Source organism: Thalia democratica, unplaced genomic scaffold (assembly GCF_965202585.1).
Source record: "Thalia democratica unplaced genomic scaffold, ktThaDemo2.hap1.1 HAP1_SCAFFOLD_223, whole genome shotgun sequence".
NCBI lineage: Eukaryota > Metazoa > Chordata > Thaliacea > Salpida > Salpidae > Thalia > Thalia democratica.
Window position 1 is genome coordinate 843 of NW_028139342.1, and position 72,089 is coordinate 72,931.

Sequence of the window (72,089 nt, forward strand, 5' to 3'; positions counted from 1 at the left end):
TACAGTTGATTTAAACTTTAAATTTTTACTAATTTTTTTGCTATACGAAGCAAAGTTTAAAACCTGTTAACAAAAAATATGTGTAATAACACATTAAGATTTTTTTAACTATGTAAACTTAAAGAACTTTGACCAAATAAATAACTTATAACTTGAATAAATTTAAACAGCATATGGTGGAGACAAAAATTGAAAATAAAGTATATCTTTTTAACTATGGTGTACTACATACTACCTTCAACTAATCTTAATTAGGACCATAAAAACCTTATAAATAAACTTTAGGTACTAAACTATTAATTAAGTAAGACTTGTGGTTTTCAATACATAATACTCAAGGTTTAAACATTCTTATAAAAGATTTTTTTTAGTTTCAAAACTGTATTTTACCCGAGTATTAGTGCAGCTAAACTTTTATTATCAAGTATTTTTGAACTACGCATTATTTTAAACATAAACAACTTTACTAAAAAACACACATATAAATTAAATTAAACAAGTTATGAACCTTGAACTCAAGGCTAAAACAAGTAACTTTGGAGGTTTGCCATCTTCTTGTTCATAATATTCATATAGTCTTCTCATTTCCTCAATACACTTTTCTATCTCTGGAACAGTTCTTGAACAGTATACTATTTTGCTTATTTTATTTGGATATTTCTGTAGAATATTAAACACAAATAATGTATTTATATAATTAAATTAAACATGTCTTAGTTAAGATACCCGTACACTTTCTTTATAAGAAAAATACGACAAATGTAAGTTTAAGAGTTTTAAATTGTTACAAGTCTTTGTCATTTAAATTGTATATACATAATAAATAAGTAGTACTTTGTTAGACAGTTTTCAAACACTTTTTAATAAAATCAAAATTTGTTTGAAACAAGGTAAAATCTTTTATTTAGACAAAATAAAAACAAATAACTTTAAATCTATATGTCTTCACAACAAACCAAATGGTAAGCCACAACAAGACTGAGTATTGTAGTTGTTTTGCCTGTCCCTGAAGGCATTTCTAACACACCATGACCTTTATTATCTAGTGCATGTTTAAACTGCCTCATGTATTCTAGTTGTTCTGGGTAAATGTATTCATATGGAAAGTATACAAGCAACTCATCAACATACTTTCTGAAAAAAATATTACACTTTACTTAAGAATCATGTAATAAAAGAAAAAGAAATATTTTAAAACAGTTAAAATTTATTTTTTTACAAAAACTTCATTTAGTACTTAAACTAGTAAAAAATGTCTGTTTGACTCAGGGTTATCCAAACTCATTTTTATAAACGCCCCATTAGCCAAAACTTAAAAAACTTTTGCAGCCATTTTATAATTATCTCTCTTTTGCTAGTTAATTCCTTATCAATTTTTTCACAATCTTACTAATTAACGCTCCCTGCAATCATGTGCACTTAGGGAAAACCTGGATTAATTATTAAGTTTTTAATTTATGAACAAGCCCTAACAAGAACATAATTCTATAAAATATAATCTTAAGTCTTAGTAATACAGCTATATGTATCGTCAAATTCAACTTACTTCATTTTTAGGGAGGTTGATTGTTTTTACTAAATTATGTTGTTTTCCTATAATTTCATATACTGTAAATAATTAGGTTAAACTATTTAGAAGGTAAACTATAAAAGTAGACATACACTAGAAAAAAAAAACTATCAAAATTTGTTCTTTTGAGTTTATATATGGAAACATTGTAATATTGTATAAAACGTTATTTATTTAATTTTTAATCCAATACATATAGAAAACAAATAGTATTTATTAAGAAAACAGTAAGTATCACATTGTCAAATATCAATTAGAATATTTAAAAAATTGTTCGAAAATTTTGCAAAAATCATTAAAAATGCTGACCAGTATTAATTGCACTTTTATAATTTGAAAAAGTTTTTTATTATCATCATCTTAAAATTGAATAATTGAATTAATCTTAAATTGATTTACATAAGGTAAACATAAATTAATGAAACTTTATTTTTATTTATCATCATTTTCAGTGATTATGAAAAAAGCATCTATCTGTACAAACATTAATAAAATATTGCATTAAAATGGACTTGTCAGCATTTTTCTAGATGACAATTTAAGTTTGAGAACACAATTAATATGTTTCAAACTAAAACTTTAAGGGAGCTGTTCTTTTATAGAAATTTAAATACTATTTGGTTACAAGCATAGTTTATTAAACGTTAAAAAAAATGCTCAAAATACTTGGTCCTAGGACCTAATGCACGAAAAACCTTTCGGTTATCAAGTGGCACACCACGGATACGTTTTAATGTCTTTTCTAAGACAAAAAAGTTTGTGGCTTGAGTTTGCACTTTTATTATATCCTAAAAGTTTGAACTAAAGGAGCAGCTTAAACTCAAAAAAAGTCTTGTCTTAATTACATCAAAACAAAATATCTGCAGTACATTTTATTGTTTAGTGAAAGTAAAAAACCTTTTTATTTATAAATTCTGTTTTTTTTGATAAATTTATTAACACATATAAAACAATGATTGTTCAAAAATAAATGTTTTTTGATAGTTTTAATAAGTGTTTGTACAACTCTGATAATACATAAAAAGATTTCAAGTAGTTTAGCTTTCTAATAAAATTGAAAAGAAGCAATAGTGTAAACAATTAATAAAGAAAAAAAGAAACACAACCAAATCTCAAAAAAGAAAAAAAAAATACTTAAATAAATAAAGAAGCTGTTTAATGATTTTTTTGCATAACTTTTTAGTACAAATAAACATAGTTTAAGTTAAAATTAGATGAAAAAAATGTGTACATTTTTATATATACATAAGCCCTGTTGACTTTAGATCTTTGCAAAAATTTGATTCTCTATTAAAAAAGCTTTTGATTATTTATTCATAACATTCAAAGTTGCATTTCTCTTTGTGTATGATTCTAGTGTGCATATAATTTTTTCTTTAATCATCGATTGTGTTTAAACTTTTAAAGTAGGGAACTACTGATTTAAGCTACTGTTCATCTTACTTTTAATAGCAGTTTACTAGTTAATATTATTATATTTTCTCCAATTGTATTTTAATTTTGCTTTTATAAAACTAATGTGCATCAAAATAGTATCTAACTGTATCCAAAACTTAACTAGCTTATAACTTTAACAAAGTTTTGTCTATTTTTTTTTTTAACTGATCTTCTGAAACTTTTCTTATAAGGTTTAAGAAACATCATAAATGTCTTAATTTATTCAAAAACTCTACCTTTGAATTTTTAATTGAAAATATCTAAAAAAGCTTCAATACACATGAAAACAATTGCTGCTAAATAAGAATATTACTGTATTATGTTGTTTAATTTAGTCTTACTATTATTTGTAACAGTATAAAAAAAAAGAGATATTATTAATGTTACTAAAATAAATATCATCTTACTATATTACGTCAGTTTTAGTCATCAACAATAATCAGAAAATTGTGAGTTTAAATTGTAGTGGTGTAGGATTTATTTTTCAAATGTAAATATTTAAAAGAACTTGAAGAAAAATATAGGTTGAGAAGCATATAGGTTGAGAAAAAATATAAACGAAAAGTTTAGAAATTAAACATAAATTCACATGTTTTTCCAACATACTCTAAAAAATGCTATTAATATTTCTTTTAAAGCTATCAAAAAAAAGGAAACTAGGATCAAATAAAAACGATACTAAGTATTTGGAGAACATTTTACTTAAATTAAATATTAACTTTATTTAAGAAAATATGGTATTTTAGGGCTAAAGATAGTGTTTTGCTGTTTATTGTAAAGTTTGTTGAGACTTTTTACAAGTTTATCTTATTTTGTAGAATTAAATTTAAGCTATCAGACACTTTTTACCGCCTAAAAAAATTTAAAGTAACTTTCAAGTGATCTTAATTGGTGACCTCAATAGGTTCCTTATAGGAGGCACAAACTAAAAATGCAAAAAAATGACTTTTTCACTAAAAATATATCTTCTCCTTCATTTTTTAACCACCTTTCTTCAAATTTTCACAGTAAGTCCAATACTAATAAAATACTTCCTTGCTTATCCAGCTGGTTTTTGTCAAGAAGTAAATTTATTTAATTCAGCTCAAACCAATGTTTTTGTGTACTTTTAACTTTTAAGATTACAATAAAAATTCAATGGAGATTTTGCAGCAAGTTTGGCTTCAGCATTGCAGAATCTTTAAATATATGGTGAGAAAATAATTTCAGATAGCTCATCTGCTAATCAATTTGTTAATAAATTTTCAGGCATAACCAAAGACTTCTACAAATATCAAATTTATAATAGTAACAAAACCGGTATAGTGAAAGTACTTCTAATGGTACTTTAGAGTGTTGCAAGGATATACCTTAGCACAAGTACACTACCGGCCGGAAAGAACAAAAAAACCAAATGCCAGTGGAACAATAAAGTTACCTTTATTGTTGATTGGTAAGGCTAAAAATCCGCGTTGTTTTTGTAATCTCAACAAGGAGGCGCTGACAGTTGTCTACAAAAATCAAGCAAATGCTTGGATCAGTTGTGATATTTTCCAAAATTGGTTTTTTAATTGTTTTGTTTCTGTAATAAAACTAAGACTGAGAGAACTTGGACAAATGGTGAAGACATTTTTGTTACTCGATAATTGCCTTGCACATCCAAATGAGGAGAAATTCATACTGGCTGATGGCAAAAAGACTACAAAAGTTTCTGCCTCCAAATGTAACTCCACTCTTACAGCCAATGGATAAAGTTATTCTTGAATCTTTAAAAAAAGCCTACAGAAAGTCGATTCTGAGTAGTGATGTACCGGACTCACTATCCGGGTCCGGCCAGATATTGCCATTTTTGTCTGATATCCGGATCCGGCCAGATTCTAATTTGAAAAAAAAGTCCGGATCCGGTTCTAGCCGGATTCTAATTTTAAAAAACAGTCCGGGTCCGGCCGGATCCTAACAGAGATCTGGCCGGACCCGGATCTAGTTAGTAAAAAAGAGCATACTGAAAAGTATTTTTTCAAAATCAAACCCTGTGTAAATTAATAAAAGTCATTTTCGTCAGTTAAAACTAAACACCTACCGTGATTGGCTCATTTTGTACACGTGACTAATTTACATTTGTTTACATTTAAACTATGAAATAAACATTTCAGAAATGCAACTTACATATGTTGTAAAATTGAAAACTTTGGAATGAATTGTTTAAAGTTGAGCTCAGAGAATATTTAGAGTTAATACGGTTGAATGTACGAGCCAATGAGAATCATATGACAAAATGTTTCAAACTAAATACTGATGCAACAAAACATCAGAACATGACAGGCAGTTTATATGTAAGTAGTTAGTTAGTTTGGTGTGGAGCTTGATGCAACAAAATATCTTGAACTTTTTTGTGAATGGTTATTGTAAGTAGTGTTTTGTTTTAAAAGTGAATATTTCAACTGGTGTTTAATTGTTTAAATATTTATGCCAGGTTTATAGTTTAATAGTTTTTTAAAAATTTTACAGTATCCTGTTTTAATAGTTTTATTTAATTTATAGTTTATTGTTTTAAGTCTTTTGATATAGATATAAAGAACTTCCAGTTTTTAAAGTGTTACCAAAGTAATTAATAATTTTGTATATGCTAGTATTTCTTGTTGTGTTTTATTTAAAATATTTATCACTCAAAACTGTTGTGTCTGATGATAGAAAGTAGTCTCAGTTAGAATTTAGTATTTGTTAGATAATAATTAAATAAGGTAGGATTTAAATATGATGGGTAGTACTAATAAGTTAAGTGTACCACAATCAGTCCACAACTTTACTACCAAATTGTCAAGCTTTGCTAGCTGTTCTACTGATTATTAGATTAAAGTAATTTCTTCAGTTTTAAAAAACCTCATTCTGACTCAGGCTTGTTTATACTCACTCTAGATAGTTTTAATGACGTGAACAGTGGCAACCCTGCTAGTTTGAAAATTTTTGGGAATTTTAGAAATTCTCGGACTGCCTCAGGCTAGTTTAGTTTTTTATAAAAACTCAGGCTAGTTTTCTTTTAGATTTTAAATGGGTTTGAGCTGATCCAGTTTTCAATGTTTTGTAATTTTCTAGTGTATTTTGTTCAAGAACTTGATTTCAGATTTTTAATTGTAAATAACACCTAAATTTTTAAACCTTGTGGCTAGCTGTTCTACTTATCATTAGATAAAAGTTCTTTTTTTTCAGTTTTTAAAAACCTCATTCTGACTCAGGTTGTTTATACTAGTGATGTACCGGACTCACTATCCGGGTGCGGGTCCGGCCGGATATTGCCATTTTTGTCTAATATCCGGATCCGGCCGGATTCTAATTTGAAAAAAAAAGTCTGGATCCATTTCAGGCCAGATTCTAATTTGAAAAAAAAAGTCCGGATCCGGGTCCGGCTGGACTCGAAATTGTGGGTCCGGTACATCACTAATTCTGAGAGACCTTGTATTGCAATCAACCTTCAGCAAACGAGACTTTTAAAAAGAATCAACATGGTAAAAATTGTTAATACCATTACATCCGCTTAGGATATGGTAACACTTTCTGCAATAAGAAATTCATGGAAGAAACTGTAGCTATTACTAAAGTCATCCATGCAAAACAATGACCCTTAGGAAGAAACTGCAAATAGCAAGTTATTTTCAGACAATGATGTCCATAACTAGATGAGTTGCGATGGTCCTGGGTATGAATACATGGACGGGCAAAGAATTGTGGGAGCAGGTCAAGTTTGCACAAAGAAACTTTTGCATGAGGGGTCACTTTTGCACAAAGGGTTTTTTTTGCATGAGAGTGATTAAACAGAAAAAACAAAAAAACTAAAAAGTAAATCAATAAAAAAAACAAAAAATAAAGTAAATAAATTACCAAGCAAGGGTAAGAGTTAGGGAATACAGTTATAGTAAAAATAAAACAGAGTTCCCAATAAATTAATGAAAAAATTTAAGGGAATTTCATAAAATATGACAAATTTATAGAGAAAATATAAAAAAAAAACAATGAATTTTAATTGTTACAAACATATTTTTAAGGTACATAAAGTAAAATATGTCACTAACTGTTTATAAGCAGTAATAATAAAAAATTTACAAAAGTTTGAGAATTTTTGAGCTCAAATTTTTGTCAAATTAGCAAACTTTAGATAAATTGTATTTAATATAAATATGAAAAAAAATTATCCGCTAGTGTCACATGCTTGTACACATACATGAGTGTCCGCCATGGAGTCACAGCTTTGTACTGAGATTGTTAAGATTAAGATTTGAAAAAAATATTAATAAAAAAAGTTTTTTACTTTATTTTCACCACATGGTGTCACTGTTTTGGCTTAAAATTTCTGGGATTTTAACATATTTTTCAATTTTATCTAGGGATTTATAGGGAAGTTGGAACCCTGGTAAAATAAATAAAAAACGGTTAAGGTTAACTTTAGGTAAGCACCAATATCAAGCTGAAATTATAACACATTTGATGTTTATTTAATCATAATTTTAGGCTAAAAATTTATCTTTTATAAATACATGAATAAATTAAAGTTATATATCATATACTAATAAACTTAAATATTTTATTGCTTTTGTTTTACAATATAAAATGGTTATATCAATACAATAACTTATATTGATTATGATATTGTAAAATCAAAATGATTAAATATTTTATTTCATACTATATAAATTTAATTCTTTCTATGTATTTTTATAGCTTGTTTAAAACAAAGTATAGTTATTTGTAGCCTAAAATTATGGTTATTTAAGACATCGAATGTATTATATTTTCAGTTTGATATTGGTGCTCACCTAAAGTTAACCATAACCTAAAAAATTTAAATTAATCAAAAAATTTATTTTTAAAAAACATTTTTTTTTTTTTATTTAAAAAATTCCAACCAATGCAAAAAAATTTTTGTGCATAAGTGTCTTTGTGCATATTTGACTCCTACCCAACGATTGTTTCACTGATATCTGAAGACAACAAAAAAGAGGCTGATGAGGGTGTTGAAGACAAAATGATACCCCCTGAACACTGCAGTCTTAGCCTCTAAAGTGAAAAAATAACCATAAAAAGCATGGTTTTTAAACTTTGAATAATTTTAAAAATCAGTCAAGCTCAAAAGTGAAAAAAATACCCTATAAAGCATGGTTTTAAAACTTTGAGTCTAGAAATTTGAAGAATAATCACGTTCGCAGTTCTTACTAAATTTAAACAAAAAACATCTTAGACGATTCCTTGTGCTTTGTATAGCCGAGATTTTCCAATTTTATCAAAAATAAAACCCGACAGTTTTTTTTTTAACTGAAATTCAAGCTATTTTTCACCTGTTTTTCTTTGTTAAAGTGGACAGACACGTTTCTTAGAAAATCAACCACGTTGGCAATTCTTATTCAATTTAAACAAAAAACAGTTTAATATAACTTTTCTTGTGCAAATTTTATAAAAATATTTTTTTATAGCGGCAAGTGTTTGCTGTTTTAATGACTTTGACATAATGTCTGGATCAGCATTATTAAATTTGTATGTAAAAACAGCAAAAAACTTATCAAAATGAAAATTTTGCATCTTTTTGTTCAGGCGCTGCAACGGAAGTAAGAAGTTTAAAAAATACATCTATTATAAATTAAGTTCTACTTCTAAAGTTATCATAGTTAAAGTCAATATCTATTCAAAGAATAATATTGATTTTCAAATAATGTTGATAAAAAACTTATATAACTAATTTTTTTAATTATTAAAGTATTATAATAAGGTATATATTTGAAATAAAAAAATGAAATAACCATACTTTAGTTATTTACTTATATTAATACTTCACAGTATAACACTTACAAGTAACTTACAGCATTATAAAAGTCACATTCACAATAAACATTACCATAAAAATTACTAAAATTAGTATAAACTTTACAAAAGTGCTGAAACTCTTGTGTGTAGCTAATTTTTAGAATATTTTTATCATTTGAATTTTGAGCACCTTTCTCTAGCTTGCATTTTTTCAAATGAAAGCGCAGTTTATTACTGACTAAAACTAAAAACAGACTGCGGGTAGACTTTAATGGCCCGGTGCAACCAAAGTTAGTTGACATTTATTGTAGAATTGATTTCATACGACTTATTTTTCTTTTTTTAGTTTGTAAACAAAATCAAAAGCATCACAATCTACTACGCGTAGCAAGAAAAGCTCAACGAGGACGTTAAGGAAAGAATTAAAGAACTGAAAGTTTCTGTAAATTTACAATATAAAAAAATTAACCACGATATTTGCAACAAAGTCAAAAAAAAACTATGAATATTTGGTTATGTATGAAGTGATTGGAATAAAATTACAAAGTTTGAATTACAATTTTCTATTTCAGTTTGCATAAAAGCTTGTAGAAAATTTAAATGATGATGAGATAATTCTGAATTTATCAAGTAAAAGAAGCACTGAATATCAAAAAAAATCATTTGCAAATAAAATTCTTTTATTAGGAGGTTGAAATACGGTTTCATTATCAGAAAATCTTTTTAAACATGTTAAGTGTTATCAAATAATAACCAAATACATGTAAAACTTAGGTCAACCAAATGACGGTTCACCCTTGGATTACTGTTTTTCATGTTGAGAAGAAAACATACGAACTACAAAAAAGAAACATCTTTCATGGGTTAGTTATTCAAAATAATTAAATAAGCTAATTGTTACACTATTTAAACTTGAAACATTTTTATATTCTGTGTGAAGTTACAAAATGAAGAAAATGATTTCACATGAAATGTGTTAGATTAAATATTGAGCCACCAAAATAGTTTAAATGTATTATGTGTGAAGATTCTTAACTGATTAAAAATTGTATTTTTGATTTTTTGAGTTGCTGACATATACAATAACATTAAAGTGAATACAAGCATTTTTCAGTTCTTTTTTCTCCATTGATAGTATAGCTCCTAAATATTAGTTGTTTATACCTAAGCTTAATAAACTTTTACAACATTTTTTATAAAGTAAAAAGTTTTGATAACAAAGCTGAATAAAACGACTTAATATAACGATTTATCTGTTTTTGAATTGGTTCTAACACTGCACTTTAGTTATTTTGTATGATATGCGCATTACAACAAAAAGTTAAAAGACTAGTACTCAAGACACATTTAAAAAAATATACTTATAAAAGTTTTATATTAATTAGACATTTTCGAACTGTGAGTTTTTATTCTACACAGTGTTTCAATGCAATGATCACGATTTAAAAACTTTTTAAAAATATTTTTGAGGCTGAAAAGACTTTAATCTAAAATTATAGACATGTCTAGTTCTAGTTAATCCACAAGCAAATTTTAAATTTTATTTTAGTAAGAAATCCCTCTAAAAAAGTCTAATCACCATATAGGTTTTAATTTAAAGGAGACTAAGACTAAAACGATAGGTAGTTTGATGAAAATCCGTACAAATATCCTTACAAAAAAAATAAATTTAAAGCGATCATTAAATATTTTGATATAACTCTATTTTAGTAAGATTCTTGAAGTTACAAGGACTAAAAAAAATATTCAAGACCAATTCAAAAATTTGACTTTTTAGCCTAAAAAGTCTAGGAACTTTAAACAACTTATAGAAATTAAGTAGGAAAATTTAGATTTTAAACAAAAAAACTATAGTTGAGGTAAAGTGTTAAGTCACTATCAATTTAAAGAAAAAAACTTTCAAAGAAGCTTTAAGATATTTTTTCAATGTTGTTAAGTATTTAACACAGTTTTTACCTTAAATTAATTTTAAACTAAAAATAAACCCAAAATGTGTACTTTTAAAAACCTAGAGGAAACTTTAAAACTGAAGAAAATTTGTTAAAAACGTTTGGCAACCCAGTCAGTCATGTTATTTTACGCAACTGAATCATCAGAACTGAATGTATTTTTAAACATTTTCAGTTTTAATGAGGAATTATTGTAAAATATTGTTTTTATTCTATTAGTCATCAACTTTTGGTGATTTTGTTTGTCGTAGGCAAAGTCAAAATGTTTTCTCATAGTCTTAGTTGTCATTATACTAAATTTCACGACCAGTATCAACAGTCCATGTTATATTTTGCTACCTAGTATCGTCATCATAAGGCACACATAATCATAATTAATACAACGTTTTATTAAAAAACACAAAAATTTAACTAGAGAAAAATTATTTTGAAGTTTAAACATACACAACTAAACTCAAATTTAAACATACTTACAACATTTAATATTATGTTGTTATGTTTTTTCTACTTGCATTTTTACATTGTAACTTTGTTATTAAGTATATTTTACTGCCTTATTTAAAAAACATATTGACTTCATAAGTTTAAGTTTTATTCATTTTACGCTGACATACCAAACCGTGTCTAGTGGAAATTATAAAGAGTAAATCACAGAATAAAATATTGATTTATTATTCAAAAAACACCTAGTCGTATACAGAACACTTAATATCGTTGATTAGGGGCGTGTTTTGACTGGTTTCCTGTTTCCTGTGAACCCCCTGAAAAAAATAAAAGAAAGTAAAATTTTTAGAATATCACTAAAAACGTTGTTTATTGACTTTGTTTTGGTTATTTGATAAACTTTGAATAATGAATGTTGAGTTTAGAACAATGAAAGATTATAAGTTTCCGTAAGAATAAATGCTCTTTTTTGCCCAGCTGGAAAAGATTTCAAATAAAATTTTAATTGTGACGTAATTGTAAGTAAAAGTCTTAAAGTAGCTTTTTTTTTTCTGGGGAACTTTTTACTAAGGTGCTCTTAGTTCCCATCATAAATTCTTACTTAGTGTAGTTAACTTTTGATTAAGTATTGTTTTTCAACTAGTAAGTAAAATTTTACTTAAAAAAAGTCCAATATAATCACTAAAGTTTTATTTTACTTAGTTGATTGTATATAACAATGTTGTGTGAAGCTTTTGTACTTAAACATTTTTTTTGTTTGTGTCAACCAAACCAACTGGGTTTAAACCTTAAAAAGTTCAATTCATAGAGTATAAAAATATTTTAGACCACTACACTACTTGGAAATTTAATCTTTTATCATTTAATATCTTTATTTAAGTTTTTTTGTTTTTGTATATCTGTTGGCCTCAAAGTTGATTCTTGATTTTTTGAAATTTTTAACTCAGAGAGATTTCAAAACTATCATTAGAATTCCTGCACCACCAGGCAAACATTTAATTATAATTTAAGATATTTTAATTTTAATTGTATAAGTCTAAACTTTTTTTTAGTGCAATTTAAAATTTTATAAATTAAATTACTTAGAAAAAAAATATTTATTTTTAATACATGTATAAATGTAAAAAGTTTGAAAATAGAAAAAAACTATATTGTAAGAACTCCACCTATAAATGAATAAACTCTGATATAAGTAACTTTTATATATAGTTTGCACAGTTAGGTAGAATCTATCTACTGCTAATGTAACAATTTTAGAATGGAATAGTCAGTTAAATCAGGAACAAATTTTTTTTGAATATAAAATATAAAAATAAAGTTGAATAATTTAATCTAGTAAAAAAAACAGATAAACTCAAGGTAAGAAAATTCAACAACAGTTGGTATGACAGAAAAAGCTGGTTGACAGCTTGCCCTATCAGAAAAAAAATACTTTTTTGCTTCCCATGTCTTCTTTTTAAAGGTCATAGTATTTGGTCAAAAAAATGGGTCAGTTGGTTTTATTGCTGAGGTTTTAACTATTTAAGTAGGTATTTTATTTTAATTTTGAAACATGCAATTTACTGTATGAAAACAATTAGGTTAATATAATAAGTTTAATTGTAAGACTTTTTGTTTAAGGTTTTCATATTTATACAGATAATAAAGTAAATTAAAAATTTTGTAGTTTATAAAAATAATTATTCACAGAAAAAAGTAAGATATTTTAAAGAATACGTTTATTTATGTTTCTCTGTGTAAATTAAAGAATATACTCATTTTACAATTACAAAATAATTTTTTATGCAAATTAGATTTGACACTCTTTCCAACTTAACTGATGCAACAAAAAGAAATGAATGTACAGATAAGCCCATTGGGAGCTTAGCTGCGTTGGCACTCTTAGGAAAAGTAAATATTTGTGAAGTTTTCATTAATTTTAATTATTTTCTTTTTTTTCAAATACTTTTCAATAATAAATTGTGAAACACCTTTTTATTATGGTTAAAACATTTTAAAAGCTTATTATACCTTAAAATATCTTTTTTATTGCAATAGCTTTGCCATGCAGTAAACATTTATTCTAGCTGTGTTTTTTATTAATTCTGTTCCAAACTAAATATGAAAACTAATGATAATGCTCGTAAAAATTATGTTCTCATTTATTTTATTTAACTGACTTGCAGTTTTATTTTCGACAACTTTTAAAGGTTTATTGAGTTTTTTATTATACAACAGATTTATTAAGTTTTTTTTGCAAAGTTTAAGCCAATAATTATAATATACTAAGACCACCTGCAAGTTTAGTCTTTAATTACTTATATTAGTCATAATACAATTTTCGTTATTTTCGTGAATTAAATAAACTGTATGTAATATATTTGTTTTAAATAACGGATTCGAATTTTGATATACAATTTGTAAATTCATGACTTTGTTCTGGTTCTTTTAGTTTTAATTTATCTAAATTTTATACAATATAATATATGAAAAAATATAATATTTCTCTACTACTTATATGTTTTTTTATGTTTCTAAGCAGAAAAAGCATTTTATGCACAGAGTTTTTCGGCTAAATATTGCGTGTTTAACTGGAAGTGCATACCTAAGAAATGCGTACTTAAACGGCAAATTAAGAATAAAAAAAAATTGTGAACCCTCTTTGAAAAATGTCTAGACACACCCCTGTTATTGATACCTGATTTTACAGTCTGACAATAAAAGCACACACAAAAAAAAGCTTTGATTAGATCTAGTAAGACCGAATAAATCCATTAAGCAGTACAAAATTTAGCGGAAAACATCTATAACAAACCAGAAAAGGCAAAAATAGAAGAGTGCTTCAAATTTCGAAATTATAACTAATTAAAATACTATAGTTGGTGAAATAACTTAACAAGTGACTGTTTGTAATGTTATATTAGCATAACTTTTAAAAACTTTAAGTTTTTTGGATAATTAATGACATAATATCCCTGATATTAGATATACAAGACTATTTATTCAAAAACCTAGCTTGTGTGTCATTTTCTCTACTGGATTTATAAAAATCTAATTTTCTTTTAATATAACATACTTAAATTTTTGTTACATCCTCACGCCAAAACTATTAGTGATAACTCTTAGACGATTAATAAAATTTTAGAGTTATACATATTTTTGCAGGAACTTTTTAGATAAGAAAAATAAATATTAAGTATGTAAGTTAATTCGATTGTTAAGAAATACAAAATTTTGTGTTAAAATAAGTTATTTTTTTGTCGATTTGTCATGTGTTTAAATATTCTTTAAACTTCAGATGTAGTTCAGTTGAACTTTAAAATCTGATTTTAAAGTATGTATTTTTGGAAGTATATCTAATTTTGTAAGTTTATAGTATATATATTTTTTAATATAAGTCAACAACCCTGCCTCCATAGTCAAAATATGTATTTTAAAAGAACAAAAACCACTAATTAATAACAAAATTAACAATAAAAGAAAACCAAAAACAAGAACAAACAAAACAAAAATTAAGTTGACTTGTACACAATTTGTTTTTAAAAAAGGCTAACTAAAATTATTCAATTTTCTTGAAACGTCACGATATGTTTTTTTGTGTGATTGTTTAAAAAATTTTGCTTTGTACTTTATTTCGTTCTGAAGATATGTGCTAAACATTGAAACTAAGTAAACGATTCGAAAATTAGTTGTTTTTTTATATTATAAATATTTTATAATATATGTAAACTGTTATTAAAGTAATAATTTTAAACAAATAATTTAATATTTATCTATAATAAGTGTAAACAAAGAGAAAAATTACATGAATTTATATAAGTATAAACTTATGAAAAACATTAAAACAGTTCATAAAAGTTTTCAAACTAACTACATTTTGACAAGATACTTATGTTAGTTGCATTGTTTTTGATAAGTTAATTTGTCTCCGTATTTCCAAATATGTTGAGAACTAGTTTTGTTCAATTTAGAACCTCAAATTTAAATCTAAGTTAATTTAGCTATAAATTCAAAGTATAGAAAGCTTTAAAAAATATTTAAAATAATCAACTTTCTTTTATGCAAATTAAGATAGAGGTTAGATGTTAGATTTTAGGTAAATAAAGAGTCTTAATTAAAAGTAATTTGACCTTAAAAGTCAAGTGAGTTTGTTAAATGTGATATTTTCTTAAGTGCATGAAACACAGTGTTAAAAAATAAAATTATATTTATGTTTTTGCTCGTTTTCAGTAGAGCCCTATCCTGTGGAATAATAGCTTATCTTTAAGTCGTTATTCAAGTTTTTAGTTTAAGTCTTTAATTTAATTTAAGTAATTTAGGTCACTTCCAGGGGCGTGTCTAAACTTTTTTCAAAGGGGGTTAACAATTTTATTGTTCTTAATTTGCCGCTTAAGTACGTATTTCTTGTGTATGCACTGCCAGTTAAGTACGCAATATTTAGCCGAAAAATTCTGTGTTTAAAATGTTTTTTTCTGCTTAGAAAAAAAATATATATAAGTATTAAAAGAAAAAATTATTAGTTTTCTTTGTTTTACTGTATTAAACTTAGATTAATTTTAACTTCAAGAACTAGAAAAAAGTTATGAACTTACAAATTTTGATTTAGATGTTAGTACAGAAGAAGTTCTTATAAGTTTTTCTTTATTTAAGCGATATACATTTATATATTTATTTGTAATAAAAATATTTTTTTTAAGTAATTTAATCTATAAAAGTTGAAATTTCACTTCAAAAATGTTTAGACTTATACAATTAAATTAAAATATCTTTAAATTATAATTAAATTTTTGCTTGATGGTGCAGTGATTCTAATAATGGTTTTGAAATCTTTCTGATTTGATAACTTCAAAAAATCAAGAATCAACTTTGTGTCCAACAGATATACAAAAATAAAATTACTTAAATAAAAATATTAAAATACCATTAAATGATAAAAGAATAAATTGCCAGGTGGGTGTATTGGTCTAAAAATGATTTTTAAGACTCTCTAAATTGAACTTTTTAAGGTATAAAAGCTTCACTCAACATTATTATATACAATCAATTAAGTAAAATAAAACTTTAGTGATTATATTGAAAATTTTTTAAGTGAAATTGTACTTACTAGTTGAAAAACAATACTTAATCAAAAGTTAACTACACTAAGTAACAATTTATAATGGGAATTAAGAGCATCATAGAAAAAAGTTTCCCTGAAAAAATGCTACTTTAAGACTTTTACCTATTATTACGTCACAATTAAAATTTTATTTGAAATCTCTTTCAGCTAGGCAAGAACGATCATTTTTTGTAAAGGAAACTTATAATCTTTCAGTGTTATAAACTCAACATTCATTATTCAAAGTTTATCAAATAACCAAAACAAAGTCAATAACTAACGTTTTTAGTGATATTCTAAGAATATTTTTTTCTTCTTTCTTTTTTTCAGGGGGTTCACAGGAAACAGGAAACAAGTCAAAACATGTTCCTGGTCATGTCTATAACATCAGTCAAAATAGTTTTTGGAAAACTATAGATCGTAATGTTAAAATAGAAAAAAACAGTTATAACAAACACAGATAGCTATAAATAATTGGGAATTATTTTAGACAAAAATTTAAAAAGGACAGAACACATAGAAACTTTAACAACAAATTATAAAACACAGTGGGTGTATTATATAAAAGCAGACACTTCTTAAATGAAAAAGCATTATATTCTATTTTTAATTCTTTGCTTATGAGCAATGTTAGGTATAGCTTGTTGTGCTAGGGAAGAGCAAATAAGAAATGTATAAATGATATCAATGTTCTCATAAACAGAGTACTTAGATGCATACATTATAAGAGATATGATGATAGTGTAAGATAATTAAAAACTCAGAAAAAATATTAGATATTGAAAGTCTGTATCTATATGAATTAGGTCTGTTTATGTTCAAGTTTAACAATAACTTGCTACCAGATAACTTAAAAATTACTATAAAAGTTTAAAAAATGTCCATAATTATCATACGAGGTATTCAGATACAATTTTTTTGCTACCTAGATTCAACAGAAAATTAGGTCATAAATCGTTATCCTACCAAGGAAGTAAGTTATGGATTAAGCTACCATTATGTTTAAAAAATATGTCATTTTGAAAAAGGCCAGGATGAACTTAAAAGTTATCTTTTGAATAGTGATTTATAAGGTCATTAGTGATCATTCCTACCAGTCTATTTACTTTTGTTTAAGGAGTTAGTAGTATTTGTCATTTAATATCAAAAATTTTTTTTTTTTTTTTAATACTTTTGTTTTTTTTGTTCGAAAGTTGATTTGATTGGTTACGATAACATTGGTTTAGTCTAGGTTTTAGCATTTTCTATCTAGTTAATTTTGAAATTATTCTTTAAGATTACTACTTTGAATTAAGTTCAGAATACTAACAAACTTTTTTTTTAGCATGCAAATGTAAAAAAATAGTTATAGATGTTTATACTCTAGCAGAAAAATAAAGTAATTAAATATTAAGCTGAGATAACTGTTTCAAGCAAACTTAAGTTGATAAATATCTTATTTTTTGAAGAAATCAAAGAAAAAAATCTTCTTTTTTATGTTTGCAAAGTTGTTTGCTTTCTATTATTACAGTTTTAGACTTAGAAAAGAATTTAAAACAAAAAAAAAACGTATATTTCAAAATAAAAGGAAACTTATTGTTGTTAATATCATTATTGTTAAAATTATTATTATTTTTATTTATTGAAAGCATAAATTTTACAGTACTTATCTTCATGTTTTCATTTATAAAAGTAAAGTTTAGTTATTGTAAAAATCACTTATTTAAAATTCTTTAAAAAAATTTGCAATAGTTTATTTAACTATTTAAATCTAAAACTATTTTTTACTGTTCATGTAAAACTATTAAACAAAATAAAAGTTTCCTTTTTAGCACAAAATACTTATAAAAAAATTTCGTAAAAATGTTTCAGTGTATTACACTTTTTTTTATTTTAAGAGGTTGTAACCTATAATTAAAGTATTCTAACGTTTGTTATTATTGTTTTTTATCTCCTTTTAAAAATTTATTTAAAGTTATATATATTTTGCAGTTCTTATCTTGATAAACAAGATTTTAAGTACTTTTTTATACACAAAATTCAGTTAATTTTCGTCTACTTTTTTTTCTTTCATTTCGTTTAACTGAGTGTGTTATTACTAAAGATTTAAATATTTAAAATGATAAAAAATTAAATCTAATAGCTTGTAGGAAACTTTATAAGGATGTGGTATACGATTCGATAATCGAAAGCTTCCTTTGTACACAAGGTCCTTAGACCAACTTTTGAGCGCTTTAAAGGTTTTATTATATAAAAAACCTTTAAGATAGTTCATATACATTTGGATGAGTTATTTTTGTCAGTTGCAATGTTTTTGCAAAGCTAAATTTAGCTCCAAATTTTAAGTTTTCAATTTTACTGCAAATTTTGGCTTCAAAGTTTATTTAAAATAAAAATCTTTATTTTATACTATTATTATCATTATTAACATCATTATTATTATTATTATTATTATTATTATTATTATTATTATTATTATTATTATTATTATTATTATTATTATTATTATTATTATTATTATTATTATTATTATTATTATTATTATTATTATTATTATTATTATTATTATTATTATTATTATTATTATTATTATTATTATTATTATTATTATTATTATTATTATTATTATTATTATTATTATTATTATTATTATTATTTTTATTATTATTATTATTATTATTATTATTATTATTATTATTATTATTATTATTATTATTATTATTATTATTATTATTATTATTATTATTATTATTATTATTATTATTATTGTTATTGTTATTGTTATTGTTATTATTATTATTATTATTATTGTTATTATTATTATTATTATTATTATTGTTATTTTTATTGTTATTGTTATTGTTATTGTTATTATTATTGTTATTGTTATTGTTATTGTTATTGTTATTGTTGTTGTTATTGTTATTGTTATTGTTATTGTTATTGTTATTGTTATTGTTATTATTATTATTATTATTATTATTATTATTATTATTATTATTATTATTATTATTATTATTATTGTTATTATTATTATTATTATTATTATTATTATTATTATTATCATTATTATTATTATTATTATTATTATTAATATTATTATTATTATTATTATTATTACTATTATTATTATTATAGTTTATTGAACGACAAAAAACGTTCTAAATATCCGGTCCTAGGATCTGGTAGAGGTAACGTAGAGGTCAAACATTTGTTTTTAAGTAATTTAAGAATCTTAATAAAAGTAAAGTTCATCTACTTATAGCCTCAATAAAAATTTAAGTTGACTGCTCAAGTAGTAAAAAGAAAGAAATTTTTTTAAGTACACAGATTCTTTTTTTTTACCACGTGATAAAATTGTTTACTTTGTTTTCATGAGTTTAATTTAGAAAAATTTAAAACTATTTAAATTGCGTTAGTACACAAACTTACGACTTATAAAAAGTTTGTATAATTTTATAAAAGAAAGTACATTAAAAAAGCTGTTTTTGAATCAGCATTATAAAATTAAGAATTATGTTTATTTTGAACATAATATATATTAAAATTGTTAATTTAAGCTAGTTACTTTACTAATGTATTACTATTAAAAAAGAAATATTCTACAAAAAAAGTTATAAGTTTACACAAAGTTTTAAACTCAAGTTGGTATTAAATTTAGTTTTTTGTTCTAAAAATGTTAAGTAATTTCGATAAACTTTTTTTGTAAAATTAGATCGAATGACTTATAATATTATATAAATTATATATATAATGTTATATAAAGTGTTTATAAGTTTTTTTAAATGTAAAATTACTTTTAGCTCTTAAGTGTTTATGTTGTTTAAGTGTTTTTACTCAACTAAAAACTAGTTAAGTCGATTTTAACTTCAACTTTTATTAAATAAAAAACCAAACGAAACTTAACTAAGTTTAACATTTGTTTATTTATAAAATTCCAGTTAAGTTAACATAGCGGAATTTGAGGTCACTCATGTAAAATTTAAAAGCTTAAGCTACAGCTATTTAAAAATAGATTTCTAACAGCTAAATGTATTTTTTGCCTTTTGTATTTTTTCGTAAATGAAAACACACTACAAAAAAAAACAAGCATCTTATATCAATAAGTTAATTAAGTATATAATTCCTTAAGCAAACACTATCAAATTAAATTTTAATCTTGTTTATTGAATAGTATTTGTTATCATATAATTAAAACTATTCAAACTATAAAAATCTTTTTGTTAATTAGAATTTGTTTTTTAATTAAAAGTAATAAAAAAAAGTTAATTTTTTAAGAACTAGTATATAACTTTCTATTTAACGACTAATATTAAAATTTTTATGATTATTTTCTTACATGTCAGTATTACAAAATTACTAAATCAACTATGACAAATCACTGCGCATTTATGTAACTAAATTTATGTCTTTGCATTGAAAGAAATTGTATTGAAATTGCATTGAAAATTTTTATGAGAGAGTATATTTAAACCGTTATATAAACGCATTAGCCTTAACAATATCATATGAATTGGGTAAAGTATAAAAATTAAGGTTACCTCAACTAATATAGTTAAATTAAAACAAACGTTTGGAGAGACAACTGTTTAATTTATTCAGTTTAAGTTCGAATTATTTTAAGTGTGTGAAGTCCACACAACAAACATTTCGTTGTCAATACTCTCAAAAAAGAAATGAATATAATAAAAAAAGCACGAGTTATCTTTAACTTAGTTAAATAAGAAGCAATCATTGATTTTTGAAACCACGTTGTTTTCAGCTGTCATTAAAACCCCTTTTAGTTTCATCAGTAGAACTCCTGTACAGTTTTAAAAATGCTAGGCAAAAATATTTCCAAACTGAAAGTCTACAAATGTTTTTACTAAATATAAGTTTTTGTTTTATAGACACACTTTAATTTTTCAGAATATTTTTTTATAGTTAAACTTTTATATTTAGTTATAACGGTTTAGGAAGAGCACAGGAATCATGATTATCGTGATGATATATAACGTATTTTAAATAAGCTTAAATGTTTTTCTTGATAAGTTTTGTTGGAAAAGTAAAAACTGAAAAAAACAATTTATTTAAAGTTGATAAAAAAATTATTAAAAATAAATTAGATTTAATTTAAAATTGAATGTGTTTAAACAGCTGACACACCATACAATTTTTTTAAAGAATATAGTTTGAAAAATTAAAAGATCAAGTGTTCTATGATACATGTTTTTCGAGTAATACGAATAAGTTTTACAATGTAAATTGTATTTGATTAATTATCGTCAAGAAAAATAAAGTTTCTTTAAAAAAAAAACAATTTTTTACAAATTTAAAACTATAATTTGTTTTGCATTTAATTTTTTATGAAAAAACTTACAATTTTATTTTTACAATACTATAAAACATGCTAATATATGTATGCTTAAGTAAAAAATTTTATCTCCGGAATTTTTTACTTTATTACTTCAGCTTATTTAGTTTTAAATCTTCAGTGTAAGTTAAGGCTTATGCAGATTATTAGTAAGCTTTGTTTATATGAGTTATGTTGGTAACAGAAACATTTTTATATTTTTTAAACAGGGTTGAGTAAAAAGTCAATATGTAAAAGGTATTGCAACAAGGCAATAACTATAAATATCTATTTAATAAATTTTGCATCAAACTGTATACTAAAATATATTTTTGATGCTTCATTAAATTTAGTAGCTTAACGCTAAGTTTGTTTATAACAAGCCTATTAAATACATAAAGTTACTAGCTATAATAAAAAAAAATTAGTATGGTAAAACTCGTTACGTTTTGTAAAAAAATACCCACTGTTTATAACTTCGATGCTTTGAATTTACAGAAAGTAAGATAGCCAATGAAAAAAAACTATACTATATAAAGTTTTAACTTATTAGTTAACAAAATGTATATAGACTGTTTAAGTATATCTACTAGCTAAAATATCTTACTTTGGTATTTTTCAGAGTATAATCTGTTGAAAACTTTTTCTTATTTCGTTAAAAAATTGTCCTAAATTATTGATAAATATCAACAACTAGCGCTAATAAAGAGATTTTATTTTCCTTTCAGATTTTAGATAGATTTTTTGTATAAGTTTTTTAGTAAATACCTATTTAACTATTTCTTATTTTTTCATGAAGTTTTTAACGACTTTAAATAATTATTAGCCTTAAAACATACAAACTAATTTGAATACTATAACTAAAAAGTGAGCAGTTTTGTATATTGTTTAACATATTATAAACTATATTTTCTTTTTAAATTTTAATACAAACAATATTTTATGTGAGCTTTAGAAAACTTCCTGAAAAACTTTAAATTATCGAAAACAATTGTTTTACTATAAGTATTAATATAAGATATCAGACATAGACTAATAAAATTTTGTATATATACACAAAACCACGTTTAAAGTCATTTTGAAGAGGTTAAATCCCAAGAATAACATCAGTACTTATAATATTTTTTTTTAAGAATTATAACGCCAAAAGAATGAAAAATACAAAACCTCAAGATAAATCTAAAAAATACAAATAAATATCACTAAATTGTCCAAAAATTATTCATATTATTTAATTTCTTTTTACAAACTTTGAGTTTTTTATAATAATATTTGTAATTTTTGAATTAAATTATCAATAGCTTACCTTTTAAAAAAGTAAATGCATGAACTTATTTGAGATTGAGACCAAAGTTACATAGTTGTAAGTAGCTTTAAAATGTTTTAGCTGAAAAACTCAAAACTACAAATTATACTTTCTCACATGTATGACCATATTTGCAAAAATTAAGTTATTTACAAGGAAAGTTGTAAAAACTAAATACGTATATCTTACAGTTAGATAACTAAATTATTAATTAAATGTATTAACTAAACAGCATATTTGATATAAAGTTTAAACGGATGTAATTTAAGAATTGTTTTAGTGATACTTCGAAAGTTAAAATTGTACGTTCTGCTATTTTTACACCAATAAATTATTTTCAAAGTTTTGTATAAATAATGTGTTTGATAAAATTTTGAACATTAGTCTGCTATTGTACTTGATTAAAAATAAAGGTATTTTATTCAACACAAATATATTTCAAAAACACAAAACAAAAAGTAATGAAAACTATAAATGAGCATAATTAAATAAAACATGAGAGTACTAAAATTCAGAGTGTTCTCATGTTATATTTAATTATGTTTATATAGAATTTTAATAATTTTTGGTTTTGTATTTTGCTTAAATAGCTAGTTTCTGATGCAATTATAAAACTATATAAGTTTAAAACTTTCTTAATTTTGTTACGATTGTATCACACTGATGAAAATTTGTTGAAATATATTTGTGTTGAATAAAAGACCCTGTTTGTTTTTAATAAAACTGTTAGCTTAAGAAATAAATAATAATAGCCTACATTTAGGGTGGGCAAACTTTACTGTTAGTGGGCCAGATTAACAGAACATTTTTTTGCAAACAAAATAAATAATAAACATTATACGATATTAGTTGAATTTTCTTTTAAATTAAACATTTATAAGCAATGTTATGTACTAAAATTCGTACTATGGTAGCACTTTAAAATATTTAGTATAATAAGCTCAACTTACATTATGATAGCACTTAAACATTGATAACATTATATCTATGATAGCACTTAAAACTGCTTTGCTTAAAAAGCTCAATTTCATTTGGTTATAAAAAATATACTCCGTTTGAAAAATATTTTTGTCTTCGAGCTTGATTCGATCCGTAGTTGAGATTTATGATGGTGTAATGAGTTATTTTATTTTTATTGTGTCTTTAAATTGTCGTAAAAGTACACATGAGCTTCAAATTAAAAGTATAAAGATTCCAAAAATTTATTATATAAAAAACTTTCTCTACTTTTAGTAACTATTAGCCATGAAAATAAAAAGTAAAAGCGTTATACATAGGTATTTTAGTGTAGTTTTATCAGTTCTTAATTTCAAGGCAAAACTGTGCAAAATTTTTGAGTAATTTTTGAACTTTCAAATAAAAACTGGCCTCAATTATACTTAAATTCTAAAACTTTTGTATCAAAACAAAATAGGTTTTACATTTTGAAATCCAGTTCTGTCCAAATAAATGTAACAGTTGGTTTGAAATTCATTAAAAAATTAAATTTCCGCTTGCAATTAATTATTCAGTTAATTTGCTTCTTTTTTAATGATGAAAGTAATAAGGTCAGTAGGTATTACTGATTTTGTATATGGTCGGTTCAAGTTTAGCTTTTTTTAGTAACTGCATTCTATTTTTACAAATTATTAATATTTTAGAGTCAAATCGTTAAAAAATGTTACTAATAAAAACTTTTATAATTAAGATAGAGAACAAATTGTTTTTAAAAACTTATATTATAATATAAATATTTAGGACTTTATTTCTATTCAGAGTGAAAATATCTAAGTGAAACAAAATTCATTTAACAAAGTCTAGGCTCTATTTCAATATTAACTATCCAATAACAAAATTTTCTTAAGTTGTGTTAAGAAAACCAATACAAATAAAAATATGAATGTTATTACTTAAAGTGCGATAATTACAAATCTAGTTTGAAAATTTTAATTATTTTGAAACTCCTGTCTGTTTAGTTTAAGGCTATCTGACAGTTCAATTTTAAACTGACCTTAAACAACTATTTTGTTTTTATTTTTATATTTGGGTCTAGTGTTCTGAGCTGCCAACGAAAGTCGGTTTAGGTGCCTGCTGTGATTTAATTTTTTTATGTTGATCTTTTCAATATCGAGACATTTTAAAGTCCATTCTTCATATGTATAGATAGGCTAACACTTATTAAATAAATTATTTTATTGTTTTTTTTACGTAAATTTAATTACTACTATAAAAATTAAAACTTATATAAATGCCACAGGGTTGCGAAAATTTAAGAGGAAGTTGAGATGTAGTTGCGCAACATTAACTATTTGAAATAATTTTATTTACTTACATATCAATTATTGTGTAAGTTTTGTTGTAGATAGTTATTTCTTAACTATTTTTCAAATATTTTTTTTCGGGTAAAAAAATAAAAAGTATCCTCAAATAGTGTTTGTTTAAACAATAAAAGTTAAAGCAACGGTTTAAGTTAATTTATGATATGCAGTTCTGCCAGAACCTTACTTTTGTTTAGTAACGTACTTATAATATTTAGAGAAAAAACACATAGTTTAAACACTTTTTACATAATATAATAGTTTTCAACACTAACATCAAAAACAAAGTATATTCGGCTTCACAAGCTGAGCGTTTGTTGTTGTTCAGTCAATCGCATCAAAACGAAAAAGATTTTAAAAATAAATATTAACTGATAAAAACTTTATTGTTTAGTCTGTACGTATGCAAATCAAACAACGTTTTTCTACTTTTATTTAGATATTTTTCAACAATTTTCTTCAGTTTGTAGCTATTGGAATTTTTTTAAAGTTTTTTAAGCATGATTGAAATTAATACTTATTTTGACTTCTATTAAATGTAAATTAGTGTATGATATTAAATGTATCATCCTAACTTAATACGCATTAACGAAAAAGGTTGAAGTATGTTTGTGTAAAATTTAAAAATTATGTTTGATATTTATTTCTGGAATAAAATTTTACGTCATCTTTATAGAAAGTATTTGAATAGCTTGAACTAAAACTTAATTAATAAATAAAAGTAACAAAACTTTAATTAATATCATAAAACTTTATAAAAGTAAATCTATTTAAGTTTATGGTGTGTCAACATTATAATAACGTAGTACTTTTAACATAAGCAGTTTCAATTGATAAGAAAAAAAGTAATGAACTCCAAAAGAAACGGAGAAATTTTGAATGGAAGTATCAATATACAGGGTGCAGAAGAAAAAACAATTAAGGGTTCGTCATACAATAAATTTTAAAAGCTTTATTCCTTTTTTTAAACATCAACTTTAAAACTTATAGCATTAAATTTAGATTGTTATATTATAGTTTTTTACATTATACTAAGAATTGTTGTTGTCACAAACAATTTTCGTATAAAACAATTTTACTTTAACAAAGGTAGATGTGGCAAAGTTACCAATCCTTGATCAGATATGTAGATATGACAATGCAGCGACTTCTTTTAAACATTGCTTAAATTACGCCGTTTTGCTAAAAATCAAAATCTCAGATTAAATTAATTCTTAATTAAATATAGCTATTACATTTGATACAATTTTATATTAGTCTAAAGAGCTTTTTCGAACGAAACAGTGTGACTAAAATAAATTTATATAGTTTGATAGAAGTCATTAGATAAAAAATATATTTTGTAACTGATTGTAAGAGCCTTTGTTATAAAAAAGGTTAATCTACAGAGTACAAAACTATCAAGGGATTTTAGATAAAGTGACATGAACCTAAAGAATATAGTTAAAGAATTGAATCAGTTCACCAATAAACTGCTTCTAATTTTATTTTAAGCATGCATTTTTGATAAGGTTAACAAATTTTTAAAAGCAAGCACTATGTTACGCTTACGAAATAGTTAACAAAACACTTACAAACTACATCAGATAAGTATTTTTACAAAAATTTAAGAAATAATATAAAATAACAAAACTTAAAATTTTTTACTTATTTATAACAAATCTTCCAGAATTTGTTTCTCTAAATGTTTCCAAATTATATAAAATCTAGTACAGTAGATCGGTTTTTATCAAAATTTTGTGGAAACTTATTTATTATATGATTTTTTTTTGATTGTTATAACAATTTATACGTTATAACTTGTTAAAAATAACATAAAAAATATTCTGGAAACAAATATTTTCAAAGTACTCAAAAACTGTACTACTTTTCAAAGTCTCTGCACAGAATTTTCAAAATTTCTTTTGTTTAATCTACTAAATACAGAAACACTGATTTATTAATAAAACTTGTAAAAGTTAAAAAAAAAACTGTACAGTTAAGTTCTTTGTTAAGATATACTGGCTTATTATTATCCTTGTTACTTTTATACTTTGAATATTTCATTTTTAAAGTAAGCAGTTATATTTTTTTTGAAACTTTTATTTGATTGTTTTATAGCAACTTATGTCATGTATAAAACACACAGCTCTAAATACTTCTACTAGAAATAAAATAGATTAAGATGCATTTACAAAAAATATAAAATGCAATGTTGTTTTGTTCTTCTTAATTACTTCGGTAAAATATAATTGCTACTTTTTTTAATTTATTATTTTTTTACTTATTATCATTTATACAAAATAATTTTAGAGCTTTAATATTTGTTTTCTTTAAATTTTGTAATTATAAGAGTTTTAAAAATGTATAACTGTTTCTAAATGGCTTTAACAGAAGAATAATTAATATCTAATTTAGTTTATATGGATCAAAATAAAAAATCTATAATAAAAGAGTACTTAACAAAAATAGGTCAGGTGCTTATTTTCATATACTTGATGCGCATAAAAATAGAGTTAAAAACAAATGTTTCTAGTTTAGACTAAACTGTTTCTTAAAACTATAAGAATTAACTCAACTATCAAACGACAAAAAAAGCGCTCAAAAAGTTTGGTCTAAGGCTTAGGACTTGGTGTACAAAAAAAGATTGGTTATCAAGCCATACTACACAAACACACTTTAATGTCTTGTCCCAGACCATTAATATAAGACGTGTATATCAAAAGCTTAAGATTAGTTGTTCAACATATGCACAGCAGTTGGGTCTTTTTAGAATTCGATTGCTTTCAAAATCTTGAAAAACTAATGTGATTACTTATAATTTGAGCGTTTTGAAAAAGATTGTATACTGTTATTTAATATCATACCACAACTTTTTAACCCTAGCAGTTTTAAATAAAAAATTTTAAACTAAGCGTATTAGACAACATTTTAAGTAAATTACATTCGTTTTATCTTGACGGATATTTTTGTGTGTACTGTTGTGTAGATTTATAAAAATTTGCAACTTTATATTTTTAAACAATTTTCGAAAGCATTTAATTGTACCCCTGCTTTAGTTATAAATGATTAAATTGAAATTATTTTGTGTAACCTATATTATTAAAAAACAAAACTCAATCAATGCTTTTATAAAACACTAAAATACCTATTGTAGTATTTTAATATTACAATTTTAATTTTTAATATTTTAAGTAAACGCTTTTTTGTGTTTGAATTTTGTTTACCAGACGATGATTAAGTTTAAAAACCACTGTATATACTTAAAAGCTACTAGGTAGAGCTAAATTTTTTTTAAATTTTTAGCTTCAATAAAAGTATTCAAATAAAAAAATTATGACGTTTATATGACCTATAACTAGATTATTTTTATGATTTTTTTTTAATAAAAATAGTTTTAATTAAATTGAGTAATTGTTAAACTTTTGTTAAACTAGTTTCGTTTGGATATACAGTAACCTCTCGCATCTTTACGCACTCATGACGTTACGCACTCTCGTTTTGTTACGCATTTTTGAATTCTAAAAAGTTCAAAAATATTTTTTTTTAATATTGCACAAATTAGGTTTATTGTGTATTTTCAATTTAAAATATGTTTTTAAATGCTAACTCACCTTTTTATATCTTTAGACTTCGTAAACTTATGTTCCTTGACTAATTGATAAACTTTTAGTTATACCTCATTATATCAGAAATTTTGTTAACAATAAGAGACTAAATTAAAGTTCTGAAAGAAATATGACTGTGTTAAATAATGAAAGTATAATGAAATAATGAGAGTTAAAAACACAAATGAATAATACAGCACTCTTGCCCTAAATATATATAAACACCTAAAAAAGAAATCTAATGATACTTTCTAGCAAAAAGTAGCAGTGATACTTAATAAATATAGAGCTTACAATTAACACAAATCTCAATTGTTTTTTTAATAAACATATCACTAATTTTCTTTGACGTTAATTTGCTAAGTAAAAAATAATACAAATGTTAACTATCAAATAAGTCACATAAAAATAAAGATAAAATCTACTTATTATTAAAATTAGTAAAAAAATATTCAAGTAACATTATTTATACAAATTTAATTTTTTTTTTTTTAATTTATGTATAGTTTTATCTTTTGTTTTCATTTTTATAAATAAAGTAAACAAATTGTTAAAAGTGGGAAAGTCCCAAGTCTGCTTTTAACTAGAAGCAATATCAAAAAACAGTCATTTTGGTAAGTATATTTGGTACCTCTCGTATTTTTACGCATTTTTTCTGTGGACACAATGTGCGTAAATAAGCGAGAGGTTACTGTGTTAGAAGCATTATAAACAAATTATAATTGTATAATCTTTCAAAATAACGTTTTCACGATCGAAAATAATTGTAGTTACTTTACGTACGTAAATAAAGACATTTTTTTTGGCACTCACCGCCGGTTGGGTACGAACTTTTGCGCTGTATACTAAGTGCGTACCTAAACGGCAGGTTACTGTACTAAACGTGCATGCTAAAATTCTAACAAAACAAAAAGGTAAATTCTTAGTTAAAAGTACTTTTGGTTATTGCGTCATAAATATTGAAGATTTCAGAATATACACGATAATTACAAAATTTAAACATAAGTCACTCATTTTCAAAAAAGTTTATTAATTAATTTCGTTTACCTCTTCATCAGAATAAACTTGCTAAAAACTGATACTAATATCGGGTAATTTAATTATAAACATTAATTTTGAAATACCTGGCTAAAAATTGTTAAGTCATAAAGCATAAAAATATATTTAAAATGTTTAAATTAGAGTTGAATTACACTTAGCTGATTAGAAGTTGTTTGTAAAACAAAACTTTTAAAACAAAAATATTTAAGATAATAGAAATGAGTGACTTTTATTTTAACTTTTTTAGTTCAAACCAGTACCAAAACAAAACTATATATAATAATCTTCTGAAATTCAACAATTTTTAAACATAACGTTTCACGGCTTAAAAACTTTTAGTTTAGCTTTTGTTTTATCTTGGTTTGAAATTTTTTTTTAAGTATTTAAACATTGTTGGTATTTTTTATCGGGTTGTAACATGCGTATTTTAATTTTAATCGTTAAAAAAAACATGCCGGAGATATAGTATTGATTAAGACACCCTGAAAGAATTCCAGTAGTTTAAGTGAAAAACTTTGTTTGCCGGTTCACCCAAAGTTTTATGCGCTTTTTATACAAAAAAGAACAATTTTATGCGAAATTATAAATTGTATATTGTAAAACGAAAAAGCAACTATCAAAAAGAATTACTAGTTTTCTTGAGTTAAACTGTTTGTTTTTTTAATTTTGTAGTTAAACCGTGTATAAATGTTTTTACAGATTTGTTACCTTTAGCTACAGATGAAGGAAAAGTAACTAAAGACTTTTTACAAAAGTTATTAGAAATACTTTTCGATCATATAAAACTGCAATTGGATAGAAATGAGAAGGTCATTGATTTTAAAATCCCTACTGATTTACTGGAAAATAAAGGTATTGAATTGGTTTTTTTTAATGTGTTTCGAACAAAAAAGGACTTAAATAAAAGAAAACTTTTCAACAAAGCATAAATTAAAGTTCCTCAAAATTTTACAGAAAACAATTAAGATATTTTAAATTTATATGTTGAGTTTATTAAATATTTGTAGAAGTTTTAAGAGATAGTAGAAATTTTACTTTAAAAAAAGTTCTGATAAAAGTCCTACAATTTTTTTAAGAAACAGTAGTATATCAAAAACATAAATATTTACCTATGAACTAAAAATTTTCAGATTTTTTGATCAACCTTACTGGGGATGCTGTACCACTTCATCAAATTTTGAAAGATTGCAAAAATACCTTAAACTTCGTAACAAAAACAGGTAGCTAAAATAAAAACTTTTGTAGATTAAAAAAAAACCTATCCGAACTATATACCTTATATTATTTTAAACATTGATTTGTAGTAGATACTTTAGCTATCAATCTGCAGGTTTTATGAATCTCTTTTTTCATCCTCAAAATGTTGTTGTTAATTAAAAATAAAACACGATTGAAAACTTATCCACTTATATCAACCACATAACATTTAAATTTTCTAAGCGATTTTTTTTTCAATAAATATAATAAATCTAAAGATTTAGTATACGATATTTTTTATAAACATGAATATAGATTTTTAAGCATCTTTTAATACTAAAAGTGAACTATTTTTAGTTTACATACATTTTTTTATAAACTTCCTATAGCATTAAGAAGCTTGTCTCACAAAACTTAAAACTATAGAATTTTTTTTTACACCAACAGGACACCCAAGGCATTTCAACACATTAAGTAGTGGGCTAGACATTGTATCTATGGCAGGAGAATGGTTGTCAACTACAGCGAACAATAATATGTAAGCGTACAACAACGTTTTTCTGTAAAAACGTGTTTAAAAAATCAAATAAACTAATATTAATTTGGTAAAAGTTTAATATTATTTATTTATAATTAAGAGCATGATTTTTTGTTGTCATATTTACATATAACTAAGAAAACTAATACAAAAAGTTACATTATCAAAAAACAAAACCATACTTAAATAAAAACCCTTCTTAAGAAGGGTTTAAAATACTGTTACAAAAAGTTTTCGGATATAACAGTTTCTTTAAAACAGTTTATTTATCCATACCATTATAAAAAAGATTCTGAGTAAACAACAAAGTATCTAGAATTCTAATTCTTTTAGAAGTCTTTCTCCGTTTGCAAACAAATTCATTTAAGGGTTCAAAAACAAGATCGCTTTCTTCATACACTACTTTTGTCAAGCGTTTATAAATGAAAAAAATAAACAAATCTAAATCTTTTATGAGATATAAACTTTTTCAATTTTTAAAAGTACGAAAATCAAAAGCCTTTACAATAATGCTGAAATACTTTGTTTAGACCAACAAGGGTTTCCCAAAGTGGGCCATATGTCATTTCAGATATTCAGGGGGTTGGAAAGGGGCCAAAGAAGGGACATGAGTAGTAGTGGGCCATAGGGAGGCCACGAGGCCATAATTTAAAACTTACACTAGATATTCTGGAGTCAATGATGAAGAGTAAAAAAAAAGAAAAGGTTACAGGCGTGTTTAAGAGTAGTTTTTAGACTTATTTTTATCTTTTTTGTAAATCATTCATTTTAAATGGAAAAATTTGAATTTTTAATAAAATTTAGCTGCATTTAGTATTAAAATAAAATAAACCTACATAATTTTTTGAATCTAAAACGTTGGTACATTGTTCAAAATGGTAAACATTAAGTTCAGGTTTATAAGCTAATTATAATTATGCAGTTTTATATTTACAAAATAAATTCAAAAGCACATACTAAGAAAAACGAGACACAAATAAGCTTATAAGATTGTTAAACGGAGTTAAATGATTAAAAACAAATATTCTAGTTACTAATAACATTTTCCAAAAAAATGAAAGGATAAACTATGAATTTGCGCCAATATTTGCGTTGATGGAAACAACAGTATTGAAGAAAATGAGAAGCATGATCGGATGGGAAGGCGGAGACGGTATTTTTGCTCCAGGTTGTGACAATTATGGTTTTTCTTGTTTATAGATCTTCTTATATCTTGTTTCTATATCGTTAAAGCTTAAGAAATGCCGGGATAGTTTTAAAAATGGTATTAAAATTATGAAAAATATTGTCATCGTTTTAAGAAGAGCTAAAAAATATTACAGTAGTATTTTTGAAAACTTTCGTTAAAATCAAAGTATGCACTATTTTTCATAAGTCTTGTTTATGTTATAAAAACTTCTGTAGAATTTATATTTGTTTTTAAATTGGTAAATTTAGTAATTTAACTTAATATTTTGTTTTTATACCGACAATTTATGAGTATTATTCTTTTGTTAAAAAGAAGTAATTAATTGTCTAAAACTCAAATCAGTTTTTAAACATAAAACTACATTTTTGGCAGTTTTTAAAAGTTTGAAAATTTATAAAGGCTAATGTAAACGCTACTAAATAATATAAAGAAACAAAAGTCTTCTTTTTAATCTTAATTCCTTTTTTTTATCAAAGCTATAAATTATAGTCACTTATTCTTAAATAATTACTCTGAAACTTATTTAATAAAGATAAGTTTTTACGTTTTTCAAAAAAAGTTGCAAACGATTGCCGAAAATAATTTAAATGATCTTAATCAAAAAAATCTAATGTAACAGATGAAAAGATAGATTTATAAAATAATACTAGAAGTTTTGGAAACTACAAAAATAATTAAATAGACAAACTTTAGTATAAATATTGATCTAAAACAGTGACACTTAAAAACAAAATATCTAAAAATTTTTTTAACATGTAGATTAATATTTTTTATTCTTGTAGTTTTTTTTTTGACAATTAAAACTTTTTTATTTCGTAGAGTTTAGAAATATTTGTTAAAATAACTTTGCTTAAAATATAAATTAAGTACTTGACTATTTTTGTAGATTTTCATTGAAATTTAATTCTAGGAGGTAGTATGTCTAACATTTACGCTATGATGCTTGCTCGTCAAAAAGTTTGTGGTAAAAATTGCAAAAGTAAAGGAATTTTGTATTGTGGAAAAAAATTGGTCTGTTTTCAATCTCGCCACGTTAGCTTTAATAAAAAATTTTATAAAATAATTACAATAAGTTTTTTTTTACTTCTTAAAAAAGTCTTAGATGAATTGCAAACTGTAATAAAAAATGTATACGATTTTTCGACTAAAAGTGTAGCATTTATTCGATAACTAGTAAAACAAAGAAAAAGAAAAGTATTTTTGGACTAAATCTATTAAAAAAAACTAAAAATAAATTTTAGATAAAAATAGCTAAAATTTTTAATCAAATAAAAATAGTTGATCAATAATTAAACTTTCTAATGACCTCTTTGGTAGAAAAGTTATTTGATTTAGTACTGTGATTTTAATTTTTAAGTATAAATTTTAGGCTCATTACTCGTCCAAAAAAGCAGCATCGATTCTTGGAATTGGTTTGGAAAATGCAATTGATGTAGACGTAGACGAAAAGTTTGTTATTATTAATGAAGTACAAAAAAATTTATTCATTTGTAAAATCATACAGATGTCAAATGGACGTGTCAGATCTCAAAGAAAAAATTAAAACCGCAATTAAGTTTGGTTCAACTCCGTTTATGGTGACTGCTACAGCCGGAACGACGGTAGTAGGTGCTTTTGATCCGATTAAGGAGATTAGAAAGATTTGTGATGAAAATGGAATTTGGCTTCATGTCGATGTACTTTAGTTTTCTAATACATAGTTGTTGAAAATATTTTTTTGATACAAACTGTCATTTACAATGAAAAAAATAGTTTGAAAGCTTTCTAGTACGATTATCAATGACATTTACTTTTTATTTTTTATTAAAAAAGGTAGGCTTCAAAACTTAATATTTTGTCTTAAAATTTTTTTATTTAAGAACTGTAATCAAATCTTTTATTAACGAAAAAAAAGTTTATATAAATCTAAAAAACATTGAAATTAAAGTTAATATAACTGTTGTTCTATTATGTTTATAGTTTTTAAAAAAGTAAAACAACTTTTATAGGCTTCAGTTTTTATTTTAAAAGTGTAGTTTTTGTTTTCAAACTATTTAGTTTCAAATAATTTTAACCCTTTGTACTATTTTTTGTTTATTTTGTAATTTTAAATGAATTTGTACACTTAAACGTCAAATACATTCTATTTCCATTGGTTAATGTCAAATAAAGTTTTGTGAAACAGTATGAAAGCTTTTTAATTATGTTAAAAAATAGTTTTCTAAATAGCTAAAAATATCACTATAAATTCTTACAGGCGGCCTGGGGTGGAGGACTCATCTTTTCTGCTAAACATCGCCATCTTTTACATAGCATTGAACTTGCTGACTCAGTTACGTGGAACCCTCACAAACTAATGGGAGTCGTTTTACAGTGCTCAGTTATTCTTACCAAAGAAAAAGTATGCTAAGAATTTTTAATTTTCTGTCGATTAGAAAATTAAACTGTGCTAATACTTTATTAATTAAGTATCTATAACAATCGAAGGTTAGCTTCAAAACAGTAAATTCTACACACATTGCAAAATACGATCTAAAACAAAATAAAGTTCTTTTAAGTTAATGAAGTTAACAACACTAGTTTTATATAATTTATTTTTTTACTGCATAGAAAAAATTACATCGCGGTATGCAGTTGTTTAAAAAAAGTTCTAGTAATCAATATATAAACAATATTAAAAAAAAAATCTGATAAAATAAGCAATAATAATAAGTAATTTTTAAGTTAAGAGTTAATAGTAAATGATACAACATTTTTTTTAGTTGTTTAAAAGAAACATATATTTAGTTAGATATAAATCGCAGACTTTTGCTTTGCAATGTAATGTAACCTTAACTTTGTGTTTTTACTGATAACGATAAAAAATCTAATAAAACGAAATAAACTAAGCTATTTCAAAAATTTTTTTGGTTTTTAACGAAATTTAAAGTTTTAAACTTTTGTATTGCCCACTTGAAAATGATATAGCAGAATAAAAATGACGAGATAGAATGAACTCGAAAGAAATACCACAACGTTATAATAATTTTTAAACATATTCATATAATAAGCTCAAACACTTTAAATTATTGGTAAGTTAGTCATCAAGGGTGAGTTGACCATAAAAAGTAAACCTTACGTGTGTTTAAATAACAATAAAACCTTAGCTTAATGTTTTAGCTAGCCTAATTTATTCATTTTATTTATTCCCTCAGTTTTTTTTTAATTACAAAACAATAAAATAAACATAAATATTGGTACTTGAAAAAATAAAAAACCTAGCGTGGAAGATATAATCGTAAGTAACGGTTAATTTTACAATTCTTATCAGTATAATTAGTTTTTCATAAAATATTTTCATTCAAAAAAGAGTTATAAACAAAAAACACTCATATTTTTCAACGTTTACTTAGGGTTTATTATACGAATGCAACAAAATGTCAGCAAACTACGTGTTTCAGCCAGACAAATGTTATGATTCTTCATTTGACGTTGGAGATAAGAGTATTCAGTGTGGTCGTCATGTAGATGCCTTTAAGCTATGGTTGTCTTGGAAAGCAAAAGTTAGTGATTATAGCTGCAGTTAAAATAGTAAATAGTTTAGTTGTAAATTACAACGAAATGAATTCATATTTAATTTTTTTTCAATTGAAAAGTTCTCGTATAACATTTTTTTACAAAACAAAGTTACACAGAGTTACTCTAAATTAAAATATGTTTGTTTTAATTACCTGACTACGCACTTCTAATCAGATACAAATTAAATGACCGTATTATAAGAACTTTTGTAAACTACTTAAGAAAACTTTATTTTTCTGTAATTTCTATTATTTTTTATGTGATGTTTTTTTTAACAATTACTAAATCAGGAGTTTTATTCAAGTTTTTATAATCTAATTTAATTAATTTAAACAGGGTGATAGAGGTTACGAGATGCAAATGGACAAACTAATGGAGCTATCAAAGTATTGATTTTCAGAGATTTTATAAAAATATATAACTAGTATAAAAGTATTTAATATTTACCATATTTTAATTTACTTAGCTGGTTCAGGTATTTTTTCTATTTGAAAGTATTTTACTATTACTCGAAGAGTTATGACTTAGCTTAAAGGTTATCATTACAATTTTTATTATTAAAAAAAAATTTAAATCATTTTTTTATTAAAAAACTTTGTATGAAAAAAAAAACCTAAACAAATATTCTTTTTTAGATATTTTTACAAAAAACTAAAAACGATGGAAAATGATGGTTTCAAAATTGTTTACGAAGAGGTTGTTTTAAATGTTGTTAATATTAAAAAAGGAATATATATAACTTTAAGTATAAGGTTATGCATTATAGTTTTTTTAAAAGCCAAGTAGCGTTTTCATCGAACCAATGTTGTTTACAAAATAAAACTTTAAGAAACTAAGTATAAATAGCGATTTTTTTAAAAATATTGAAGAACATTTGAAACTATTCCACATATGTTCTGAAGTAGATATTCAAAAAGATATTCTGAAGTAGATATTCACTTTGTACAAAAAGTATTATTTTCAAATACAAGTAAATCTAAGTTAATAAAAAGTTAAGAATTTACCAACAGTGTAGCTTCGTCTTAATGCAAAATAATTTTAAGTAAAACTTAAACAATGATTTTTTGAAATTGTTACATTTACCAAAACGTTAAATATCAAAATAAGTTAAAAATTATAATTTATTGTTTGCTATTGTTTAAATTTTTCTAATAATAAATAAAAACAGCCATTGTGTACTCAAATATGTTTTTGGTACATCCCAACTTGGATGCGATGTTTGAAAAGTTCACAAGAAAAAATGAGTTTGCTAAACAAAGTAAAAAAGGCATTTGTTAATAAATACGTATTTAATTTTAAAAACAAACTTAATAGTATAATTTCATATGAAGCTTAATTAAGAAAATCTAATCTATTTTGTTTTTAAGATCAAGTATTTTTAACGGAAGATATCAAAAAGCTTCTTTCTAAAACGTTTTTTCTAAAACTATACATAATAACAATATTTACGAATAGTGCAAACGTTCATACATCTTTAAATAAAAATTTCTAATCAAATATACAGCAATAATTTGACTTTTGTAAAACTATAACCTTAGAAAAGACTTTAAAGTATTAGTTTAAAAACACACTTAAATTACTTACAATTATGTTAACATAAATATTAAAGTGTTTAGAAGCTCCCAAGGAGTTAATTAAATTTTACTGAATACTTCTAAATTAACTTAAATACTCTTTAAGCTCAAGCTGCTTTGCTTTTTTATGGAAGAATTTTAAACTGATAGTTCTTGTGTCTAAAATTTCTACATTTTTTTTGACTAACACATACAACTTTAATTTTAAGGTTGCACCAGCTATCAAAAACGAGTTGATGAAAAGAGGAGACGTGCTTATTACGTATATTTCATACGACAAGCACCCTAACTTTTTCCGTATGGTTATAAGCAATCAAGCAGCAGATTACCAAGACCTTGACTATGTTATAAATTCTGTAAAAGAAGTAGGGGAGTCATTAACTATAAAGTCCAGTTTACTGATTTCGACATAGACTGATACTTTTAGTTACGAGAATTCTAGGAAGAACATTTATTAGTTATATACTAATAGAAAGAATTTAAAATAATATTTGATAGCTCTTCTTTAACTTGATCTTAAATGTTGAACTACGATAATTAGTCAGTGTTTTAAATGTGTTAAAACCATATAACTTAGCTTTAATTTTTTTATATTTTAAATTGTCTGTTTGTATTTTAACAACCATATACATTTTATCGCATAATAAAGTCAGTAACTTAGTTTGTTAACTACGTTTTTTTTTCAATTATTAATAAAGTAATAAAAATTACTTACTTGAAACACTACTTCAATCATTCAAAAGCTCATAGCAACTTTTGTGTAATCTGATTTTAAATCATAAAGAAACTTTAAGGAGTCATTTAACGGATTTTAATTGATAAACACACCTTTATCAAGTTAAATTTAATATACCTATTTAAACTCACCTAAGTTTATAAACTGTGTAGAGGTTTATATAGTCCATTAAATGCTTTATTTTGTAACTTCCACTTTTATTGGAACTTGGCACGTTATTGAGTTTTTATTTAAACATTTAAAAAACTCGAACAACTATGCAAACTTTTGTTTTTAGTAAATAGTAAATAAGTTATAAAAAAGGCAAACAGTTTATTGTTTTTTCTAACTTTAACAAAATGTTGTCAATAGTTTACTGTATAGAAGTTATTATAGATTTATAATGAATAAGCAATCTTAAATCAACTTTATTCTTTTAAAAGTTTTCTTTTCCTAGTTATTTTATATAAAGATCAAAAAAGTAAATTTTTATTCACTACTAGTTTGTTCTACTAAATGTTTGCAATTTCTTACATTCGCCAAAACATATTCTTATATTTTTAGCACTTATAAAAACGTTTATTGATTTCAACAATTTTTTTAATAATCTTTATGTTATTACGATCATTTTTTAGACTTTTGCACAGCACACTGCAGTGCACAGTAGACAATAAAAGAAAAAAATTGTGAACTAGATCATTCTGTAAATACAGTTTTGATACAAAAACTACTTTTTTTTATTATTTTTGTATACTTATTAGTAAAAGTTGTTTAAGAACTTGGTAAAAAGGTCAAACAACAGCATTAACCATAAAACAATATTAAGTTGGAACATAAAATTTTTTTAATTTTTTGACATAAGATTAATTTATATGAACACCTTTTGTGCTTAGGTGGACACTTTGAAAAATTCTACAACATAATCCTGATTTTTTCTATCCTAACAGTTACCACCTAATATGTTCCTATCCATATCAATTATACTCAAATAAAATTTTTACTGATTAATTCCGATTCGAATCATAACCCAACAACTAATTTTATTTGAAATAAATGTCCATAAAACAATACAGGCTTTAAAGTAGTTACTTATTGAGTCCAGGATCCGAGTCCAGCTGGATACTGCCAAATGTTAAATCAAAAAAAACCAGATCCAATTAATATAAAAGAATAGCTTTTTTATTGGAAAAAACTAAAATATATATATATATTACGTTTATATATATATATAAAATAAGGTTAATGTTTAAACATAAACACTTTCAACTGAGCCCACTTGAAGGGCTTTTAAATAAATATATATATATATATAAGATGTAACGTTAAAAGGCGTTAAATCCTGGAGATCCTGATAAGCTAAGCTTATCGGAATAAATACCACAGATGTTCTTGTGCTAAAACTTTATTTCAACTAACGGCGTTTCACTGCTCTCAAATAAATTTAAGAACAGATCTACGGAGTCTATAAAATATTAACACACATTAGAAAAAAAGCAGAAAAAGCATGTAAAATTATGTATAGTGTTTATGTAGGTAGTAACTATAAATGAACTTTATGGTTTAAAAACAAAGTTTGGGATAAAAACATAAAATTATAAAATTGTCTACAAAAAATTCAAATTTTATAAAAGTAGGCACTAACCTCAAAAAGCTCTAGGAATAGGCAAGTTTTTAAAATGAAAATTAAATTGAGTTGTGCAGAAATATTACGTCATAATAAATTTAACAAATTGGTCAATAATTTATACAGCTTAAAAACATAAAGTATTAAGCTTGCAAGTGTATGTAAGTGTAATGTGAGAGTTGTGAAATAAATTAGTACATAAGTAGACAGAGTTATTTAAAGTAGAATCGTCGGTTGTGGGGACAAATATTCGATAAATCTTGCCGCTTATTCAGAAGTAGGTCTTTATCTTCTGCTGCAATTACTGCTCTTTCTGTATTGCAAGTTGGGCAAATTCTACTTACTCCGTTGGATGCATGTTTGATCTTTGAAACAATACTCCACTCCATGTTTGGCCTTTTACCGTACCTGTGAAAAAAACTCCAGACATAATCCGATAAACGCGTGCTTTGTTTTTTATTTATATTTTTAAAAGTATGTTTATGGTTGCATATCTATCTTTGAAACTACCTGCTGTACTTCCGATATAAATTTTATCTGGGCCCTTACTTTCAACTTTAACTTTATAAATTACATTTTTAATTAAACAATTACCTTTTAATGAGCAGTTATCTTTGTTTAATTTACGGCAATTACATGTTTTAGGCATACTACTTAACTTATTACTATTAGGGTTAGTTGGTTTTGAATATTTATTTATAGTTTTATTGTTATGCATTTTGCTTATACTTTTAGCGCTATTATCACTTACTTGTTCTAAGTTTTCTTTTATCATTTTAGAAATACTTCTAGTTATACGTTGATTATTATAATCTACACTATTACTAGTACTATTGATATGGATATTTTCATTATCATTAATATTAAAGTTATCATTACAGCTTATATCTTTAATGTTTAAAGTTTTAATATGTTTTACATTTTTGTTGCCATAATTAAAATTTTTACTATTAGGATTATCATTATTATTACTGTTATTATTACTGTTATTAAGATTGTTATTTTTATTATTACTGTTATTATTAATAAGATTAGTATAATTAGAAATATTGTACATATCTACGTTATTACTAACTTTATTACTAGAATTATTATTTGTATTAGCTTTGATATGTCTATTTTTAAAGTTTGAAATTACTGTTTTGTTGTGCGATTGTATTAAAGTTTTAACATTTCTCATGCAACTATAAGAAATTTTAACTGTCGTTCTATTAAAAATTAAAAATTAATATTAAAAATTAATTTAAATAGACTTAACATATTTTTACAAAAATTTACACAGACTACTATAAACTAAAAATTTAATAATGAATTACAATCCATCTTTAACTATAAAAACTATTTTCAGCTTTAAAGATACAGTAATTGTTGTAAAAAGATGAAAGAAAATTATAAACCGCAAACTTTTTATCGTCTATTTTCTTGGAAGTTAAAACAAATGCTAATAATCTATCTTTTCCTTCACTTTTAATAAGAAATTTTAGATTTTCAGGAAATATTCTTACATAGTTATAAAAACTCAGAAGAATGGAAAATAAAATTACAACAAGTTTTAGATAAAAACACAACAAATAGGCACTATTTCGTAAAATATAATATTTTTTAAAGGATAAAAATATACAAAAGATTCATGTATTAGTAAGAAACTAATTGAAAAATTTTAAAGAAAACTGTTTAAAAAATAAAGAAAAGATAAATTTTTGATGAGCCAGTTTTTATTTTTGTTTGCGCCTTCTATAAGAAACTTTTTGAGCTCAAAGACTTTCTTGTTCTTTCGGATAGCTCCAATATAGAGACAGTTTACGTCCGTATATTAGTTTTTTTTGTAACAGTTTAAAAAAAAACATTATTAAAAACTTCAAGCTGTCCTACTTCTACGTATTAAGAAAATTCTGACAAATTTTTTTTTGGTAAGATTCATTGAAATGGCCGTAGTGTTACGAATAAGAAGCACTTTAAGTCCATGAATTGCTTTTTTTTGATTATCTTATTGCTTATTTATTATTTATTTGTTAATAAAAAATAATAATATTAAAAGTTTAAACTGTCGTATTTTTGCGGTTTCAAAACATCATGAGTCATGACGAACTTTCGTAAGATTCCAGTCACTAAAACGGCCGTAGTGTTGCGACAAACTATTGTTGTCTTGGAAACTTGTAAAATAGTAAAAAATTTACGTCCGTATATTAATTTTTTTTTGCTATTTTAATTTTTACTACTTTTTAATTATAATTAAAAGTCTTAAGCTATCCTATTTAAACGCTTTAAGAAAACTATCTCAGGCTTTTAAAAGGTACAGTACAGTCTTTAAAATGGCCGTAGTATTGCGACAAAAACTTGTTGTTTTTGATATCTGCAAAGCAAAGACAATTTACGTCCGTATACAAATTTTTAAAAATTGTTTTTGTAATAGAAAAAAAAGGTTCAAGCCATCCAAGTTCTAAATTTTAAGAACACCATAATGTAAGATTCTTTAAAACGGTCGTAATATCTTGAAAAGTTGTTGGTGTTTTTATTTGATATGTAAGAGTTTCTATCCAGCTTCAACTTAGTATGTATGTGAATATTGTACTAAAGTTTAAAAGAATCTATTAAGTTAGGTTTGTTATGTTTTTAGGAGTTCCCCGTATGAAAGAAAGAAAAATGTTAATGTTTACTTTCAATGGAGAAGTATGGAGAAATACATTTAAATCAATCCACTACACAGTACACACTCTCTTAGCTTGTATAAACAGTTTTAAAAAACCTCTCAGCCTCTCAACAAAACCCAAACTTAGTAGCAAAAATTTCCAACAGTATTGGAGCATGTTTTTGTAACTCCCTACTTTGCCCAATATAAAACCAAGAGATTTCAGTGTATTCTCCATGTTGGAAATTAGCGCCTGTTGCTCTTGACAAAAATTTGTGGAGTCATTAAAAAGATCTTCAAATAACAAGTTTAAAACACAAAATATAAGTAGTATATACAAGCTAAAAGTAACATATTCTATTTTATATATATTTTTTTTTATGGTAAAAAAACAGTCTCAAACTCTACCCCTTGCAACAATAAATGTTTTCTGGATTATATATTAAGGTTTTTTTTTTTTTTAATTATTCACAGTAAAGCAACACATTTTTTTAGCTCAAAGATGTTTCTGTGCACACTTTTTTGTACACAGGTTAAACATTACTTTTGAGTTATTTTAAAAAACACAGGCTAAACTCAGGCTATTTTGTATTTATTCAAGCAACTTTATTTTTGCTTTAAAGAATGGAAACTTTGCACACACAAAAGCCAAATTAGGCTAGGTTTTTTTTAATATTTCAAAAATTCTACCTGAGTCATCAGGGTTGCTACAACTTCAGGATACTCAGGATATCCCAGAATATTTTAAAGTTTTGAAAGTCTCAGGATGACTCAGTATAACTCAGGATATTTTGAATTTGGGTAACTACCTAAGATGATGTTGCACCAATATCAAGCTAAAATTATATGATATTTAATGTCTTTTTTAACCACAATTTTAGGCTAAAAACTTACATTTTATGAAAACATAATGTAATTAAACTTATTTATCATAAACTAATAAAACTTGAATATTTAATTGCTTTTATTTTAAAATACAAAGCAATTATATCAATTCAATAGTTTATATCAATTATAATATTGTAAAATGAAATCAATTAAATATTTTAGTTTATAATAACTATATTTAGTTCTTACTATGTACTTATATAGCTTGTTTAAAACAAAGTATCTTTAAAGATTAAACATTAAATAATGAACTTCACCACAAGACCAACAACAACAGCATCTGAGACAACCTACAACCGGTTTTGTCCTTATTAGGTTTCATCAGGCATGCACAGTTGCAAGAAACTGCTGTTGAGATCTTAACAAGTGATCTTAAGTACAAAGTACTAAAGCGACTGTTTGTGGGAAAAAATGAAAAGTTGACACAGCTAAATCATTCACAGCCCAACGTCTCAGAGATTGTCAGTTTATTGTGAGATAATAGTCTGTGCTGGTTTGATCAGATTTAACCAACGTTTATTTTGGCCATCATCAGCAAAGTTGAAGTGTTCACGCCAACAACAATAAATAATGAACTTCACCACACAACCAACAACAACATAATAAGGAAAAAACTGGTTGTTGATTATCTCGGATGCTGTTGTTGTTAGTCGCGTGGTGAAGTTCCTTATTTATTGTTAATGGCACGAACATCTCAACTTTGTTGATGACGACTAAAATAAATGTTGGTTAGAATAAACATATTAGGCTTTATAGATTGACTTTTAGCCTAAAATTATTGTTAAAAAAGACATTGAATATATTATAAATTCAGCTTAATATAGGTGCGACATCATCCTTGGTAATTACTTTTTGTTTATAAACTCAGGCTGACTCAGAATAGTTTTCTTTTTTATAAAAAATTCAGGATATTTATAGGTTTTGTATTTTTTTTACAGAGCTTCATTGAAATGTTTACTTTTTAACACATAGAAACATATGTTAGTTTAATAAGGAAAGAGTACTGTTTAAATTTATGATTATTATTATATATTCCAGTGAGCTTGTTTCGCTAGGATCTTTATTAGCAATTGATTAACTTTAAATTTTGAGTAGTCATTTTGAGTAGTCATTTTGATTGTACAGCCTTAATTTTACTAATTAATTGAAAATGTTAGCTTTTCAAAATTTCCTAAAACAAATTAAAATTTTATTTTTGACTAAAATGTTAACTGTGAAAGTCTTTCTAAAAAGAATTTGGCTTTTGTAGACAATATTTAGGTATCATTACTTGAAAATTTCTGAATTTCTAATATAAATTTGAGATTTTTTTTTGTAGATATTAACTTATGAACTTCTTTACCAGTAAAGTAATTTTTAGTTAACTGATTCAAGGATTATTTACAAAGACAAATATATTTTATTAGTCAGAAGGGAGTATTATAAGGTCAGTGTATCAATGTTGATTAGTTGAAGTTATTTAAAAAAATCAAGGACAAGTTAGCTTGCACCATAAAAATAAAGTGTTAAATAGATCAGTTGAATAACAATTTAAATTGCAAAAACAAAAGTTTTTATGATCTTTACCAAAGACCATACCTAATTAAATAATTTGGTATTCAAAAAAATACTATATGTACTAAAATGTCCTTTTATTAGTAAACTACACAGCTACAACTAATCTAATAGGTTATGCCATTATATCTGGTTACAAGACAAACTTGGCACCTACTAATAAAGGTTAATAAAAATTTAGTCTAAATTGATCTGGAAAGAGAAATGTCAGTCTAAACTTGCAAAACTATTAATCATTGGTTTCTTAGTTTATTTTCAGTTTGTAAATGACTAAATTAATTTTAAGCAATGTAAAAGCCTATAATATTTAAAACTACTGTATTAATGTACTATAATTTAGTTTTACACTTGTTTTAGTATTCACTGATTATAGCAAGTGTTTCCTAAATAAGTTTTTAAACACTGTTAAAATATACATAATGTTTAAATAAACTGATTAAAAGTGAACTTAATGATTTAAAAATTGTAATTAAAAATTTATATTAAAGAAAGTACATTAAGTTAACTAACAGTCAACTTTTATAAGTTAATGAGATAAAAAATTGAATAGTAGCTTTAATTAGTGGTTGTTAGCTTTTAGAAATTGTCCACAGTAGATTACTGAAAGAAAATTTCTGTGCACACTTTACCTTTAAGTTAATACATTAGTTTAATATTTATACATTAGTTATCATTTGTGTTGTATCGTGTTTGTAACAAAATCATAATTAGTAACTTTTTTTTAATTGTCATGAAAAGTTATTTAAAACTTCTCCAAAAATATATATACAACTAAAAAATCAATAAATTCCTTCTTCAGAGTTGTCATACACTCAAGCTACTAAGGATAACTCAGGCTAGATTGTTTGATTAGTTTAGGCTAGTTTGAATTTTTTTGAAAAAGACAGGCTGATTCAGGATAGCTTGAATCTTTTCAAAATCTTAATCTAGATTTAAATACTTAAATGCTTCATTTTTATAGAAAAAATGTTTTTTTATTAAGTCATATTGCTATTATTTTAGTACTTTTAAGTATTAGACTAAATTAACAGCTATTTGTCCCAGCTTTTGTTTTATTTAGTGGGTACCCTGATTATAGCTTTACTTATATTTAAGTGGGAACCACTCATTTCCAACCCGCGATCAATTCCCACCTGTACAATTCCCACCTGCACAATTCCCACCTTATCAAATCCGAAAACTAATTACTGAACAAGGGTAAGGGTTTGGGGTAACAGTAATAAATAAAAGTAAATTAATAACTAAAGATAAAAATGTATATGAAGAAAATGAGTGAGAATTGTGTGCAGGTGGGAATCGATTGTAGATAGGAATTGTTAGTATACCCATTTAAGTATTTCAACTTTTACCTTTTAGCAATTTATTATGGTTTTATTGATTTTAATGTTTTTTTTATAACTAAACTCTAGATTTTTTTTTTACTAAGATCTTTTTTTAATTTCAGATGAGGTAATCCTGCTTTTAACAATTTCAAACTGCTTAATAAAAATTTATTTAATTTTAATTTTCGTTTATTTCCAATATAGCTAAGCTAATTTTTACTTATAATAAACCACACTATATTTTCGAAATCATTTAGCATCTATTCAAAATTATTTCAATTGTCTTTTAATTGACTTCAAGTATTTTGATAACAGATGCCAAAATTTTAGTAAATGTACATTGAAAATTATTAAATGGTATCAATACCTGAAAATCTGCTTTTGTTTCCTAAGTCTGATCAAATTTCAAAAGAAGAAAAATCATCAGTGTTTAACAAAAGCTGTTTTAAAAATCAAATACAAAATTTTATACCGTGCTCAAAATGGCTACCAAAATACAAGCTAAAATTATTACAGTGTGACTTTATAGCTGGATTAGCAGTTGGGCTTACAGTGATACCACAAGCTCTTGCTTATGCTCAAATTGCTGGACTTCCTATACAGTATGGACTTTATAGTTCTTTTATGGGAAGCTTTGTTTATGCAATTTTCGGCACAAGCAAAGACATTACTCTTGGCCCAACTGCAATTATGTCTTTATTAGTACACACATATGGTGGTCATGATCCTATACAAGCTGTACTTTTGACACTCTTAGGTGGCTGCATTCAAGCTGGTATGGGATTATTTAGACTTGGTTTTATAATGAGGTATATATCAGCTCCTGTTGTTAGTGGTTTTACCTCAGCAGCTGCATTTACTATAGGACTTGGTCAGTTAAAACATATTTTTGGAGTAAAAACAACTTCATCTAGTTTTTTTCCTGCTCTTTTTGAAACTTTAAAACAGATAAGTAATTTAAATCCTTGGGATTTAGTCATGGGTTTGACATGTATTATTGTTTTGATGTTACTAAAGTTTATGGGTATTAAAAATTCTAAAACTATCAATGAATGCGTAAATGAAAATACAAAGAAAATAGTTAAGTTGTCTCGAAACTTTGTATGGCTAGTTTGCTTGAGTAGAAATGCAATCGTTGTTATATCTGCTGGTTTAATAGGGTATGCTATACACAGTATAGATGATAAAAATTGCAAACATTTAGACTGTTTGACATTAACAGGTAATATTACTAAAGGTATACCTTCATTTAAAGCTCCAGATTTGCATGAAAAAATAGGCAATGAAACCCTAAATGGCAAGGATTTGATAAAGAAAATAGGTAGTGGACTTTTAATTGTTCCATTAATGGGAATTTTAGAAAGTCTTGCAATTGGAAAAGCTTTTGCACGAAAAAACAGATATGAGATTGATGTCAACCAGGAAATGATAGCTATTGGGTTTTCTAACATAATGAGCTGTTTTGTTTCTTCTTTTTCAATTACTGGTAGTTTTTCTCGTACAGCTATTAATTCTCAAAGTGGTGTCAAAACACCTGCTGGGGGAATAATAACTGGATGTATTGTGCTATTTAGTCTAGCATTATTGACTCCACTCATATACTACATTCCGAAATCAGCATTAGCTTCAGTTATAATAAGTGCAGTTGTTTTCATGATTGATTTTGAAACTCCAAAACTTTTATGGAAAACAAATAAAATTGATTTATTACCTTGGGCAGCAACTTTTTTTGTTTGTTTTTACCAAATACCAATTGGAATTCTTGCAGGAGTTGGAGTTTCCTTGGTTATTATTCTTTATCCTTTGACCTTTCCTCCTATAACTTATAACTTTTATACCATCCCTATATTGCAAGAAAATTATGAAAATTTAAAAGTAATGGTTGTAAGCTGCCCAAATGTACTATATACTTCATCAGAAAGCTTACAAAACACCATTAAAGAAAATTTACCTAACAACTATGTCAGAACGGTAGCCTTGGATTTGAGTAAATTTGCTAAATGGGATTACACAGGTTTAATTACACTTACTGAACTTGCTGAAACTTTAAAAAACCAGGAAATTGGTTTGTCTATTATAAGTGAGTCTGAAAGTTTTAAGTTGGCTTTATCTGTTTTAATAACAAATTCTTCAATAAATTTTTTTGATTCCATTAATGATATTTTAAAAGAAATAAATTGAAATAATGTTTCATTTCAAAATTGAGCAATAATTTTAAAATTAGTTGATTCAGCAATCATAGATTAAAACTTGAATATATAATGTTGATGTTTTACTTAAATTGAGAATATTTATTTTTTTAAAGAATGTACTGTAAGCATATTTGTGTACCACATGTTGCCACTCAATTAGGCTAGTTACAATTATTTATAAATCTCAGACTACATTGAGGCTCTCTATAGAAATCTGATAAGAATATTATTCATGCTTAAATCTGAACCTAGTTTTTATTTTTATGGTAATGACTTTGAGTCTCTCTTCACTTAATTTGTTTGTTCTTTTCTTGATTAAACAGTTTTTAATATTTTTTATCAGTATAAAGGTTAAGTGTCAGTAACATTTTAAAAAATAAGCTACTTATGAAATTTTTTTTGATTTAATTACTTACAAAGTTAGATTGACTATAGCTACTTTAGTATTTTTTTTTTATAATAGAAAGTTATTGTAATTGACTATGGCTTAAAATTTTTTACATATATAAAATTTAGGTCAGTTAAATTTTACAATTTTCAAAAAAAAATCATAAGATGTTTAAACAACAACATATATATATTTTTTTTAATTCTAATAATTTTGTCTTACAAAGTATTTTTAACTATATATTAAGAATACATTAATCTTACTTTTACAATCTTTGTTGTGTAAAAACTTCTTTTTTTTAACTTATACTTTTAAGGATTTTAATATAGTGAAAAGTTTTGATAATTAGATTGCTGAATTTTAACAGTTTTTGTTTTTAAAAGGAGAAATTTAACTCAAACTACAAAACTTAAAAAATGCTTTATGTAACTTGCGAATTGTTTTATGAAGACTATTATTTTGTTAAAAGTATATTTCGCCTATAAACATTAACTTTTTTTTTTGTGTAGTTTCAGAATAAAAATTAAGGTTATTTGATATTTTAACATAATATATGTTGATTTAGTTATGTATTTTGTTTAATTAAACGAAATATATTTTCTAAATTTACTTTTTTTTGTAATAATTTTATTTATTTTGAATTTTTTTTTTCTTAGCTCACCAGCTTTAATTTAGTTCATTGGTGCTTTTGTATTGCTAGTAAATAGAAAAAAGTGCATTATTTTATCATAGTCTGTGATTGAAATTTAAAATTAAGATGATTTTGATTTTCCTGATCTGATGCAGCTTGCTATTTTCATTATCATATTTAGGTTTTAGAATTAAGTCGAGATTGTTAAAAATGGATTCAGATGGAGAGATGTATGATGAAAATGTAGATTGTGATTTGGATATGGCGCAAAAAAACTGGAGTAGAATTTCTAATGGAATAAATAAAGTTAGTTTAATCATTATATTTTAATTTTTTAACTAATGATGTTATATAGTGTAAAAAGTTTAAGAATACAAGCTTTTTAGTGAATTAAGACTTAAATGTAGTGTTCTATATTGTCCAAATTCAGGGTCAGACTAAAACTTGATTTGCAAGATTTGGTTTTATCTTGTTCCGGTTGGACCTGATTTTAGATTAAAGATCCGTATCTGGCAAAGCTATATTCCAAAACAAGTTTTGCGGGATACAGATCTTAAATCCAAGTTTCAGTCCGACGGTAACCACACAGGACCATTTATTCAAATCAAGATCCAGCCGGACCTGAGTTCAAATCTGATTTTCAGATTAAAATCTGGTTAGATCTAAGTAAGCTATTGCCAAATTTGACAGGTTCTGGCAATTGGATATGGTAGAACACTAATTAAAAGTAATAACTTTATTGTTATTAACTTTCTTACTAAAGTTATTAATAGTTTTAAAAGTTCTTGTTACTAATAAACTAAAGAAACATTAGAGAATGTCATCTATGATAGGCTTAGGTTAAAAATAAAATAGTTCAACTCTAAGATGTTATTGTGGCCCAAGAGGGGTTTATTTTTTTTTTAAAGTTGATAGTGTTTTGTAGAGATATTTTTTTTTAAACATATGTTTTTTACTGTTAATAAAGTTTAACATAAATTTTGACATATAAGGAATCTAAGTGGATGAGTTCAATAGCTTTAGTAAGGAAAGTGCAAATCAAAATAACTAAAACAACTACTATATTTAAAATGTTTATCCTCCTTAAGTTTTTAAATAATGTTCTTCAAATTCTTACAGTTAGTTAATATTTCTACAAAACATGATTTTTTATATTTTAAAAATAAAACTTAATTTTTTTATACTTATATTTTGAATTTTTATTTCTTGATCTTAAAAAAAAATCCAGCACTTTAAGTTTTTAGAACTGTTTTATGAATATATTATAAAAAAAATCTAGCAAAAGTTTTAAAATTGTAGGTAGGTTTTTGTATAACTTTGAATTTTTAGAAAATTGACAATAATAAAGTTTTAGTCCATACACTAGTATAAATTTTTTATACAAAAATCACTGTACCTCAGTATTTAGTTTAAGTTTATATTCTATATAACTGATTTTTAGTTTATATCCGTACATTCATATAAAAGCAAATGCTTAATTTTTCTTAATGCCTTGACCCTTATTTTACAAAGCAACAAATTACATTGTCACAAAACCCCTTATGGCCATAATGTGATAATAATAACAAAAACATCTTCCATGATGGCTTTGGTCTTTTAACTTAATAGTTAGGTATGTCCAAAGTTTACTACCTTGATAAGCTAGTAATTTATGACCATTACTGCTTTTATATTTTGATAAGAAAAAAATTGTTTTTGAGGACCTTGTTAAATGGTTATGTATTTTAGTTATATTTTTAAAGTAACACTTTAGATTTACTGGTAAAAAATTATGTACAAATTTGAACATAAAAACTCCTAACTTTTTTTTGTTATTTTCAAACTTCTTTTAGCTAATAACTAGTTTCAGATTTTTTTGCTTTATTTTAAAAAGATGGACAGAAATGTGTATTTAAGTGTTGTAAATACATTTTTGGTATCATTATATGTACTTACTTTATTATAACAAAGTTTGAATATAACATTAATTTAGTTTTGTACTAAGTTTAAGAAAATTAAAATAAAATACCAATAACAATTTATAATTCTCTAATGATAAAAGAAATTACTCAATTTCTTGTTCGAAACCTAAATATATACACATAGTTTTTGCAGCTAATTATATTTAAGCAAAATATCATTTACTTTTTATGAAAGAGTGAACAGATAAAAGTTTTTGTATTGAAAACTTTGTTTGTCAAGTTTTTATTGTTGAGTTTTTCTCACAGGAGTCATACAGTGATGGAATACAGCAAGGTCAAAAGCAAACATTGCAAGATGGATTTGATGAAGGCTTTAAACTTGGGTTTGCAACTAATGTGCTATTGTATAAAGTTAAAGGAGTTTTAAAGTAAGTTTATTAATTTTTTTTAGATGTGTAGAAGTTTAATACAATAAATTTAAGAAAAAATCAATAGCTTTTAGTTTGTTGAATTATTACTCCATATTTAGAATTTTCTTTTTGTATATAAATATTTATTTTGTGCATCTTATATAAAATTGTATTTTATAAAAACCTGGATGATTTTGTTACCATCACAGACTGTTGAAAAAAATTTAAAATACGTTTAATAGAAAATTAGTTTTTAATAAATCCCATATTAAATCAAAAAAATACAAACAAATGTATTTAAAATTAATCATAAGTAGTCTATTAGCATACTGCTGCAAAGTTTTAAAATTTGCCCTGCTCTTAAATCTATTATGTGTTTATTAGATGCTTACTAATTGCTGATCTTTTTTGGTCATTTATACTGCTCAGTGTCTTGGTATTTGAACATCTATAAAATTTTTACACATCTTATTATATGCGCTTTATTTCTTAAATTGATGCCTGGTTTGTCAAATACAGTAACAAGTGTTTTAACAAGCAAGGTTATTTTTCTTTTCAGAAAAACTTTTTTTGTAAAAGTTAGTCACTCTGTTAACAACAGAATCTGTGTATCGCTGCATACTAAAAATTTGCATTACTTTAGTAATATTATTAATGAGTATATGCTAGGATATAATGAGAAAATATATACTAGATAAAATTGATTAAAAATTTGAAAAAAAAGAAAAGGTTTTGTTTGTTTTTATTGTATTTATAATAAATTAACTAAGTATCAATTGTTAGTAACAACTAGAGTTATGTTAACAAGTGTTGGCCTGGTTTTAGTGTATTTTGCTTTAAAAAAGTTTAAATTAAATCCAAACAAAAAACCAATCTTTAAAAGCAGTACGTCAGTAAATATCCAGAAATCACAAACATTTTTTATTAGGAGCTATGCACATTATCTAAAACAAGCTTACCACACACACTCAGGCTAGTTTAAACTATTTAGAAATATGAAAAAAAACTTTCTGACTCAATCTTCGATGAAGTTTTTTTTTTGTAAAACTTATGCTAGTTATGATATATTTTTATTTGTTGATCACGTTTAAAGCTTTAATGTTTTTTCTTTTAACAATCATGATTTTTTTTCCTGATACAATTTTTTTTGTTATTATTATCACATTTTAGATATTGACTAATAGTATTTTTTTCAATTATGACTCTAACTCTTTTTGTTAATTTTATTGTAAACTCAGCTACTTTAATGTAAAAAGTTGTAACCCTGTTATCATTTGAAACTTTGATTTAAGTTATTCCAATAGTTTTAACAGCTACACTAGCCACAAAACACAGTATTATGTCACATATGCAAGTTTTGACTCAAATTGATGAAAATTACAGCACTTATTTTTAAGTAACACTTGTAACAATTAGGTAGTTTTTTTTTATAATCATAGATTTTTTTTTCAATAACTTCTCAGCATCTCAAAGCAGTTAGACCACAGAAATTTAACTTATAATAAGCATTTTTTTATGCGTTAAACAGTAAAAGGGTATCCAACAGGAAAAAGGTAAAAACTTATAGGTTTGGATATAACTTAAAGTGCTCTTTTATCTTATAACAATAATCATCAATTAACCTGCTAATAGATCAACCAAAATGTATGCCCTTTATTAAGTTTAGTAGACTTATTTATTAATATAACTTGAGGCCATAAGAGTTCCAACAATTTTTTTACAAAAATTAACATAGGCTCTCATATAAAAGCTTTAAATATAGATAACAAGTCAGTTTTTACAGAATCCAAAAATTTTATTTAACTTGTTTTCATTTTTGTAAAAAGTTTTCGACTGCAATTTTTTCATTGTAAATTTTCTCGGAAGTTTAAAAGTTTACTAAATATCTATCTTCTCCTTCATTTTTTGTGCTAGAGACCTCAAATTTTCAGAAAATATTCTTTATATAGTTTAAAAGACATTGAATGTTTAAATTTCAAAAATATTTAAAAAAAATTATATTAAAAAAATAGTTTTGTTTTTTAATCTTAATTTTTTTAAATAAAATTCCCCGATTGAAAATATTTAGATATTAGTAATGGACTTACTGTGAAAAATTTAAGACGATCAATTAAAAAAATGAAGGAGAAGATAAAATTTTAATGAAATAGTCTTTTTTTGCGAATTTGTTTTGCTCCTTCTAAAATAGGGCTGGGCAACGTTTTTTAATCAACGGGCCTGATCCAAAAAAAATTTAATCTTTTGCGGGCCGGAGCATTTCGAGCTAGTGATTTACCGGATCCAGTATCCGGATTAATCCGAATAAAGACTTTTTAGATTCGAATCTGACTGGATACTAATTATAAGTTGAGATCCGTATCCGGCTGGATTCTAATTTAGATAAAAGTTTTGGATAATTTAATTGATACAGTTAATCGCTTTTTTAAATCCGTAAAATTTTCAAAATTTCTTAAGTCTGAGAACTTTAGATGTAGATTGATAGATATCAGATGTCTAAATAATGTCTACATAATAAAATTGACATTGTAATTGACAAAGGTACGTATATAAAATATCGTACTTAAAAAACACTTTGCTTGGGGTTATTCAACAAAAATTCTAACTAAATTAGAACAACACAAAGTATTAGGACAAATTGGTGTAATTATTAGTACACATAAATTTTAAAAGTATTTTTTTACCATGTTTTTAGCATTAAATTCTTAGAGTTTTGTTTTGTAAAAATATTATACAAATTTTTATAAAAATTGACCCTTTGCAAGCTTGTCACTTCTCTCGCGGGCCGATAATTTTCATTTGGGGGCCAGATCCTATTAAAGTTTAAAAAACGGTCGGGGACCGGTCATTTTCACTTTGCGGGCTGTATCCGGCCCGCGGGCCGTACGTTGCCCACCCCTATTCTAAAAGAACGCTATTAGCTTACTTACTTTGATCGCTTATATCTCGAAAGTTACTTTGAATTTTGTTAAGCAGTTGGTAATGTGTGATAGCTAAGATGAAAGTCTGCAAAATACTTACTAACTACTGAATAAGCAAAATATGTTAAGTTTGTAAAGCGATATTATAAACAGCTTACAACATTAAAATAAATCTAAATTGAAGAAAATATTGTAAAAAAATATTACACGACACATAAGTAGAATACAAAATAAGGAGGAGAAATGAATCTCATCTAAAGGTATAAAAAATATTTTATTATATGTTTTGCACTTATATACAAGAATAAGTCAGGCTCAGTAGTTACGGTAGAAAATACTTAAACCATTTTTTAGGTCTGATAAGTTAATCTAAAAAAGTGATGAATAATAAACCCTATAGTATGTTTTTTGTTATGATAAAAAGATTCTAGCAGTTATGTTCAGATTTTAAGATTTATCTTGACTAAGTTTATGATAAAGTTGATTAACTTTTTACACACGTTTTCAAGTTAAGTTAAATTTTTACAGTGCAATTTTGGAATATCATAGTTTATATGATAGTAGCAACATTGGAGATGAAAACGCTAACGAAGCTCACATGTTATTGGATAGAGCAAATGATATTGAAAGTTTATTGTTAGCTGACGGCTTAAGTAAACTCAATATCCAAAATTTAGACAACACTTCTTGTGGAAATTGTTCTTGTGGTAAAAAAAGTTCCGGAAATAACTTTGTTCCAATGAATGTGAGTAATGAGCAACTAAATGGTAGTATTACAATGAGTAATCTTGGTAAGTTTTTTTTTTGTTATACAGTATGCAGGTCTATAATAACTCTTTTTTGTCGTATTTATAGCACCTTTTTGCAGCAGTTATTGTAATATTTACAGGTAAATTTCTTTTCAAAATATAAATAATTCAACTCTAACAAAAACTTATCTGGTTTTGAAAATGACAGTCAAAACTTATAGCATTACAGTTATAATTTGTTCAAAAAAGTACTTTTTATTAGCTAACTACCTAGAAATATTATATTGGTTTGTTTTATTTGCTGCTGCATTGCAAATAGTTATATAAGATCTTCAAAGTTATAGGAGTCTTATGTTTAAAACTTGTTTTTTGATATAGCTACTGAAGAGTTGATATGTTCAGGATTGCCACGGATCAGGCAAAGTCTTTTATTTTTGGAAAAAGTCAGACTAAGTCAGTTCTTTAAGTTAAAATGGCAAATTTTTAGAATTTGTTAGTTTTAATTTACTAAGTTACTTAATTTTCAATACCTTCAAATGGTATAAAACTAACAAAAAATCCTTTAAAGTCAAACTAAAATTGCAAAATTTTCCTAGAAATTTACTTACAAAATCATTAAATTCCAAAGCCTTCAATGGTTGAATTAATTTAAAAAATCCTTTATAAAGTCAGACTAAAGTTGCAAAGTTTCATTTTGAACATAGAAGCTACTCAATAGAAAGTTTGTAGCTAAGAATTATTAGTCTAAATAAAAAAGAAACCTGAAAGAAAGTTATTACTTTGGTGCTAAAATATGTACTGAATAAGAAGTGCGTACTAAAATGCCTACTTGTCAAAATATGTGTACTCAAAGTACTTATAAAAGTATGCGTACTAAGAATGCGTAATTAACTGTAAGTGCGTACTTAAAACGGGTGGTGTCACTTTTGCACGAGGGTCACTTTTGCACGAGGGGACACTTTTGCATGAGGGGACACTTTTGCACGGTCGTCACTTTTTCACGCGTGGTCATTTTTGTACGAGGAGACACTTTTGCACTGCGATACTTCTTCACTATGACAATTTTTTACGGCAGCATTGTTGCACAACAATAACTTTGCACAACGTCATATTTTAAAGATGAATTTTTTACACAGCAACATTTTTCACGATGACTTTTTCGCACGGAACATCAGTTTTGTATGCATGCCAATTAAAAGTTTTTTAGCTAGTACCAAGTCTGTAACATAAAAAGACGCTGAAAACTAAAGTTTTTTAACATAGTTATATTAGAGGCAAAAATAAAAGATTTAAAATTTTAAACAGTAAAAGTTAGAAACAAACAAACAAAAAGATAAATTAAATTTATTTATAAAAGACTCATACCAGGGACAAAAAACTCAATTTATTTAAAACTAAGATTAAAAAAATACTTTAAGTGTAAGTACATTGTTCTAGTTTATTTTGAATTTTAGTATGTTAATTAACTATTAATGTTTAGGGAATATAAGGTTGTTAAAAAAATAAGATGATCAACTATATTTATGTAAATTATATGTTGAAAGATTCTGCCAAAGCTACTTGTCAAAGAATTTTTTATGTTATTTGAAGGGTTGTATTTGCTACCTTTTTTGTGTATTGGTATAACAAATGAAATTTTCCATTGTTTTTGCCAGAGAACAATTAAAGATTGGTAATATATGTAAAATTGTTTTCGTTATGCAATACTGAAAAAGCAAGTGCTATCTTAAGCTTAGATTTTTTTTCTAAATTCTCACGCTAAATTAAAAATGAATAAATAAAATAAACATCAAGTAAAATCTCAAATATCCTTACACTTCATAAACTAACTAAATCTTTTTTTTTTAATATAACAATTGTTTAAAATTGAAATAAATTTAAAGTATTTGTTAAACAACTATATAATGCTAATTTTAACACCAAGAGAATATAAGTAAAAAATAGTACTTAAGACTCGTATTTTAAAGCCTTAATAAATTAAGTTTATCTTTCTGTTTAAAAATTAGAAAATCTGTATTCATCTAGTTAATTTAAATTTAGGTTATTAATATGAATTATTGTATTGTTGTACTTTATTATATTGTTCTACGCATAACTTCATATAAAAACTTTACATCAAAATTTAATTAGAAAACTACCACACTTTACTCATTCGGAACAACTTGCATTGTTAAATAAAAGTTTGTCTAACTAAAAGTTAGAAGCGTGCAAAAGTTAAGCTCCGTTCAAAATTGACTGATTGTTTAAAACTTTCGCAGTTTATAAGTATATCCATGAAAACATAACGCTGTGCAAAAACGACGCTTTGCAAAAATGTCGACATGAAAATGTAACGTCGTGCAAAAGTTTTGACGTGTAAAAATGTTTCCGTGCAAAAATGAGCCTGCGTGCAAATGTGATGACATGCAAAAGTGTCTCCTCGTGCAAAAGTGACGCCAAGCAAAATTGTCCCTTCGTGCAAAAGTGACCCTCCGTGCAAAAGTGACGCCGTGCAAAAGTGTCTCCTCGTGCAAAAGTTACGCTCGTGCAAAAGTGACCCGTTTCCACTTAAAACACATACCTAAGAGGAAGGTAGAAGTCAGGCTAAAGTTACAAAATTTTGCGTGGCAACCCTGTATGTTTCAAATAAAGTTTTAGTATTTAAGTTTGGTAATCTTAATTTCTGAAAAAAGTCTGTTTTATCTTTTGATTCATTACGACTTAAATACTTGAGTTGTATTTATTCTTCTATTTAGTGTCTTTTTTTTAGTTGTTTTTAACTTTTGTTCAAAAACTGTTTATTTTTTAAGGAGTCAGCTTTGATGAAAATCAAGCTACAAACATGCAAGCTCCAGTTGATCCGATCTCAATAGAAAACAAAATTGCATCATCCGAACAAGTTAAGTTTTTGCTTGAAAGATGTAGCAAGCTGTTTTTAAGTTTAGGATGGACCAATGTTATGAAAGAGCTTATGTCCTAGTATTTATTTTAGAAGAAAAGTCATAGAGACCTTGGTGAGTTATACTACACAGAAAGTAATACTTAACTATTTAAAATATATTTAATTAAAACCATAGCTGGATTTTCACTGAATAACTAATTTTTTAGTTGTTATCACTGTGGATAAATTATAAACTTTTGGAATTACAGCAAAAAAATTGTTAACAAAAAGTTTTATGTTTTATAAATGAAAAATTACAGTAATCTTCCAGTACGCTTTTTTGAGTTAATAAACTTTATGTTCAAAATTTTATTTAGTTTTAACTTTAAAACTAAAACAAAAACAGCTTTTAAGATCTCTAAAGCTTTTTTAAGTATAATTATTCATCTTTACTAAAAATAATCGATAAATAAAAAGAAAGTTTACAAACAATGAACAATGTTCATTGAAAATTTTTCTTATATATAACGAAAAAACTAACAGTTCTATTAACATTTACACACATAATTATTAAAACATGAATAAAAAAAAGCCAACAAAGTTTTATTCAATTAAAATAACGAAAACTGCAATTTGAATTCACTTAAAATAGATGCTCTTGAAACATTTATGTAATCTTAGCTTGTTGTTTAGGTCTAGCAGACAATTTTTATTGTTAGTAATTTCTATTTCAAAGTTCGAAAATTTTTAAAATCATAATTTTCTAAAATCGTATTTAATAATTAATTTCCCTTCTAGAATGACAAACGTTGCCATACAAGATAGATTACAAAATAATACAGTTTGAATAAAAATTGAAAATTCAACCATTCAATAGTTTTGATATGTTTAATAAAAATAATATTTATTGTAAATGTTTATTTTTTGTGCAAGGGAATTTTTCTATCATCTGTGTAAACATCTGTTATTTTTTGCATGATTATGTTTGGTACAATGTATAAAATTTTAAACTAGGAATTCTTAAGTACAGACTTTTGTGCTGTTTTCAAAGTACATTAAGTACTCAAGCGGAAGATTACTGTAATTACAAAATATTAAAATATAATACATAAATTTTTTAAACACCTTTTCTTTATTTGCTTAGAATAGTTTTCATAGTGCTAGATTAAATTATGACTGTATATTTATAAAGTTAATTCATATTAAGTACAATTTAATTTAAGAGAGTAAACTTATTTATATACTAACTTAGTTACTTTTATGTAAAAATTATTTAAAGACGCATGTTTTCGATGTTTTTTTCTTTTTAAACAATCTGTTTTTACATTTAATGTTTCAATTAACACTGTGAAATACTAAAAATTAAATCTTTGTTTAAAATTCATTTAGTAGATATATTTGAAAGCATATATAATATAAAATTTTTAATTACGCTCCAAGGCTAAACTTCCAACACAAATATTTGCTTAGCATAGCATTTAGCAGTGAGCAAAACAATTTAAATCAAACAATAGTTTTTAATGATTATTTAGAATAAGTTTAACTTTTTATTTATTTAAAAAAATTATAGATCATTGCAAACTGAAGAAATTAAACATTATTTGAGCCGAGATCATGAACTTACTACTTTTCTTAAAATATGTTGTTCCAGAACGATTTAACAGTATATACTTATAGTGAATTAATTGTATAATTTAAACCTTAAACAATTTTTTTTTAAACTTTTTAAATATTATAAAGGATAAAAGTAATTTTTGAGTTTTATAGTGCTTTAAAAAGTTTATTTAACATTGCTGCAAATAAATATACTTAGTATAGATTTAGTTAGCAAGTTGAGATTTATCAATTTAAATATATATTAAGTTAAAACTAAACTTTATTACTAATAACTAGAGCAGTGGTCGGCACGCTACTTCGAATCCGTGAATCCTAAATCACAAAATTAAAATTATGTGCACCCTAATTTTTATTCTTTAGCGCCGCTAAGTGTTTAAGTATATGTAAACACTTTTAATCGTTTTTATACTAATACTTCGGTAACACCCAGTTAATTCTTACACACTAACTTTAAATTTACCAGTTTACCCTATCCATTTCGAAAAACTTTTAATATTCATGATCTAATTTTTACAATATTTTACTTGTATCACCCAGGTCTAAAACACTAACTAGATTAATTTAGTACATTCATGATTTAAAACTAGACTTAATTATGCTTAGAGAGCTGACAGCCCTGATGTTATTGATCCTTGGCTTAACTAATTTTATGTCAAATATAAGTTGATTAAGCTGGTATTAATTATAGTGATTTTTAATATGTAGCAAAACGCTTTTAAACAATAAAAGTTAATAAAATTTAACATTAATAGAATACTAACCGTTTTATTTTGTTTTAAGAATCTATGAGATTTGCTTTTTCGGTTTTTCTTTGGGCGGCTAAGAGTGGAAGAATTTTTACATAGTGTAACAGAATAGAACTAGGAGAGTACAAAAACGGTCGTTTTATTAACAACAAAATGATCAATTATATAACAAGGTTGAATATGTCTTAAATGTAGAAATATAAAATAAAAAACTTTAATTTAATTTCTGCGCGAAATAAAATCATGTACCCCAAAATAAGTTTCATGCACCCCAAAAGTCTCGTGCACCCTTAAAGAAATTTCATGTACACTAGTGTGCACCAGTGTACACCGTGCCGACCACTGAACTAGAGCAGTGGTCGGCACGGTGTACACTGGTGCACACTAGTGTACATGAAATTTCTTTAAGGGTGCACGAGACTTTTGGGGTGCATGAAACTTATTTTGGGGTACATGATTTTATTTCGCGCAGAAATTAAATTAAAGTTTTTTATTTTATATTTCTACATTTAAGACATATTCAACCTTGTTATATAATTGATCATTTTGTTGTTAATAAAACGACCGTTTTTGTACTCTCCTAGTTCTATTCTGTTACACTATGTAAAAATTCTTCCACTCTTAGCCGCCCAAAGAAAAACCGAAAAAGCAAATCTCATAGATTCTTAAAACAAAATAAAACGGTTAGTATTCTATTAATGTTAAATTTTATTAACTTTTATTGTTTAAAAGCGTTTTGCTACATATTAAAAATCACTATAATTAATACCAGCTTAATCAACTTATATTTGACATAAAATTAGTTAAGCCAAGGATCAATAACATCAGGGCTGTCAGCTCTCTAAGCATAATTAAGTCTAGTTTTAAATCATGAATGTACTAAATTAATCTAGTTAGTGTTTTAGACCTGGGTGATACAAGTAAAATATTGTAAAAATTAGATCATGAATATTAAAAGTTTTTCGAAATGGATAGGGTAAACTGGTAAATTTAAAGTTAGTGTGTAAGAATTAACTGGGTGTTACCGAAGTATTAGTATAAAAACGATTAAAAGTGTTTACATATACTTAAACACTTAGCGGCGCTAAAGAATAAAAATTAGGGTGCACATAATTTTAATTTTGTGATTTAGGATTCACGGATTCGAAGTAGCGTGCCGACCACTGAACTAGAGTATTTTTAGAATTTCACATAAATAACGTAAACATTTTATTTGTTTGAATATCTACACACCGTTTAAAAGCATGCGAATGTTAAGTTGTATAGTATATCAACTTCAAAAACTTAGCAAAACCTTCAAAACGTTTAGCCTAAATTAGTTTTTAAATAAAACTGCTTGTTAGTTCGTAACATTAAGGTAATAAAAGCTCAGTAGTACAAATTATTTTTTAATTGCTAGTTGTTAACATAGCAAATATTAACCAAACAAGTAACTGAGATCAAATTTGTATTTTTAGTATAATTATTTTAGGTATAATAAATATTTAATAATTAATTATTTTAGAGAGCAACAATTACAGTGTTTCGCTGCAAAGTGGATTTTCAAGTTGTAAATATATAAAAAAAAAAATAATAATAATGGTAAAAATTACAAATTAAAAAAATTGTGTTCATTAAGTTTTTTCTTATTAAATTAAAAAACAAAACAGTTTAGAAAAGTATTAATGCTAAACAACCTTTGAAATAATATCAATTTATAAGCTCTAAACACAAACAATTGAACTACAGTATAAAGTGAGGAATTGAAATCTAAGGATTAAAAAAACAAAACTTTATAAAGTTAGAAATTATAGAATTGGCAATTAATATTAAACACATTGTACCTATTGTTAATTTAAAATGTAATAATATTTTAAAGAAAGGAAGGGGGTATACACTGAATTTTTTTTAAACATTGTTGTGTTATTACAGTTATGTTATGATGTAAGATAAAATGGCTTTGTTTCTGAAAAATGTTTGTTAAGCAAAATAAGGTAGAATAAGGGTTTGATTTAGAATAATAGATAACTTTTTTTTTAATCTATATATAGAGAAATTGAAAAACTTTTAGTTAAGATATAGCCATAGAGAATATAATTTACTAATAATCTAACTTAATAAAATATCAAATTATAATAATTCAAAACTGAAAATGGGTATATTATAATGCATGCACAAATTATTTAATATATAAGCAAAATATTGTTTATTAAAAGTCTAGCTTAATAAAAACATCATAATAATTTAAAACTTCAATGGGTTTAGTATGATGCACACAAAAATTATATAGTATCTTAACAAAAAAAAATTACTTATCTAAATTATAATATATAAATATTCATTCAAGTAATGCGGGGATTGGGTTATCATTTACTTCCTCTTTTTTAAGGTTTTTCTTTTGTCTGCTAGGGCTATATGGAGTCTTTCTAGGTTACATAAGGTGCACATGTTTGTGTTTTAATAACAAAAAATTATAAAGTTTTTCGTTTTTACCTTATTTCTTCATAAGCTTTTTGTTGTGTGAATTCATAAGGGCCATAACGTTTGGTATGCAGCAATATGAGATTTTTATGAAATGTCTGTTAATTATTTTGTGGTAATCCTGTCTTTGTTAAAATACTTTTCTATTAATTCTAGGAAACACTTGCCAATTTTTGTCTGTACAGATCTACAGAAGGGGGGTTATAGTCTTTTTTTGTTTATGTTGGTACTATTAAATTGCTTGTAGGTTAAATTGTTTTCGAAATTCGTTTTGTTTAAGGCATTTTGGTTAAATAAGCCTTTGATGATGTTGAAAACTTCTTCATCTTTAGACTGTTTGCATAATCTTTTTCAATCATTTTTGGTATATTGGTACGTACATTTTTATGATGGTTGTAGTGTTGATGTAGTTAGTTATGGAATTAGGCTCACGGTAAGGGCAGTAGGTATTTTGGGGTAGGTCCAAGGAGACGTCAAGAAATTTGGTGTTAGTGTTGTCAATGTCAATTGTGATTTCAAAGTCTATAGAAGACATTTTACTGATAATTAATTTTTCAAGAAAAATTCCAGAGAATTGTTGAAAGGCCATCATCTCTATATAGGCCTATATTTGATCGACCTATATAATTGGGATATTTCACTTAGTATATATTATAAATCTATTAAATCACAGAATATTTATTAGATATTTACAAAAGTACGTAAGACTTTAGTAATAAGTTAAAATGAACTATTTATTGAACGATAAAAAAAAATTATTAGATCATAAAACAAACTAGTTAAACTAAGTGATAGGTAACGTCACCATTTATTATAGTTAAAAAAATAGCAAATTGAGCTCTGAAATTGATTCATACAATGTGCTTTATTATTTAAATACGCTGTTTACTGAAAAAACCTAATGATAAGATGTATAACTTATAAAACAAAAGTAATTAGCTTATTCTGTCATCTTAGTTAATAATCATTAATCGTTTATATTTAAAGATAGTTATATAACTAGCATAAAAATAAAAGAGTCTAGTACGCCAGGTATAAAGAACCTTCGCAGTTTCAAACTATATTTTGAATTGATATTTAATCTACCTAGCTATCATTATATCTATATAAAGTCATTTCAAACTTGCGATCAAAGTATATGTTTTCAAATAAAATACATTTCTTTAAATTCCAAAACTACTTCATGATATTAAATAATTATTTTAACATTGCAAACATTTGAAGTAAAAATTAACTTTAAACAACGTACAAAATCCAGATATATTTCACGCTATTTTTATCAGTGGATACATAGCAATAAATAAAAAATTATTTTAACTTATATAGTAAGAGTAGTAATCATCATAAACCGAAACTAATTACACTGTGTCATCGTGCACATTTTATCTGTCCATCTGAATTCTTTGAAGAAGAAATTAATTACATTAAGACCTTGTTGTATAGGAATGGATATCCTCCTAAGTTAGTAAGTAGAGCTATTAAATTTCACCTTGATGGTTTGAAAAAAGATAAGGAAATATAGTTGGACCAGAAAAATGTGTAATCACCTTGAAAATTCCGTACATAAATAATAGATCTGTTTATTTAATGAAGAATGTTAAGCAACTAATAAGTTATACTTAATTCAGCTGCAAAACGTAGAGTAGTTTTTACCTCAAGTCCTATGTTGACACCTGAAGGCAAAGACCTGATACCCACATTTAATAAAAGCATGGTTATGTACCAATTCAAATTCTATTGCGACAATAGCTATATCGGTCTTACAACTAGACAAATGAAGAAGAGGATCAAAGAACATATACCTGTTTGCATTGATAAGTTATTGAATTTGGCTGTAACAGAAAAAGAAAAGAATTCCAATAAAATTATGATTGCAATAAATAGATCTACTATTGCGGAACAATTGGTGAACAATCAGAGTTGGGCTGAAAATTTAAATTTTAAGAGATTAAAGATAATTAAAAACTGTTATAACGTGTTTGACTTAGTTCAAACGGAAGCTATATGTACTTTAAATAGAAAACCTGTTCTTTGTAGGCAAAAAGAATTTGACTTTAGTGTTGCTTTATTTACTTAATGCTCTTTTTGGTGTTTATATGTTTGTATTTTTAGTAAACTTTAACAATTAGAATTTTTTACCTATATAGAGAACAATCAATGTTTACCACAAAAGTTTTAATATATTTTCACTGCGACTCTTCAGAAACTAACTGCAGAATTTTGGAATAGAACAATAGCTTATAAAGTAAAAACAATAACTTTAGAAAATTGCTTAAGTAATTAGATAGCTGTAAAAAACAAATAAACAAAGTCAATTAATGTAAAATAGTAATAACGCAAAAAATTAACATTTTAAATTACAAAACGAAACAAAATGTTTAACACAAACAAAGACACTTTTAAGTAAATAAAATAACCCTAATTAACCAAAGACACTTTTAAACAAACAAGGAAACCTTATAGTCAAACTCTTTCTGCTTACACAGTTCAGGTTTATTTAAAAATATTGAGATTGCTGCTAATATGACCAAATCAATTGAATTTGTACAGTTGTAAATAACCTGAAATCTTGATAAATCATAGTTCTTTGCACAATTAACGTTGTTAATCAGGTGTTCTGCTATCGAAGATCTTTTTGTCGCATTTAAAACAGCTTTCGTCTTGTTATTAGTCTTTTCTTTTATAAAGTTAAATACACATTTCGGTATATTTTCATTTACTCTTGTTTTTAAATGTCTAGATGTTTGTCCAATACAGCTTTTTTCGCAAAAGCAGTTAATTTGTCATTTTTTTATAATTGATTTTTTTTGTTCATTCTTTTTAACTACCAGTGTTACTCCTTACCCTTGGTCGGTGACTTTTATTTCATAGCATTGTTTAATTTTTTTTACTATCACTGTTACCCCTAACTCTCACTCTTTTTTTTTTTGTTTTTTAATTATCTATATTTTTTTCAGTTGTTTTATTCTTGTTTATTTTTTCTGTTCTTTTTTTTTTATTATTTATTTTACCCCTTAACCTCTACTGTTGGTCGGTATTTTCGTTATTCTCGTTCAAAATTTTCACTTGTAAAAAAGTTACCAAAGGAAAAATTCTTAGAAAATAGTTTTTTTTTGATAAAATATATCTTGGGTTATTGTTTTTACTTGCATAAACTTTCGTCATCATTTTTTTTACTTGTTCTGATCAAATAAAAGTAATGACCTCGGGTAATTTTTTTACTTGATCCAAAATTGCTTATCCTGATTATTTGGGTAGGTGTCAAGTTTGCACGAGCAGACAAAATTACATGAAGACATTTTTGCACGAAGGGTCACTCTTTTGCACGAGGGGACATTTTTGCACGGGTTGTTTTGTTTATTTATTTGTTTATTAAGTTTGATATTTATTTTTTTCACTGTTACCGACCAAGGGCCCTTGGTCGGTAACATTTTTTTTTCTTTTTAACTAATTTATTTTTGTTTATTAATTTGTCTTATTTTCTAATAATAATTTTTATTAATTATTATTTTGTTTTTACTATCACTGTTACATCTTACCCTCGGTCAGTAACTTTATTTTTATTAATTATCTTTTAGTTTTTTATTCTGTTTTTTTTACTCTCGTGCAAAAATTACCCTCCGTGCAAAACTGTAACTCGTGCAAAATTGACTCTCGTGCAATTTTGTCTTCGTGGAGTTTTCACCCGTTCCCTGATTATTTAGACTATACATTTGATTTATCATATTTGTTTTACTATTTACGAGTTACGAGTTATTAAAGAAGTGGTATTTGCTTTTAGTATTTAAATAATATTTAAAACGACTCACTGGATTAAAGCTCACTATTTGAAAAACATTCAACAAATAACTTTTGAATTAAATTAAAAATATAATATACTTCTAAAATTACTAAGTAGTATTCAGAAAAACGAGTACATTCATGTTATACTTATATATTTTTATGATAAAATGGTTCAGTTATTTTGAATAAAATCATGATCTTGGGATATTGTCTTTATTAAGAAATTTAGAAAGTTCAGTATTTTGGGTGGATAATTTCGTTAGTAGACATGTTAGTAATATTATTTTTCTAACAAAATTTATGTAATGCAAAAACGACTGTTCCAACCAATTCGGTTTTCAAATCTAGTAGTGTTTTGGATAATTAATCTCGTTTCATTTATTTTAGCAAAACATTGAACTTTATATACAACCTAACTAGTAAAGGTAAATGTTACACTAGTAGCTTCTTAAAACCAACAATTACTAACTAATGTCTAAAAAAGGCTTGATTTGTAACGTTTATTTTTACTTTTCTATGTTTACCTTTTAAATCTTATTTATACCTAAATGATTGTTAATTATTTAAACTTTTTTATCTAATAACTATATTAAGTGATTGTTAATTTTATCTCTCGATAAAATATAAACTTTTAAAAGTATTAATTACTAATATTTTTCAAAGGAGATCCGAATGAAACCAGTTTGTTGGAATACAAAAACAATTTCCTAAGTTCTTCATTTATTGGACTGATATGCGTTTTTCTGTGTTAAACTAATAACACAGTCCCACGGAGTTCTAAAAAAGTACTTTAAAGAGTATAATATGAATGTTTATAGTTCATAATATAAATAGTAACTAAACTGTTATTAGTTACTAATTTGATTACTTGTAGTTTATATTTACTAAGTACACACATCCATCTATTATTTATCTCATATACTTTGAAGTACTTATTTTTTCAGAATTTCGTGGAACTGTGCTGATAATTTACACATACAAACGTACATCAGTTCAATAAATAAAGTAATTTGCGAACTGTTATAAACAAAGTATAGCTATAACTCGTTCCATATTTTCAAAATGCTAAATTTATAATTTTATTTTAATAAATTATGAGTTAAGTTCTCTACATATTTTAATAACTTTAAATTGAACGAATAAGCCACAGTGGGCTGAAAAGGGGGTTAAGCGGCGATTGACTATAAAAAATAATTTTGCTGAATATAAAATAAAACAAAGCTTAACACTTAGTTATATAGAACTTCAGTTCTTTTAAAAGTTGCTTTTGTTACTTTTCTGCTCCAAGTAATTTATAAGTTATGTAAGTTTAAATCAAACCAGTTTTTGCCTTTTACAATGTAACAACTACTCTAAATTCTTCATAGTTGCAGTCAAAAATTTGCTAGCATAAAGTTACGAACAAAACTACTTGAAATACTTATAACTTCTTTTTACTTTTTAAATGTACAGCGAAAAATAGTATAAGTTATTAGAATTTTTAAGACTTTTTTTTTCAAAAAAAAAAAAGAACTTCAAAATTTCGCTAGTAATGACCTAAAAAATAGTCATATTTTCATCGCTATAAATATTTTTAGATTTTGTATATAGATTTCTTGTCATAATATAATACATAATAACATAAAAAAACAAAATGGTTTTTGGTAGCCTTTTGGAAAATTTAATGCTTAAAAATACCCTATTTTGCCCGAAAAACATCAATGAGTTCTCAGAAAAAATAGCAGTTTTTTTAAATGAGAAATAATATACTTAACACATAAAGTTTGTATTATACATTTTACTTCGTTTTTAAATTAAAACTAACAAGCACAGTCGACTAGTTTATTAACTTGATTGTCTTATTGTTAGAAGAAATATAAGAACAATTATTGCAATAATTCCTAAAACATTATGAAAAACTTGTTTTTCTAGTAGCAATACTATTTTTGAATTCGTCTTGGATTCATTATGTGAACAATCTTTAAAAGAGTAACTAACTGCATTGTACATTTTTAAAGCATCTGAACATTTATAAGACAAGTACAAACAATGTTTGTTTTATATATAAATTTTTACATTTAGTCAGTTTTATAAAAAATGTAAATGAAGAACTTAAAACTAAATTTATATAAAAATAAACTATTGTTACATCACTTTCGTACACGTATTTATTCTGACTAAATTGTAAAAGTAGTTAACATTTTTTACTATAATATTATACTTCTAGTTATAAATTGACAAATAACAGTTCTCAACAAATACAAGGAGACAAATTTGCGAGACTTAAATAACAGATCCTAATTACAAAACGATGTTTCGCCCTGTTGGGCTCGTCAGTAAAAAGTAAATAAATCTTATTCAAGCAAAAATTCTTAAAACTTTACATATATGTTACTGGATTCACAGAGTTTTGTTAATTGAACTTGAAATTAATTTATTTTTTGAACGTACGTAAATCGTAAAAAGTATTTTTTGAAAGTTTAAAAAAAAATCAAACTTGATATTTACTTTAAACTTTATCCAAATTATGACTACCTTTCAAAAATTTGTTTTGACTTGTGCAAAAAAATAGTTATTTTATAACATATAAGCAATACAACTGTTAAGATACCTAAAAAATATTTTATAAAATAGTTTTTAATTTGTAGATAAAACATAAAGTATTTAAAATTTTATTGTTACGAACAAGGCAGAAAAAAAGCACGAAATTTTATATGAGTTGTTAACGATTCACATCTCAACGTCAGACATTGTCAGTTTTAATCCAAAATATTTGTATTAGTTATTAGCTAATGGATGGGCAAAATATGGCCCCCCAACATAAATATTTTGTCTTCAATGTATGTATTAGCTTGAACACATACTGTGCAAAACAAAAAATTCATAAAAGTTTATTTTATTCACAGTAGTGCTTATTAAATGATAGTTTCATTGCAGTTTTACTTATAAAAGTTATATAATTTATGTCTTAAATTACGCGGCTCGCTATCAAACAAGTTCGACTCGCTAAAGACTCTCTGGAAGATCTGACTAGAAAAGTCAGTCACCTTTAAGTTAACTAATCAAACTAGAGTAAACAATAAAATAGTATCAGTTAAAACTTGTAATTGTAATTCAGCTACCAACCAAAAGTTTTACTAAATCATTAACAAAATTCACTTAAAGCTCGATCGTTTTCCAACTACCAAATAAATTTGTCTAACTGAAAACAAGCATTTTCATAGCGTCATATTGTAGTTATTAGATTATAACATGTTACATTAATGACGTTTATAATATATGTTTATTCAATAGACCAGTGATTCTCAAAAACTAACCAAAGCTGAGCACATTAATTTGCTGAAGATAAAGTATGTGAAGTGCACTCTATAAAATTTAGTGTATGTTTGTTTACCTATGAAATTAGTTTTATATAGTTAAATTTTTTTGTAGGTAAATAGTTTGTTAATATATCCTCAAAATGGGGTTTCCCAAACTTTTTATCATAAGGCCCCCTATAATTAAATCAAAAAAGGAATGGTCCCCTTTAATAACATTTCTCAAAAATCTACCCCAAGACATTTTTTTGCTCTTCACCACCAACTCCAGAATATATAGTGTAATTTTCAAGTTATAGTCTTATGCCCCTGCCCCCCTTCTTTGCAGCTTATGGCTCTTCTTACTTTTTAAAATGGCCCTGTGACTAGTGTAAGTTTCAAAACTACCCTTAAATGCGCCTGAGACCTTTTTTTTTGCTCTTTATCATGAACTGCAGAATATCTAGTGTAAGTTTCATAACTAACCTTAAATACACCTAAGATCTTTTGTTTTGCTTTTCATCATGAACTCAAAAATACTTAGTGTAAGTCTTAAATTATGTCTCCGTACTAGCCACAGCCCCCTCCCCCCTTAAAAGCTAAATTCATAAAAACGAGTTAACTAACTACATTAAAAGGCTAACTAAAAGTCGTTTCAAATATAAAATACTATTAAATGTCTGAAACTCATTGTACCACTTAAATTGCTTGTGGACATCGATGTAAAAACTTTGCATTAAGAATTAATTCTGGTGAATATGTAACCTTTACTTTTATTTATGAAAATTATAGTTTTCTGATTATATAAAAAAAATAGTTGTCTAAAAAATTAACTTAACAATTTAAAAATAGTAGTAAATAGAAGTGCCAACAATTTTCCATCTTGTGTGTTGTTTTTTTGCCAAAGTGAAGTCTATTTTAAGAGAAAAACACTTTTTTTATAAATATCAAAGTACATGTGTGTTGTTTATTCAAAAAAGACTAATTGAATTATGTCGAAATCAAGGACACTTAAGTATGTTATCTCACTTAATGTTTCTAAGAGATTTTATAATATAAATATTTTTTTAATTTAGTTAAAATGCTTTTTTATAAACAATAGTGTTACGACTGTTTAAAATTCATCTAATCATTGTTATTTTTAAAAAAATATTGATGTTTTTTACGTAAATAGTAAAATATTTAAAAAACTTTTATCACTACTATCAAACATAAATGCCATTAATAATTTTATACAGCTCTAGAAATTTTAAAACTAGTTGTTTTACATTTTGATCGCCATGCAACTTTGAAAATAGATCCAAACACTTTATTATAGCGGTTTTGATTTAAAATTAAGTCCAAACGAGCCTTAAAATATATGTCCACGATATCGGGTATTTTATATCTCAACCTTTTAAAAGTTTTGCTTAAATTTAAGTACACACCTTCGTCTTTAAAAAAAATAACTATTTTACATTTGAAATTTTACTCTGTAATCGTTTAAAAATGGTCATAAGTATTTTTATAATGGCAGTAAAAAAAGGTCAAGGACTTTTTTTTATTTTTCACATCGGTTAGTTTTGATTCGAGTTTAGTATTCTGTTAAATGTAATCATACAAAT

The 72,089-nt window shown here is 25.1% G+C and overlaps 3 protein-coding genes and 1 pseudogene across 3 annotated transcripts in view; 3 read left to right on the plus strand and 1 right to left on the minus strand.

The window, feature by feature from the left end:
* Nucleotides 1–1,610, minus strand: part of LOC145845966 (general transcription and DNA repair factor IIH helicase subunit XPD-like) — a gene marked incomplete at its 3' end in the record, with an annotated part of 1,792 nt that extends 182 nt beyond the window's left edge. The window contains exons 1-3 of the mRNA XM_082952932.1: nt 1,547–1,610; nt 957–1,134; nt 509–660 (exon numbers count right to left, since the gene is read on the minus strand). Of these exons, the coding sequence (XP_082809058.1) occupies nt 509–660; nt 957–1,134; nt 1,547–1,551 (335 nt within the window). The remainder of the gene's footprint in view (nt 1–508; nt 661–956; nt 1,135–1,546) is intronic.
* A 24,378-nt stretch (nt 1,611–25,988) lies between these two features.
* LOC145845964 (glutamate decarboxylase 1-like) lies at nt 25,989–38,477 on the plus strand. Its single transcript, XM_082952931.1, has 14 exons — nt 25,989–26,084; nt 30,488–30,640; nt 30,919–31,008; nt 31,433–31,523; nt 32,585–32,691; nt 33,623–33,744; nt 34,082–34,161; nt 34,217–34,388; nt 34,949–35,092; nt 36,084–36,233; nt 36,586–36,635; nt 36,885–36,945; nt 37,418–37,507; nt 38,033–38,477. Exons 1-14 carry the CDS (start codon nt 26,009–26,011, stop codon nt 38,234–38,236), a joined length of 1,590 nt encoding a protein of 529 aa, XP_082809057.1. The 5' UTR covers nt 25,989–26,008; the 3' UTR covers nt 38,237–38,477.
* Nucleotides 38,478–47,115: 8,638 nt separating this feature from the next.
* Nucleotides 47,116–48,778, plus strand: LOC145845967 (sodium-independent sulfate anion transporter pseudogene; annotated as a pseudogene).
* A 1,198-nt stretch (nt 48,779–49,976) lies between these two features.
* Nucleotides 49,977–58,703, plus strand: LOC145845963 (uncharacterized). Its single transcript, XM_082952930.1, has 4 exons — nt 49,977–50,072; nt 51,974–52,095; nt 55,524–55,786; nt 58,534–58,703. The coding sequence occupies exons 1-4, from the start codon at nt 49,977–49,979 to the stop codon at nt 58,701–58,703; spliced, it is 651 nt and encodes a 216-aa protein (XP_082809056.1).
* Nucleotides 58,704–72,089: the final 13,386 nt, after the last annotated feature.

Bases quoted from the DNA above. Each gene is read 5' to 3' on its own strand.
- LOC145845964 (XM_082952931.1), top strand. From the start codon at position 26,009: ATGAACTCCAAAAGAAACGGAGAAATTTTGAATGGAAGTATCAATATA. The intron at 26,085-30,487 runs GTTCGTCATACA...ATGTTTTTACAG, and splicing joins AGAAGAAAAAACAATTAAGG to ATTTGTTACCTTTAGCTACA. The intron at 30,641-30,918 runs GTATTGAATTGG...AAAAATTTTCAG, and splicing joins TGATTTACTGGAAAATAAAG to ATTTTTTGATCAACCTTACT.
- LOC145845963 (XM_082952930.1), top strand. From the start codon at position 49,977: ATGGATTCAGATGGAGAGATGTATGATGAAAATGTAGATTGTGATTTG. The intron at 50,073-51,973 runs GTTAGTTTAATC...TTTTTCTCACAG, and splicing joins TTTCTAATGGAATAAATAAA to GAGTCATACAGTGATGGAAT. The intron at 55,787-58,533 runs GTAAGTTTTTTT...TTATTTTTTAAG, and splicing joins TATTACAATGAGTAATCTTG to GAGTCAGCTTTGATGAAAAT.